The 72089-nt window shown below is 44.7% G+C and overlaps 1 protein-coding gene across 1 annotated transcript; it reads right to left on the bottom strand.

The window, feature by feature from the left end:
* Window positions 1-34421: 34421 nt before the first annotated feature.
* On the bottom strand, window positions 34422-65677 carry ZC3H12C (zinc finger CCCH-type containing 12C). The gene is made up of 6 exons (XM_040422468.1): window positions 65663-65677; window positions 62768-63525; window positions 52241-52380; window positions 50451-50685; window positions 39062-39168; window positions 34422-35797 (listed from the first exon to the last, which is right to left on the bottom strand). Exons 1-6 carry the CDS (start codon window positions 65675-65677, stop codon window positions 34422-34424), a joined length of 2631 nt encoding a protein of 876 aa, XP_040278402.1.
* Between the last annotated feature and the right edge of the window lie 6412 nt (window positions 65678-72089).

Raw genomic sequence — 72089 nt, 5'->3', positions numbered from 1 at the left:
CTCCTCCTCCTCTCTGTTCTCATTGGTGGCACAGTGGCCACAGTCCCTCCCCTCCTCCTCTCTGTTCTCATTGGTGGTCAGCGGCAGCCGCACACAGTGGGGAGGGAGGGACTCTCTCCTTCTCCACTGTGCCGGCTCAGGAGAACATGGTGAGTGCCGAGAGCGGCGCATGCCATGTTCTTCTGCGATATAGCGATATAAACGAAATCTCTATCGTTTGCCAGATTTATATAGTTTATATTGCATATCATCTATATCGCCCACCCCTAGATCTGACGAGTATGTTCAAGTATGGAGGCCTCATGTTGAGAGCTTCAATCCTGCCTTTTCTGTGGAGCAACACGCTGCCCCAACTGCTGGTGTGATGATCTGGGGAGCCATCATAAACGACATTCAGTCACCCCTAGTAGTGATGCGAGCTCAGCGATATGTGCAGGACATTCTACGGCCACATGTGGGGCGCCTCATGGCAGAGCTTCCAGCTGGCATTTTTCAGCAGGATAATGCTCACCCACAGACAACAAGGGTTTCTCAAGAATGTCTCCTTCTGATTGCAACACTTCCTTGGCTGCCCAGTTACCAGATTTATCACCAATTAAGTATTTATGGGACCAGCTGGGACACCAGCTTCGGCAGCCTACGAGTGTGCAGGATCTACAGGCCCAGCTGCAAAGTCTGTGGACAAATGTGCCGCAGGATAACATGCAGAGCCTTTATGCCTCCATGCCCGACCATATCTCATCTTGTGTGAGGCTAGAGGCGGCCCAACAGGTCATACAGCCTCTTTTCTATTATTCAGTTTTGCCCAATAAACTTACCCTTTTGCTCTAATACTGTAGTCGCATATATCATCATTACATTCACACATAGGAAGGTTCATTTGATTCCAACAACTCCTTCTTGGTACGTTATTTTTTGTCAATGGGTATATCTATGTATCTACTTTTCTATTATCCCAAAGTAGGATTACATTAGATGACACCTATATTTTAAAGTCATACACAGGATAACACATAGAGACATAGAATGTGTCGGCAGATAAGAACCATTTGGCCCATCTAGTCTGCCCAATATAGTGAATACTATGAATAGCCCCTGGCCCTATCTTATATGAAGGATGGCCTTATGCCTATCCCATGCATGCTTGAACTCCTTCACTGTATTTGCAGCTACCACTTCTGCAGGAAGGCTATTCCATGCATCCACTACTCTCTCAGTAAAGTAATACACTGCTCAAAAAAATAAAGGGAACACTTAAACAACACAATGTAACTCCAAGTTAATCACACTTCTGTGAAATCAAACTGTCCACTTAGGAAGCAACACTAAGTGACAATCAATTTCACATGCTGTTCTGCAAATGGGATAGACAACAGGTGGAAATTATAGGCAATTAGCAATACACCCCCAATAAAGGAGTGGTTCTGCAGGTGGTCACCTGACCACTTCTCAGTTCCTATGCTTCCTGGTTGATGTTTTGGTCACTTTTGAATGCTGCCGGTGCTTTCACTCTAGTGGTAGCATGAGACGGAGTCTACAACCCACACAAGTGGCTCAGGTAGTGCAGCTTATCCAGGATGGCACATCAATGCGAGCTGTGGCAAGAAGGTTTGCTGTGTCTGTCAGCGTAGTGTCCAGAGCATGGAGGCGCTACCAGGAGACAGGCCAGTACATCAGGAGACGTGGAGGAGGCCGTAGGAGGGCAACAACCCAGCAGCAGGACCGCTACCTCTGCCTTTGTGCAAGGAGGAACAGGTGGAGCACTGCCAGAGCCCTGCAAAATGACCTCCAGCAGGCCAAAAATGTGCATGTGTCTGCTCAAACGGTCAGAAACAGACTCCATGAGGGTGATATGAGGGCCCGACGTCCACAGGTGGGGGTTGTGCTTACAGCCCAACACCGTGCAGGACGTTTGGCATTTGCCAGAAAACACCAAGATTGGCAAATTCGCCACTGGCGCCCTGTGCTCTTCACAGATGAAAGCAGGTTCACACTGAGCACATGTGACAGACGTGACAGAGTCTGGAGACGCCGTGGAGAACGTTCTGCTGCCTGCAACATCCTCCAGCATGACCGGTTTGGCATTGGGTCAGTAATGGTGTGGGGTGGCATTTATTTGGAGGGCCGCACAGCCCTCCATGTGCTCGCCAGAGGTAGCCTGACTGCCATTAGGTACCGAGATGAGATCCTCAGACCCCTTGTGAGACCAGATGCTGGTGCGGTTGGCCCTGGGTTCCTCCTAATGCAAGACAATGCTAGACCTCATGTGGCTGGAGTGTGTCAGCAGTTCCTGCAAGACGAAGGCATTGATGCTATGGACTGGCCCGCCCGTTCCCCAGACCTGAATCCAATTGAGCACATCTGGGACATCACGTCTCGCTCTATCCACCAACATCACGTTGCACCACAGACTGTCCAGGAGTTGGCAGATGCTTTAGTCCAGGTCTGGGAGGAGATCCCTCAGGAGACCGTCCGCCACCTCATCAGGAGCACGCACAGGCGTTGTAGGGAGGTCATACAGGCATGTGGAGGCCACACACACTACTGAGCCTCATTTTGACTTGTTTTAAGGACATTACATCAAAGTTGGATCAGCCTGTAGTGTGTTTTTCCACTTTAATTTTGAGGGTGACTCCAAATCCAGACCTCCATGGGTTAAAAAATTTGATTTCCATTTTTTTTTTTGGTGGGAATTTGTTGTCAGCACATTCAACTATGTAAAGAACAAAGTATTTCAGAAGAATATTTAATTAATTCAGATCTAGGATGTGTTATTTTTGTGTTCCCTTTATTTTTTTGAGCAGTGTACTTCCTGATATTACTTTTAAACCTTTGCCCCTCTAATTTAAAACTATGTCCTCTTGTAGCAGTTTTTCTTCTTTTAAATATTCTCTCCTCTTTTACCTTGTTGATTCCCTTTATGTATTTAAAAGATTCTATCATATCCCCTCTGTCTCGTCTTTCTTCCAAGCTATACATGTTAAGGTCCTTTAATCTTTCCTGGTAAGTTTTATCCTGCAATCCATGTACTAGTTTAGTAGCTCTTCTCTGAACTCTCTCCAAAGTATCAATATCCTTCTGGAGATATGGTCTCCAGTACTGCGCACAATACTCCAAATGAGGTCTCACTAGTGCTCTGTAGAGCGGCATGAGCACCTCCCTCTTTCTACTGGTAATGCCTCTCCCTATACACCCAAGCATTCTGCTAGCATTTTCTGCTGCTCTATGACATTGTCTGCCTACCTTTAAGTCTTCTGAAATAATGACCCCTAAATCCTTTTCCTCAGATACTGAGGTTAGGGCTTTATCACTGATTTTATATTCTGCTCTTGGGTTTTTACGCCCCAGGTGCATTATCTTGCACTTATCAACATTAAATTTTAGTTGCCAGATTTTTGACCATTCCTCTAGTTTTCCTAAATCCTTTTCCATTTGGTGTATCCCTCCAGGAACATCAACCCTGTTATAAATCTTTGTGTCATCAGCAAAAAGACACACCTTACCATCGAGGCCTTCTGCAATTTCGCTGATAAAGATATTAAACAATATGGGTCCCAGAACAGATCCCTGAGGTACCCCACTGGTAACAAGACCATGGTCTGAATATACTCTATTGACTACAACCCTCTGTTGTCTGTCCCTCAGCCACTGCCCAATCCATTCAACAATATGGGAGTCCAAGCCCAATGACTGCAATTTATTGATAAGCCTTCTATGTGGGAGGGTATCAAAAGCCTTACTAAAGTCTAGATAAGCGATGTCTACTGCACCTCCGCCATCTATTATTTTAGTCACCCAATCAAAAAATCTATAAGATTAGTTTGACATGATCTCCCTGAAGTAAACCCATGCTGTTTTTCATCTTTCAATCCATGGGATTTTAGATGTTCCACAATCCTCTCCTTAAGTATGGTTTCCATTAATTTCCCCACTATTGATGTCAGGCTTACTGGCCTATAGTTGCCCGATTCCTGCCTACTACCTTTCTTGTGAATGGGCACAACATTTGCTAATTTCCAATCTTCTGGGACGACTCCTGTTACCAGTGATTGGTAAATAAATCTGTTAATGGTTTTGCTAGTTCACCGCTAAGCTCTTTTAATAGCTTTGGGTGTAGCCCATCAGGCCCCTCTGACTTATTTGTATTCATTTTAGACAGCTGATTTAGAACATCTTCCTCTGTAAAGACACATGCATCAAAAGATTTATTAGTCTTCCTTCCTAACTGAGGTCCCTTTCCTTCATTTTCCTTTGTAAAAACTGAACAGAAGTATTCATTGAGGCAGTCAGCTAGTTCTTTATCTTCTTCGATATACCTTCCTTCTTTTGTATTTAATTTGTTAATTCCTTGTTTTAGTTTCCCTTTTTTATTTATGTATCTGAAGAATGCCTTATCGCCTTTTTTCACTGACTGGGCTAATTTCTCTTCTGCCTGTGCTTTAGAAACTCTTATAACTTGTTTGGCCTCTCTCTGCCTAATCCATTAACAATGGGTGATAGTGACAGCTCAACTCTTTGGGACAGGTCACTGAGTGTGCCCACAACACTATCAGCTAATTATTATCACTTAGCAAGCTTACAATGAAAGCTAACACTACCACCTCTATTATAAAGCTAGAGACAGATAACACAGGATTCACCATTGACCATAGGGTATTATCAGAGCTCACTTCCTCCCCCTCCCTGCACAGTGCCCTATCAACAGGTCACTGAGCATGCCTGTGATACTCTCCCATTGAACTCAATAGGACATTTTGATGAAAGTTTCTTGCATTCTACCTATTTCCTGTAAAGCAAATCTTTTAAGTGGTCTTCACAGCTGTGACATGACCAAAGAAGAAAGCACAAGGGGGAAAGTTCATCACTAATGTTATACAAGTTGCTGAAAATGTCATTAAAAAAGAATCTGTTTGCGCATTGAAAGTTATGCAAAATATGTGCAAAATAATCAAATATTTACAAAATTAATATTTTAAATATACCATAGATTTACAGATTTACTTAACCATACTAAATATGTGGAGGGCTTTGGGTTTTTCTTTTTGCATTTTTTAAATAGCTTTTCAATGGAAAAAGGTGTATTTAAAAAAAACTTTAACTTTTTTTTAACCATTTACTAGTCCCACAAGGGGACTTTTGATCGCTTCTTTAAAAGGTACTGTACTGCTTATACAGTACTATGCTGATGGGCATATACAGCAGGCAGGCCTGTGGCCTTCACTAGGCCCGAGGCTGCCATGCGAAGACATTCATGGAGTGCCAGTGGGACTCCACTATCTCATTTGCTGCCTGGCACTATCAATTAAAGCAGTGAAGGAGGGGCTGGCCACGGAATTGAGTGGAATTTGGGTGCAATAAGAGCAATGGTAACGCCTCCATTCCACCAAAGGCATCAATTTGCATATTATGAAAAAGTATCATAACTTGGGAATGGAACTTGGGATCAACAAAACAAAACAGCACTTTAATCAGGTAAACCACAGCTATATGGCTATGCAAACAGTTGGATAGGGAAATGGCTGGTGACAGATTCCCTTTAAGCATACCTCTCAACCTTTGAAAATTGCAAAGAGGGACAATATATGCCGACATGCATAGTAGCAATTGTTTCCATATTGGCCACGCCTCTACCTCCGCCCAAAGCATAATTACTGACTCCACTGCAGCAGCTGGGGAATCGGTTAGGTGAGTGTAAGTTCCTTTATTTTTATTTTTACAGTATGCAAAGTCCCTGGGACAAAAAAATATTTCTTGCTCTTCAATATCCATTTAAATATTAGGACATAAATCATCAGATTATAGATATTTGAAGGTCCAAATTGCACCTAATAATGAAGTTATTGTCTAATATACAGGTAGTAACCATAGAAACATTTTATTAAGGAGCAACATAGTCAATTTATTAATGCACATTTATGCATTAAGTCCCCAGGTCAAAAACAGGGACATTTAAGGATCAAAGATGGACAGAGGAACTTGGGTCAAAAAGAGGGACTGTCCCTTCAAAGAGGGACACTTGGGAGGCATGCTTTAAGCCTAGCACTCCATTCATTCATTTGATACCAAACACACATTTTTTTGGACGCACCTCAGCCCACATTACAAATGCTGCAGCTTAATGTTGTCATTATGACAATGTTCAACAGCAAGTTGATATATAGTTTTGTGGGAAATGATTCAAAATAGCTCAAACTTTATTCATTTAAATCCCTACTCTCCATGGGCTGCATATATATATATATATATATATATATATATATATACTGTATAATAGCATATATTATACACACATACACTATAGAGCCATTTATAGAGCATTTCCTGTATCGGTTCCCAGGCAGCTGATGACACCCACTCATCAGGACCGGCACAGCTAGCAATAGTTAAGGAGCAGCGTATATATTAAAGGTCATAGAAACATAGAAACATAGAATGTGTCGGCAGACAAGAACCATTTGGCCCATCTAGTCTGCCCAATATACTGAATACTATGGATAGCCCCCGGCCCTATCTTATATGAAGGATGGCCTTATGCCTATCCCATGCATGCTTAAACCCCTTCACTGTATTTGCAGCTACCACTTCTGCAGGAAGGCTATTACATGCATCCACTACTCTCTCAGTAAAGTAATACTTCCTTATATTACTTTTAAACCTTTGCCCCTCTAATTTAAAACTGTGTCCTCTTGTGGTAGTTTTTCTTCTTTTAAATATGCTCTCTTCCTTTACCGAGTTGATTCCCTTTATGTATTTAAAAGTTTCTATCATATCCCCTCTGTCTCTTCTTTCTTCCAAGCTATACATATTAAGGTCCTTTAACCTTTCCTGGTAAGTTTTATCCTGCAATCCATGTACTAGTTTAGTAGCTCTTCTCTGAACTCTCTCTAGAGTATCTATATCCTTCTGGAGATATGGCCTCCAGTACTGCGCACAATACTCCAAGTGAGGTCTCACCAGTGTTCTGTACAGCGGCATAAGCACTTCACTCTTTCTACTGCTTATACCTCTCCCTATACATCCAAGCATTCTGCTGGCATTTCGTGCTGCTCTATTACATTGTCTTCCCACCTTTAAGTCTTCTGAAATAATTACTCCTAAATCCCTTTCCTCAGATACTGAGGTCAGGACTGTGTCAAATATTCTATATTCTGCCCTTGGGTTTTTACGCCCCAGGTGCATTATCTTGCACTTATCCACATTAAATTTCAGTTTCCAGAGTTCTGACCATTCTTCTAGTTTTCCTAAATCCTTTTCCATTTGGCGTTTCCCTCCAGGAACATCAACCCTGTTACATATCTTTGTGTCATCAGCAAAAAGACAAACCTTACCAGCGAGGCCTTTTGCAATATCACTTATGAAGATATTAAACAAAATCGGTCCCAGTACAGATCCCTGTGGAACCCCACTGGTAACATTACCTTGTTTTGAATGTTCTCCATTGACTACAACCCTCTGTTGTCTGTCACTCAGCCACTGCCTAATCCACTCAACAATATGGGAGTCCATGCTCAATGACTGCAGTTTATTGATAAGTCTTCTATGTGGGACAGTGTCAAAAGCCTTACTAAAATCTAGATATGCGATGTCTACTGCACCTCCACCGTCTATTATTTTATTCACCCAGTCAAAAAAATCTATAAGATTTGTTTGACATGATCTCCCTGAAGTAAACCCATGTTGTTTTTCATCTTGCAATCCATGGGATTTTAGATGTTCCACAATCCTATCCTTTAATAGGGTTTCCATTAATTTGCCTACTATTGATGTCAGACTCACTGGTCTATAGTTGCTCGATTCCTCCCTACTACCTTTCTTGTGAATGGGCACGACATTTGCCAATTTCCAATCTTCCGGGACGACTCCTGTTACTAATGATTGGTTAAATAAATCTGTTAACGGTTTTGCCAGCTCACCACTAAGCTCTTTTAATAATTTTGGGTGTATCTCATCAGGCCCCTGTGACTTATCTGTCTTCACCTTAGACAGCAAACTTAGAACATCTTCCTCTGTAAAGATACATGCATCAAACGATTTAATAGTCATTCTTTCTAGTGGAGGTCCTTCTCCTTTTTCTTTTGTAAAAACTGAACAGAAGTATTCATTAAGGCAGTCGGCTAGCCCTTTATTCTCTTCTACATACCTTCCGTCCTTTGTTTTTAATTTAGTTATTCCTTGTTTTAATTTCCTTTTTTCATTTATATATCTGAAGAATGTCTTATCCCCTTTTTTCATAGACTGAGCTAGTTTTTCTTCTGCCTGCGCTTTAGAAGTTCTTATAACTTGCTTGGCCTCTCTCTGCCTAATCTTGTAGATTTCCTTATCTTCATTGCTCTGGGTTTTTTTATAATTACAAAATGCTAGCTTTTTATTTTTAATGATTTGGGCCACTTCTGCTGAGTACCACATTGGTCTCCTCCTTTTTTTGCTTTTACTGACGAGTCTAATGCAATTTTCTGTTGCCTTCAATAATGCACCTTTTAAGTAGTCCCATTTCTCCTGGACTCCATGTAATCCGTTCCAGTCTGATAAGGACTCATTTATGACTAATTTCATTTTTGAAAAGTCTGTTTTTCTAAAATCTAAAACTTTTGTTTTTGTGTGGTGGGACTCTTTCACAGTTCTTATATTAAACCACACTGACTGGTGATCACTAGATCCCAAGGTTTCGCCTACAATGACATCATATACCGAATCCCCGTTTGTGAATACCAAATCCAAAATGGCCTCCCTCCGGGTTGGCTCCTCAACCACTTGTTGTAGAGATAACCCCAGTAGGGAATTTAGAATATCTGTACTCCTGGTAGAACTTGCTATTTTGGTTTTCCAGTTTATATCTGGAAGATTGAAATCTCCCATAATGATAACTTCTCCTTTCATTGTCATTTTAGCTATTTCTTCAACTAGTAGATCATCTAGTTCTTTAACTTGACCAGGTGGTCTATATATCACACCTACACGAGTTACTGCATGGTTAGCAAACTGCAACGTAACCCAAACTGACTCTATGTTGGCCTCACCAACTTGTATTAGGTTAGATTTAATGCTATCTTTCACATACAGGGCCACTCCTCCTCCTTTCTTGCCTTCTCTGTCTCTTCTGTAAGAAGGTCGATGGATTTGTGGAACATCAGGGACTAGGTAAATATTATTTTTGAGGGGGGATAACCTTTCTCTTCTTGAAAAGGCTGTTTCAGCTTTTTTTCCCCAGAGGGAAATTTTAAGTCTAACGGATGGTTAGCTCCCTCCTGTAACACTATACTAATTATTTAGAATATTATTAGTTTTAATCAATGAAAACATGTCTTAAATTTTTATTTTGCACTTTACATGGTTTCTAAATTACATATCAATATGGTATATAACTTATATTCGCTGTTTATTATTTGTATTCATGCAATATGGGGCAGAGGAATAGCAGACTTGAATTACTGTAGCACTTTACTTCCTCCCTGCTGTATAGCTGGGAGGAAGTAACTAAAAGCTGTATTTTTCCACAGACAACTTGTTAGCTAATCAAGTCCTTTGATTGCAGCAGCCTCTGCACTGTTTAAAGCGGAATGTTTCTTCATTGCTGGAGCGATGTGTCTATGTGAGTATATTAAACAATGGAAATGGATGTTTAACATTTTCTTTCTTGTAGAAACAGCCACTGATTACTAGGCTGCAACTTCTCTACAACACTCCCATTGCACCTATAAACATTTCCAGTTAGTAACAAAGAAAAACTTGTAGAAAATTTGTAGAAAAGAAAACTCAGCAGTAAATAGCTGCGCTACTATCTATGACCTTCCATTACAGGGGTCAGCAACCTCCAGCACTCTAGTTGTGTAACTACAACTCCAAAGAGGGCCCGCTGCCTGGCTATTGTCAAAATTCCCATAGGAGTAAATAGAGCATGCTGAGAGTTGTATTTTCACAACAGCTTGAGTTCCAGAGTTGCTGACCCCTGTTCTAATAGAGCACAGATAATTTTTTTTCCATGGAAGGTAAGCTAAATTTATCTATAAAACGTGCCATATACAGTTGCAAGAAAAAGTATGTGAACCCTTTGAAATGATATGGATTTCTGCACAAATTGGTCATAAAATGTGATCTGATCTTCATCTAAGGCCTCTTTCACACTTGCGTTGTCCGGATCCGGCGTGTACTCCACTTGCCGGAATTACACGCCGGATCCGGAAAAACGCAAGTGTACTGAAAGCATTTGAAGACGGAACCGTCTTCCAAATGCGTTCAGTGTTACTATGGCACCCAGGACGCTATTAAAGTCCTGGTTGCCATAGTAGGAGCGGGGAGCGGGGGAGCAGTATACTTACAGTCCGTGCGGCTCCCGGGGCGCTCCAGAATGACGTCAGAGCGCCCCATGCGCATGGATGACGTGATCCATGTGATCACATGATCCATGCGTTTGGGGCGCCCTGACGTCACTCTGGAGCGCCCGGGGAGCCGCACGGACGGTAGGTATACTGCTCCCCCGCTCCCCGCTACACTTTACCATGGCTGCCAGGACTTTAGCGTCTTGGCAGCCATGGTAACCATTCAGAAAAAGCTAAATGTCGGCTCCGGCAATGCGCCGAAACGACGTTTAGCTTAAGGCCGGATCCGGATCAATGCCTTTCAATGGGCATTAATTCCGGATCCGGCCTTGCGGCAAGTGTTCCGGATTTTTGGCCGGAGCAAAAAGCGCAGCATGCTGCGGTATTTTCTCCGGCCAAAAAACGTTCCGTTCCGGAACTGAAGACATCCTGATGCATCCTGAACGGATTTCTCTCCATTCAGAATGCATTAGGATAATCCTGATCAGGATTCTTCCGGCATAGAGCCCCGACGACGGAACTCTATGCCGGAAGACAAGAACGCAAGTGTGAAAGAGCCCTAAGTCACAACAATAAACAATCACAGTCTGCTTAAACTAATAACACACAAAGAATTAAATGTTACCATGTTTTTATTGAACACACCATGTAAACATTCACAGTGCAGGTGGAAAAAGTATGAGAACCCTTGGATTTAATAACTGGTTGAAACTTCTTTGGCAGCAATAACTTCAACCAAACGTTTCCTGTAGTTGCAGATCAGACGTGCACAACAGTCAGGAGTAATTCTTGACCATTCCTCTTTACAGAACTGTTTCAGTTCAGCAATATTCTTGGGATGTCTGGTGTCAATCGCTTTCTTGAGGTCATGCCACAGCATCTCAATCGGGTTGAGGTCAGGACTCTGACTGGGCCACTCCAGAAGGCGTATTTTCTTCTGTTTAAGCCATTCTGTTGTTGATTTACTTCTATGCTTTTTGTCATTGTCCTGTTGCAACACCCATCTTCTGTTGAGCTTCAGCTAGTGGACACATGGCCTTAAGTTCTCCTGCAAAATGTCTTGATAAACTTGGGAATTCATTTTTCCTTCGATGATAGCAATCCGTCCAGGCCCTGACGCAGCAAAGCAGCCCCAAACCATGATTCCCCCACCAACATACAGTTGGGATGAGGTTTTGATGTTGGTGTGCTGTGCCTCTTTTTCTCCACACATAGTGTTGTGAGTTTCTTCCAAACAACTAAACTTTGGTTTCATCTGTCCACAGAATATTTTTCCAGTACTGCTGTGGAACATCCAGGTGCTCTTGTGCAAACTGTAAACGTGTAGCAATGTTTTTTTTGGACAGCAGTAGCTTCCTCTGTGGTATCCTCCCATTAAATCCATTCTTGTTTAGTGTTTTACGTATCGTAGATTCGCTAACAGGGATGTTAGCATATGTCAGAGACTTCTGTAAGTCTTTAGCTGACACTCTAGGATTCTTCTTCACCTCATTGAGCAGTCTGCGCTGTGCTCTTGCAGTCATCTTTACAGGACGGCCTCTCATAGGGAGAGTAGCAGCAGTCCTGAACTTTCTCCATTTATAGACAATTTGTCTTACCGTGGACTGATGAACAGCAAGGCTTTTGGAGATACTTTTATAACCCTTTCCAGCTTTTTATAACCATTTAGCTCTTGGAGATGTCATTAGTCTAAGGGTTCACATACTTTTTCCACCTGCACTGTGAATGTTTACATAGTGTGCTTAATAAAAACATGGTAACATTTAATCCTTTGTGTTTTATTAGTTTAACCCCTTAAGGACTCTATTTCACCTTAAGGACTTGGCCATTTTTTGCAAATCTGACCAGTGTCACTTTAAGTTCTGATAACTTTAAAACACTTTGACTTATCCAGGCCATTCTGAGATTGTATTTTCGTCACATATTGTACTTCATGACACTGGTAAAATGAAGTAAAATTATTATTATTTTTTGCATAAATAAGTTAGCAAATTTCTAAGTTTCAGTTTCTCTACTTCTGTAATACATAGTAATACCCCCAAAAATTGTGATGACTTTACATTCCCCATATGTCTACTTCATGTTTGAATTATTTTGGGAATGATATTTTATTTTTTGGGGATGTTACAAGGCTTAGAAGTTTAGAAGCAAATCTTGAAATTTTTCAGAAATTTACAAAAACCCAATTTTTAGGGACCACTACAGGTCGGAAGTCACTTTGCGAGGCTTACATAATAGAAACCGCCCAAAAATGATCCCATTCTATAAACTACACCCCTCAAGGTATTCAAAACTGATTTTACAAACTTTGTTAACCCTTTAGGTGTTGCACAAGAGTTATTGGCAAATGGGGATGAAATTTGAGCATTTCATTTTTTTGCCTAATTTTCCATTTTAACCCATTTTTTCCACTATCAAAGCAAGGGTTAACAGCCAAACAAGACTGTATCTTTATTACCCTGACTGCCGTTTACAGAAACACCCGTTATGTGGCTGTAAACTACAGTACAGGCACACAGTAGGGCGTAGAGGGAAAGGTGCGCCGTATGGTTTTTGGAAGCCAGATTTTGCTGGACTGGTTTTTTGACACCATGTCCCATTTGAAGCCCCCCTGATGCACCCCTAGAGTAGAAACTCCATAAAAGTGACCCCATCTAAGAAACTACACCCCTCAAGGTATTTAAAACTGATTTTACAAACTTTGTTAACCCTTTAGGTGTTGCACAAGATTTAATGGAAAATAGAGATACAATTTCAAAATTTCACTTTTTTGGCAGATTTTCCATTTTAATATTTTTTTTCCAGTTACAAAGCAAGGGTTAACAGCCAAACAAAACGTATTATTTATGGCCCTGATTCTGTAGTTTACAGAAACACCCCATATGTGGTCGTAAACTGCTGTACGGGCACACGTCAGGGCGCAGAAGGAAAGGAATGCCATACGGTTTTTGGAAGGCAGATTTTGCTGGACTGTTTTTTTTGACACCATGTCCTATTTGAAGCCCCTCTGATGCATCCCTAGAGTAGAAACTCCAAAAAAGTGACCCCATTTTAGAAACTACGGGATAGGGTGGCAGTTTTGTTGGTACTAGTTTAGGGTACATATGATTTTTGGTTGCTCTATATTACACTTTTTGTGCGGCAAGGTAACAAGAAATAGCTTTTTTGGCACTTTTTTTTTTTGTTATTTACAACATTCATCTGACAGGTTAGATCATGTGGTCATTTTATAGAGCAGGTTGTCACGGACGCGGCGATACCTAATATGTATACAATTTTTTTATTTATGTAAGTTTTACACAATGATTTCATTTTTAAAACAAAAAAAATGTTTTAGTGTCTCCATAGTCTAAGAGCCATCGTTTTTTTTAGTTTTTGGGCGATTATCTTAAGTAGGGTCTCATTTTTTACGGGATTAGATGACGGTTTGATTGGCACTATTTTGGGGTGCATATGACTTTTTGATCGCTTGCTATTACACTTTTTGTGACGTAAGATGACAAAAAATGTTTTTTTTTACACCGTTTTTATTTTTATTTTTTTACGGTGGTCATCTGAGGGGTTAGGTCATGTGATATTTTTATAGAGCCGGTCGATACGGAAGCGGCGATGCCTAATGTGTATACATTTTATTTATTTATTTAAGTTTTACACAATGATTTCCTTTTTGAAACAAAAAAAATCATGTTTTAGTGTTTCCATAGTCTAATAGCCATAGTTTTTTCAGTTTTTGAGTGATTATCTTGGGTAGGGTATGATTTTTGCGGGATGAGATGACGGTTTTATTGGTACTATTTTGGCGTACATGCGACTTTTTGGTCACATTTATTATCTTTTTTGGGAAGTAAGGTGGGCAAAATTCCAATTTCCTAATAGTTTTTATTTTTTTATTTTTATGGCGTTCACCGTGCGGGGAAAGTAACATGACCGTTTTATAGATCAGGTCGTTACGGACGCGGCAATATCAAACATGTGTAGGGAATTTTATTTTTTTCATTTTTAATCAGTGATAAATGTGTTTTTTAATTTTTACTTTTTTTTCACTTTTTTTCACTTTTTTTTTTACCCAGACCCACTTGGTTCTTGAAGATCCAGTGGGTCTGATGTCTGCATAATACAGTACAGTACCCTATATAGTGTTTTGTACTGTATTTTACTTACACTTTGTCTGAACAGATCTATGCCTTTAGCACAGATCTGTTCAGCACCATGGACAGCAGGATGCCTGAGAAGGCGTCCTGTTGCCATGGGAACCTTCCCCGTCTGCTCAGTTGTGGCCACAATTGAGCAGACGGGGAAGGGTAAGGAGGGGGGCTGTCTGGGGGCTCTCTCCCTCTCCATCGGGGGGCTGCAAAGGCACAGCAGCCCCCCGATGGGAGAGGGAGGGAGCTCCCTCTTACTGTTAACTTTTTCCATACAGCGGTCCGTACGGACTGCGGTATGGAAAGGGTTAAACGCTGACATCTGCACAGATGTCAGCCGTTTATACCAGAGTGTCAGCAATGTGCTGACACTCTGGTATAACCACTGGCCACCAACAAATTTTCAAGAGGAGGCGGGCGGGGGATCGCGATCCCGCCTGCCGCACCGCCCGCCTTTTGCACCGCCCCCACCGCCCACAACCCCCCCCCTGCACCACCAGCCGGCAAAAAATCATGCAGGGGTGCAAAATCGATATTTTAGGCACACTAAAGTTTCTGATCCTCGCGGTCAGGGACCGCGAGGATCAGAAACTGCAGAAAGCGCAGCAAACCGCAGGTCTGAATTGACCTGCGGTTTGCGGCGATCGCCGATACGGGGGGGTCACATGACCCCCCCTGGCGTTGTGACAAGATGCCGGCTGAATGATTTCAGCCGGCATCCTGTTCGGATTAACCCCCGCAGCTCCGCAATCTGGATTTAAACTTAGGACGTACGCCCTGAGTCCTTAAGGATTCGGGAAATAAGTCCTTAAGGGGTTAAGCAGACTGTGATTGTCTATTGTTGTGACTTAGATGAAGATCAGATCACATTTTATGACCAATTTGTGCAGAAATCCATATCATTCCAAAGGGTTCACATACTTTTTCTTGCAACTGTAGATATGTAGTGAAAGTACCATGACGTGGCACTCCATGCCGCATTCAGTGTTGGTCAAGCCCCCAAGATATTACTGCTGTGACCTGCCCTGTACATCCAGCATTGCGTGAACACCACTTCTCCTGTGACATACAATGACCTCAATTTTGCGTGACATCACTATCTGTCATAAGAAAATCGTCATTCAGCGACTCATAGCTCCGGTTAGGGTAGAGGGTTAGGGTTGCTCTCCCTCTTTGCTAGCCAGGTGTCCAACAACTTCTCCTCATGCAAGAGTGACGCCTGCTCTGGGTGGCTTGGGTTCACAATCAAGGCTGCAGAAAATAGCATTGGAATCTGATTTTTGGCTAGTCAGTCGTCAGCCAGTCTTAATGCCACAGCACAGGAGAATAAGTAGTCTGCAGAGAGGACACTTGACTTTCAGCAAGGGACATGGAGAGACGGGTATAATGAAAGCGGCACTGACCAGGGAGAATGGCTGCAGGGTCTCAGTATCCCTGAGAAGATGGACCTTCTATGCCTACCCAGGAACATAAGTGCCTTCCCTGCTTGTAGTGTGCCAGCACAGACCCCTGACCAGGTTCCCGAGCTGGCATAACCTGAACAGCAATGCCATGACCTGGAACCTAACAGCTGCCCTCAACCTCACCGCTGACATCCCAAGGAGTAGACAGAAGAGTCCAGTAGGTAAGGGGGCAGGGAAGACTGGACAGAGTGTCAGCTACAGTTGCAAGAAAAAGTATGTAAACCATTTAGAATGATATGGATTTCTGCACAAATTGGTCATAAAATGTGATCTGATCTTCATCTAAGTCACAACAATAGACAATCACAGTCTGCTTAAACTAATAACACACAAAGAATTACATGTTACCATGTTTTTATTGAGCACACCATGTAAACATTCACAGTGCAGGTGGAAAAAGTATGTGAACCCCTAGACTAATGACATCTCCAAGAGCTAATTGGAGTGAGGTGTCAGCCAACTGGAATCTAATCAATGAGATGAGATTGGAGGTGTTGGTTACAGCTGCCCTGCCCTATAAAAAACACACACCAGTTCTGGGTTTGCTTTTCACAAGAAGCATTGCCTTATGTGAATGATGCCTCGCACAAAAGAGCTCTCAGAAGACCTACGATTAAGAATTGTTGACTTGCATAAAGCTGGAAAGGGTTATAAAAGTATCTCCAAAAGTCTTGCTGTTCATCAGTCCACGGTAAGACAAATTGTCTATAAATGGAGATAGTTCAGCACTGCTGCTGCTCTCCCTAGGAGTGGCCGTCCTGTAAAGATGACTGCAAGAGCACAGCGCAGACTGCTCAATGAGGTGAAGAATCCTAGAGTGTCAGCTAAAGACTTACAGAAGTCTCTGGCATATGCTAGCATTCTACAATACGTAAAACACTGAACAGGAATGGATTTCATGGGAGGATACCACAGAGGAAGCCACTGCTGTCCAAAAAAAAACAATTTCTGCACGTTTACAGTTTGCACAAGAGCACCTGGATGTTCCACAGCAGTACTGGCAAAATATTCTGTGGACAGATGAAACCAAAGTTGAGTTGTTTGGAAAAAACACACAACACTATGTGTAGAGAAAAAGAGGCACTGCACACCAACATCAAAACCTCATCCCAACTGTGAAGTATGGTGGTGGGGGCATCATAGTTTTGGGATGCTTTGCTGCGTCAGGGTCTGGACGGATTGCTATCATCGAAGGAGAAATTAATTCCCAAGTTTATCAAGACATTTTGCAGGAGAACTTAAGGCCATCTGTCCACCAGCTGAAGCTCAACAAAAGATGGATGTTGCAACAGGACAACGACCCAAAGCATAGAAGTAAATCAACAACAGAATGGCTTAAACAGAAGAAAATTCGACTTCTGGAGTGGCCCAGTCAGAGTCCTGACCTCAACCCGATTGAGATGCTGTGGCATGACCTCAAGAAAGCGATTCACACCAGACATCCCAAGAATATTGCTGAACTGAAACAGTTCTGTAAAGAATTACTCTGACCGTTGTGCACGTCTGATCTGCAACTACAGGAAACATTTGTTGAAGTTATTGCTGCCAAAGGAGGTTCAACCAGTGTTGGGATTTGAACCCATGACCAGCCACATCCCAGGTGGTAGCCCTGCTTACTAGGCTACCGTCCTCTCTGGACATTCCTCCCTGAAGCCTATTAGTTAACCTCAGTTATGCCAAGCCTTGCTCATCACCCTTGATTCCCCACACCTGGTACTTCCCTATATAAGTCCAGCCCCTTGCACTCCAGTTTGCTGATTATTGAGCTCCTGAGCCTTGATCAAGCTTCTCCTCATCTGCTGCTCTTGCTACTACTGGAAGTCCACTGCTGACCAGGAATTGCCTACCGACTACTTTTCTGCTTTGTCCCAACCTACTGAACTGCTACCACCGTTGCCATCCGGATTGTCTGACCATGCTTACTGCCGCCTGCCCTGACCCACCGCCTGCCTACCGACTACTCTTCTGCTTTGTCCCTATCTACTGAACTGCTACCACCGTTGCCATCCGGATTGTCTGACCACGCTTACTGCCGCCTGCCCTGACCCACCGCCTGCCTACCGACTACGCCTCTGCCAGACTTCCTGCACCTACTACCTGCCTGCGGTCCTTGCCACTGGGCTCCACTCCTACCTCCAGCCAGCGGTCCTCTGACTCAGGTGAGCCTGTAGGACTGTTACAGAATAATCAGCCGCACTATGGAGTCCGCAATGGCCACTCTGCGTAAGCAGGTCTCCGAACTTCAAGAATATGGTACTACATATCAGGAGAAATTTTCCCAGCTCCAAGGCGTAGTCCAAAGCCATCAAAGGGAGATTATTGAACTACAGAGGCAACTCCTGGACGTCCGCGGCGCGGCCGCAGACACCCGCATGCCACTCCCATCAAGATTCGGCAGGGACAGACGCCAGTATCGGGGGTTTCTAAACCAATGCCGCATCTATTTTCAGATGTACCCGGCCCTCTTCACCACCGAGAAAAAGAAGGTGCTATTCATGGTCAATCTCCTGACGGATGAAGCATTAGCATGGGCATCACCTTACGTGGAGACTAACAGTCAGCTCCTGGACAACCTAAACAACTTCATCACCGCCATGAGCCAAGTCTTCGATGACCCCAACCGCTGTGCGACAGCCGAGGCACGACTACATGGTCTGCGGCAAGGGAGACGATCCGTCGCCGAATATACACCGCCGAGTTTCGCCGTGGGGTCACGGACACCACCTGGAACCCAGCGGCACAGAGGAGCCAATTCCGGCGAGGCCTGTCCGAATTAATAAAGGACGAACTCGCCAGAGTTGAGGCCCCGGACGATCTGGATGACTTCATTCAGTTATGCATCCGGATAGATCAAAGACTCTCCGAGAGGAAGAAGGAAAGACTCTGGTCCTCGGACCATAGACCCACTTACTCCTTCTCTTCCACCGCCCAGCGCGACCCCCAATCAGCAACTGAACCTATGCAGGTCGCCGCTCTACGTAGGTCTCTATCCACAGCTGAGAAGGAGAGATGGCTGGCCGAAAACCTCTGCCTCTATTGTGGGGAGCCGGGTCATTTTGCCATCAAATGTCCTCATAAGATCCGAAAGACTATTGCCGTCACGGAACTAAAGGAGCAACCACAGACTCCAACCCCGCCAGCAGCCCCGGAAAATAACAACACGGCGGCTCATGGATCCCACTTCATCGTTCCCATCCTCATCGACATTGAGGGGCGACAACTCTCCTGTTCAGCGATGTTAGACTCCGGGGCGGGAGGCAACTTCATGGACCTAACCTTTGCCCGCAAAAAGAACATTCCACTGACAATCAAGGCAGCCCCCGTTGACCTGGAAACCGTCGACGGATCCCCACTCCTCGGGGCCGGCCACTCACGAGACCACCGAACTACAACTCCTCATAGAACCTGATCACCGCAAAAAGATCCACTTCTCGCTGATCGCCTCCCCGAAGTTCCCGGTGATCTTGGGCATCCCATGGTTGGCCACCCACAACCCCTCGGTGGACTGGGAAACCCGCTGCATACGATTCCCGTCCGAGTTCTGCTCGCTAAATTGCTCCCACAAACCCGTCCTTTCACCCGATGACACCACCATCTCAAAACTATCCGTCAAGGATCTGCTACCCCCTCAATACAGCGAGTTCCAGGATGTCTGCGACAAGAAAAACGCAGACAAGCTGCCACCACACCGACCCTACGACTGCTCTATAGAACTGTTGCCCGGGGCCGAAATACCCTTTGGCAGTATCTACCCCCTCTCAGAGCCTGAACTCAAGGCTCTGAAAGAGTACTTGGACGAGGACCTGAGGAAGGGGTTCATCCGGCCCTCTACCTCCCCAGCGGGAGCCCCCTTTTTCTTCGTAGAGAAAAAAGACTCATCCCTGCATAGACTACAGAAAGCTTAACAACATATCCGTAAAAAAACGGTACCCGCTCTCACTGATTTCAGAACTCCTCAAGAGACTCCGGGCAGCGAAGATCTTTACTAAACTCGACCTTCGAGGGGCCTACAACCTCGTCCGAATCCGCCCTGGGGACGAATGGAAGACCGCCTTCCGGACACGTTATGGTCATTTCGAGTACCTGGTCATGCCTTTCGGACTCTGCAATGCTCCCGCCACCTTCCAGCACTTCATTAACAACGTCCTCAGGGACATGCTGGATCTGTTTGTAGTCATTTACCTGGACGACATCTTGATCTTCTCTGAAGACCTCGGGCAGCACCGCGAACACGTCTGCAGGGTACTGCAGAGACTCCAACAGAACTCTCTCTATATCAAGCTAGAGAAATGCGAGTTTGAGCGAACCACCACTCAGTTCCTCGGATACATCATCTCCCCTGAGGGCCTAAGTATGGACCCGGGGAAGGTCCAAGCTGTGACGAACTGGCCCGTTCCAAGAAACAAGAAGGAGATACAAAGGATTCATTGGCTTCGCCAACTTCTATCGGAAGTTTATCCGGAACTTCTCCAAGGTCATAGCACCAATCACCCAACTCACCAAGAAGGCAGTCCCCTTCTCCTGGACACCCGAGGCCCAGGAGGCCTTCACCAAGTTGAAACTCCTCTTCACTTCTGCTCCAATCCTAATCCACCCGAACCCCGAGCTGCCATTTACAGTCGAAGTGGATGCATCAGACTCCGCGGTGGGGGCAGTTTTGTCACAACAGACAGGGGAGAGGATGCTATTACACCCGTGCGCATATTTCTCCCGCCAGATGTCCCCCTCCGAGAAGAACTATGACATCGGGAACAAAGAACTACTGGCGATCAAGGATGCCTTCTCCGAGTGGAGACACCTGCTGGAGGGAGCCACCAACCCCATAATCGTACTAACTGACCACAAGAACCTCGAGTTCATCCGCAGCGCTAAGAGACTCTCAGCCAGACAGGCCAGATGGAGTCTATTGTTTTCCTGCTTCAACTTTCTCATCACCTATCGCCCCGGATCAAAAAACGGCAAGGCTGACGCCCTCTCTAGAATGTTTTCCGAGCCCTCACAGAGTAACAAGGGCCAAAATAACATCCTACCCGAGAGAAGGGTCGTAGGGGCCACCTACTCTAAAGAACTCCTGGGCACAATCAAAGAAGGATATGAAAATGACCCCTTCCTCGCCCACCCCACAGGGAATGTCAGCCTTACGTTTAAGAACAGTCATTGGTTTCATCAGGACCTACAACTATATGTACCAGAAATCGCACGGCCTTAAGTGCTCAAACTCAACCATGACTCCAAGGTGGCCGGCCATTTTGGCACAAGAAAGACCCAGGAGCTTCTCTTCCGCTCCTTCTGGTGGCCAACATACAAGGAGGACATCAAGAGGTACATCTCCTCGTGCACAGTCTGTGCCCGCAATAAGACTCCTCGTTCCTCTCCCGTGGGTCTGTTACAACCCCTCCCGATTCCCTCCCGCCCCTGGGGCTCGATTTCCATGGACTTTGTGGTAGACCTTCCTCCTTCAAAAGGGATGAACACCATCCTGGTCGTGGTCGACCGTCTCACCAAGATGGCCCATTTCATCCCCTACAAAGGCCTACCCATCGCCAAACAGACGGCCGATCTTATTCTCAGAGAGGTCTTCAGGCTGCATGGGATCCTGGACGACATGGTCTCCGACCGAGGCGTACAATTTGCCTCAAAGTTCTGGAAGAACTTCTGCCTGGCGCTCGGGGTTAAAGTGAACCTGTCCTCCGCTTTCCACCCTCAGTCAAACGGGCAGACGGAGAGAACTAATCAGACCCTAGAGCAGTACCTACGCTGTTTCAGCTCCCACCTGCAGGATGACTGGCTTGATCATCTCCCCACGGCCGAGTTCGCCTACAACAATGCTGAGCACAGCTCAACCAAGCACAGCCCCTTCTTTGCTAACACAGGCTCGCACCCGGTGTTCATTCCCCACCTACCCGTCGCCTCCACCCTCCCAGCAGTGGCCGAATGCCTAACAACCCTACAGGAGGCACAAAAGAACATTATAGACAACCTCCAGATTGCCCAGAGGCGCTTTAAACAGGGAGCAGACAGACGTCGCAAACCCACCCCGGGCTTCCATGTGGGAGACAAGGTGTGGCTATCCACCAGGAACCTGAGATTGAAGGTCCCCTCCAAAAAGTTGGCCCAAAGATACATGGGTCCGTTCCGGATCACCGCACAAATCAACGAGGTCACGTTCCGGCTCAGCCTTCCGTGGAGAACACCGTGGAGAACACCTTCACAGGCCGCCACTCGCCCCCTCCACCACCCGTGAGGGTACAGGGTGAAGAAGAATACACTGTTGCAAAGATCCTCGACTCCAGGATCCACCGGGGAAGACTACAATACCTAATTGGGTGGGAGGGTTACCCTCCCGAGGATAACTCCTGGGAGCCAGAAGAAAATGTCCACGCCCCCAGACTGGTAAAAGAGTTCCACCAACGGCACCCCGGTAAGCCTGCCCCTGCGGTGCACGGAGGACACCTTGGAAGGGGGGGGGGAGTACTGTTGGGATTTGAACCCATGACCAGCCACATCCCAGGCGGTAGCCCTGCTTACTAGGCTACCGTCCTCTCTGGACATTCCTCCCTGAAGCCTATTAGTTAACCTCAGTTATGCCAAGCCTTGCTCATCACCCTTGATTCCCCACACCTGGTACTTCCCTATATAAGTCCAGCCCCTTGCACTCCAGTTTGCTGATTATTGAGCTCCTGAGCCTTGATCAAGCTTCTCCTCATCTGCTGCTCTTGCTACTACTGGAAGTCCACTGCTGACCAGGAATTGCCTACCGACTACTCTTCTGCTTTGTCCCTACCTACTGAACTGCTACCACCGTTGCCATCCGGATTGTCTGACCACGCTTACTGCCGCCTGCCCTGACCCACCGCCTGCCTACCGACTACTCTTCTGCTTTGTCCCTATCTACTGAACTGCTACCACCATTGCCATCCGGATTGTCTGACCACGCTTACTGCCGCCTGCCCTGACCCACCGCCTGCCTACCGACTGCGCCTCTGCCAGACTTCCTGCACCTACTACCTGCCTGCGGTCCTTGCCACTGGGCTCCACTCCTACCTCCAGCCAGCGGTCCTCTGACTCAGGTGAGCCTGTAGGACTGTTACAACCAGTTATTAAATCCAAGGGTTCACATACTTTTTCCACCTGCACTGTGAATGTTTACATGGTGTGTTCAATAAAAACATGGTAACATTTAATTCTGTGTGTTATTAGTTTAAGCAGACTGTGATTGTCTATTGTTGTGACTTAGATGAAGATCAGATAGCATTTTATGACCAATTTGTGCAGAAACCCATATCATTCCAAAGGGTTCACATACTTTTTCTTGCAACTGTATGTGTAGAGGTGGACTGGCAACTTAAAGTGGCCCTGAAAAATACCTAAAAGTGCCCCATCCAAATTTACAAAAGGTGGGGCAACACCAGTAGGCTGGGCAAACAGAATTAGGTGGAGTCAGCCATACCATCTGCAGTGCCACAGGCCTCTTCCAGCCTTTGGCCTGAGATGTCTGTGTTCCTGTGTCGTCTGTATAGTCTTCCTACCTCGTGTCCTGTTTAACCGTATCACCGTCTTGGTAATCGTGATACAATTGAATTGAGGAAGGCATCTACAGTACCTAATGTTCCCATTGTTAATTCATGCTGAGACTGTCAGATCGTTACGTATTTGGCAGCTTCAGGTGGCCTCCAGCCCACCAAGAAATTTCCCTGTAGGGTCTATGGCCAGTCAACCCCTGCCTATGTGTATTAAAGAGGGTAGACAGGTCTCCTGATTGCCCCTCAACACAAGAATAAGGAGGATAGTATCTGCTGCTGTGCAATGATTCACGCCAACTTCTCAGTTATTAGACAGTAGTTTAGTGCAATCTGTTCAGGATTAGAACCTCATGTTCTTCATTGCCCTGTTATATGTGCAATTCCAAACTCTTTTCTTGTCCCGTTGTCTCATCTGCTATCCCACTGTATTTTAGTGTAGGCCACCGACACTTACTTCTTCTCTTCTCTCATTGTCTTCTTTGATATCTATCTCCTCTAGTAACTCATTGTCACTTCTCAAATCCCACTGCCATCCTTTTTATTCCATCATCTCCTATGCAATTTTTCTTTTTTAATGTTTCACATCCAAGCTATTAAATTTGTTGACATTATGTGCTCAAGTCATTGTCGCTGTTCTCCTTTCATTCCCACAGCACTTAAGGCTATATGACATTTACCGATCAGCCAGGCGATTGTCAGGAGGGAAGCGTTCCTTTCTGGCAATAGTCTGCTTGCTAGTGAAGGAGACCACTGCTATTACATGCAGTGATCTCCTCCTCAGTATGGGTAGGAGCAGTCATTATGCCATCGCTTATCCCCATGCTGTCTAGTTGTTTGCTGGCAGCAGATCGTGATTACACAGCACGATCTGCCGCTGGGAAATGATTTTTAAACCAGTTTAAAAATCTGGATTGCCCGATGAATGAGCGTTTTTTCATTCATTGGGTAATTCGCGGCAGTATTACACTGCCAGATCATCGCTAACGAGCGTTACTACGACCTGGATCTAGGGAGTTATTCTAATTGCCTGATTGGAGTCAGGAAGGAATTTTTTTCCCTTAAGTGGGGAAAATTGGCTTCTACCTCATAGGGTTTTTTTTTTTTTGCTTTCCTCTGGCTCATCTTGCAGGATAACAGGCCGAACTGGATGGACAAATGTCTTTTTTCGGCATTATATACTATGTTACTATGCTTGTTAGCGATGATCTAGCAGACTATCTGCCTGTCTAATATAGGCTTTAGAGTGGCCGATTGACTTATAAAGCCACATCATTTACATATAAACATTCAGTGCTCACCATATTCATACATAATTTTTACTTCAGCATTTATTCTTCTCTCAAGACCCCTGTAGGCACTATACTACTGTGCCCATCCGGCCCTTGTTGTTCCTGATGTTACTTTATGTATTTCTGATCCATGGCCACTCTGTATATGCATAGGGAGCACAATGAAACCAAAGGAATTTTCCAAAAGACTTTAATAAATTGTTCATCCAATTAATAACAGTGGTATCTGCAAATAATGCTGATGAAGGTACAGGACTGTGCATTGTAATATACAGAGAATTGGAAAAAAAATACCTTTATAAAAATGTTTATACCAAAATACTTTATAAAATGTTGACACTCAGGTATCTGTAAAATGGCACATTTATTATGACTTCATTAAAACTGGTGGTCAACCAATGTCTGGTTAGATATTAGTCACCAGGAAGCTATAACATTAAGATTCGACGAAGTTGATAGATACATTAGAAAAAGGTAGTAAAAGTAGGTCCTATGGAGATCATATATGGACAAATGTATCATGATATGTCCAGATATTCTAACAGAGCATTATTATCCCTACAACCCTATAGGATTTACTCAAAGTAAGATCAAATGTCTATAGCTAACCTTATACAAGTAAACCTAGTTATTGGATATGTAGCATGTCAGCCATGTTGGGCACTAACAGGCAAAAAAAGAAAGGTTGAGGACCGACGTAGCTAGCATCACATTCTCAAATTCCCTGTCCTCTATATAACAAAAACCTTGATATAAACCATGATGACCCTGCGGTAGATTGCAGAAGGTAGAAATAAGATGGTGGTGGCCTCAGGGCAATTACCTCTTTTGCCCATGCCATAGTCCAGCATAGTTCCTTTTGCGGAACTTTGATGTCTTTGCATCTTGTCTTGGACTAGGACAGTAGGTTTTACCCCTAATGAGCAATATCATAGATAAAGAAAGATTTTTTTTGTAGTCTTCATATCGGCATCTCTACTAGATTGGACATAAACCATGGTATTAGTGAAACACCCCTTCGGGTATATCAAAATATAAATGGAAGGCATAAAAAAATGTTCTACAAAATATCTTTGATGTAACAGCCATATTTTTTTTTTGTCATATACTTGTAAAATGTCTTTATTCTGGATGCAAAAATATAATTTTTGATGTATTCATTAAAAAATGTTTTTTGAAAAAAAATATAGATTGTCAATATTATTTTTCCGATAACATTTTACTCTGAAATAGTTGATTTGACTAAAAAAAATATTAGCCAATAGAAGCATATGTCATAGTGTTGTTTCCTTTTGGAATTAATGTACATAGAAAATATACTCTACAGTGGTGCCCAAGATGGGCAGTAGAGTGTAAGAACTTTTTTGGCTTTTTCTGCCTCTCCCAGTCTCAATGGAGTCCAAGTGGTTGAATCTTCTCCAATCATAAATGTTTAGTTTGAAAACCCCTTTAATGTGACTTTAAGGCATTACATATGGGTCGACAATATTCAGTCTACTTTGCCTTTGGTTCTAGAAGTTGACATTTTCTTGTAATCAACCTTGGACTCATTCATGGATGCACTGTGGCTTCCAAGGATGGACTGTAACTGGTCTAAATCTTTGCCAGTATAAGTCATTCTTCACAGCTAGAGTAAAGGGAGGCAATCTAAGGATCTGTTCTCACCGACATGGGAGGTTCTGTTCCTAACCATCTTGGGTTCTGTCATTTTGATGGGAAGTATAGTGCAGCACACAGTGCTACTTTTCCAGTCAAAACTATGGACACCTTGATGGAGTCAGATGGAACCCATTATGTCAATGCGGCTGGGGTTCATTGGGTTCATTGGCAGTGTCCATCATGTAAGGGGTTTACTATAACATTGTAAATTATAAAGGGAAACCACAATGCTGATGTGAACAAAGCCTAAGATTTGATGACTGATAATTAAATCCTATAAGGTGAATAATAGACATGGAGAATCCCTACTTAATTAACAGGGTAATTGAGTAGTCTTCACAATTTTTTTGTTCTCTGTTGGATGTCCCTGAACCTTTGCATAATGTCATCAAGTGGTCCGGGCTTTCATGAGAGACGAACTCTTTGTCTGCAAACTCCTGGAGAAAGCGCTCATATAAAAGTAAAATATTGCTCTGGTAGCACTATAGCATCCTCATACGTTATACAATGTGCACCGATTTGGCATTGCTATGAGCATAAGAATTAAGGGATTTAATTTTGGGGTAAATATGATTGAACGAACTACCCAATTTCACTGATTTAAAGGGGTTTTCTTTGGATTTCTATGGTTTTAAAAGATATGTCTATATAGTTGCTTACCTCGTGTACATCTCCATGCTTTTATTGTTCCAGTTTGGACTCTCCTGACCCATTTTCATCATGTAAACCATTCTCTCTGGTTTCTTTCCATCCTGTATGTAGCACTTCCTGTTGCTGCTTCCAGCCAAACCCATGATGCACTTCTCCTTCCTCTACCACAGCTCCAGCAATGCCCCTAACAACGCCCAGCTAGTATATAGCCCCTCCCACCCTGTTAGTTACATAGACACTCACATATCACTGCCCCTAACAATGCCCAGCTAGTTGATAGCTCCTCCCACCCTTCTAGTTACATAGACACTCCCCTATCACTGCCCCGCCCATGGACATAACGGTAAAAGAACTATCTTCATAAGGGTCCATTCACAGGTCCGTAGTGTATTGCGGATCCGCAAATTGCGGACCTGCAATACACCCGGCTGGCACCCCCCCTATAGAACTGCCTATTCCTAATAGGACATGTTCTTTATTTTTGCGGAGCCGCATCCCGGAAGTTCGGGGTCGAAGCCCAGAAGTTCGGGGCCGCACTCCGGAAATGCGGATGCGGAGAGCACATAGTGTGCTCTCCGCATCTCTTCCGGCCCTATAGAGAATGAATGGGTCCGCACCCGTTCCCGATATTGCGGAAGGGATGCGGACCCATTTGCGGACGTGTGAATGGACTCTAAGTTATTGTTTTAAAGGATGCAGATGCAAATGCAAACCGAAAAACCCCTTTAAATGTTCACCTTAAATGGCCCAGCTGACTGAAGACCTATTTTACAAGCTTTAAAGGGGTTGCCACATATGTATGAAAAAAATAAATGCTTAGATTGCATTACAATAATACAAAGTGCAATGCTCATCTTACCGATCCCTCACCACTCCCATTCTGATGCTTCCTGGTTCCCTCATCCGCCTCTGTACTTCCTGGTCCCTGTCAAAACGGAAATGTGACCCCTCAGCCAATCACTACAGAAACCGATAGGGACCCTGGAGGCATTCGAACAAGGAGTGTCAGGATATCCGTAAGGTGAGCATTATTCTTTTATTATTTTAACGCACATTTATGTGGTTGGACGGCCCCTTTAATCTACAGTCCTACATCCTCTCTCTTGGGGTTAAGTTAGGGGGCTTTGTGTTCCTTTGAAGTTCCACAAAAATGTAGGTTCAGGTTCAAGTGAAATGAACCAGCTAGGTAACAATGCTTAGTTGTATACAAAGACTGAGCCAGTAGTAATGTTGGCAGACAGTCTATCCTTCCCTAGATAAATGAGGAGTCCTTCTGACCATTCTAATATCTATCAACTGAACACAAAATTTTATGTAGCTAAAAATATTTCACACAAAAAAATACTTTTCTTATTATATCAAAAGAAGCTTTATATTAGTTAGAAGGAACAGGTACTTAAAATTTTTCTAGCAAAAATTCTGTTAAGATTTCCTATTAGTTCAAATCTAAGTGGAATTCCAGCTCCTTGTAATTGTGAGCCTATCAAGTTACTGGTTCCTTACATAAAATTTAATAGACAGTAGGTAGTGGCTTGAAAAGGTGATGGCGGGCCCTTGTGCGACAGTACATATGGTATATGGCACATATTAGACTACATGTCCCCCAGTGAGAAAACAGGTGTACAAAACCAAAAATGTGCAAAGTTTTTTGTTTTCTTTTTTGGTCCAGTAAGTGGTGCAGTACATCCAAAATGCAGTTTCCTATACAACTGGGTTAAGTCACCCAGTATCATATGGCTACTGAACAAAAACAACAAGGGCAGCTCCAAAAAAGACAGTACATGACCTGAGAATGAGAATAGACTACCTACTGTGGCAAGCTACAAGAGAAGCACTGGACAAACACCCTGTGTGAACCTGGCCTCAGAGGAATGTTTGCTAAAAATGTATTTGCCCCTTTCCAGTTATTCTTTACAATTCCCTGACTTTTTACATTCACTAAGCTTATCTGGAAACCCCTCTGCTAACCTGTAAGATCCCCTTAGGAACGCATTATTCATTTTTGAACAAAGCCTGTCAAAGTTGAAAACCTAGATTTTGTAATGATTCAGATGCAAATTATTAGAATTTGCATGATTCACATAACTGCCTTTTATCATTTATGTATTCATTGTTTAGAAATCAGTCTCGGCCTCTTCTAAGGCCACTGAATGTTTCACATTTTAATCGAGTGTCAAATGCCAATCATTACAGTTTGGAGGAGCTGCTGTCTATATGCTGTGGCCCAAAGGACCACTGCAATGGTTAATTATTGCTAAAGGGCTTAATGTCCTTTATTTTAGGCACTGTGTATCCCACATGGTTGAATATAGACGAGGAAATAGTTAATCTGTCAGCATCTTGATGTTGTTGCCAGGATGATGTGCTGCTCATGCCCATGTCTGGTTAGTTTTGTCTAGTTTTAGAGGTTGAAGCTACAACATGCGAGTCTGGCAGAAGCTGATAGCAAGGAAAGAGAATTTTTTTGCTGGAAGAACACCATTCTTATGGAGGAAGAAGCTGACAGAGAAAAGCAATTGTGCCAGGAGAACCCTGAGAGAAAGCAGGAAAGCTACCTGCAGAATATTTTGGATCACCTTTAAGTGATAGCAAAGGTAATGCTCGTTTGTAGCTATGGACCTTACTGCTTGTGGAGAGGGTATATTACCTCCAGTGCCCACCACACTTTTATAATGGATTGGCCATCTGTGTGAAGATCTGCACCCCACAGTGGAAACTGCAGTACTGATTGTGAAAGTTTGCTGTTCCTGTGAACACTTTGAGAAGATTGCAGAGTGTTCGGAGAGACCATAGACCCTACAGGGAAATTTTTAGGTGGGCCAATGTCCAGGGGGTCGCCTGAGCTCTCCTTATGGCCTCAGGCCAGGTACATAACGATCTGATGCACTCAGCATTAATTAATGTAGGAGCGTCAGGTACTTATGCACTTGGCTTTTGGCCACAGGAGCCTTCCTGAATTCAACTGCAGTCGAATACTGGAGCAGGGGTAGCAGTATTCTATACTGTGGTATATGGTTTTGCTGGGGTGGTATTTTGTACCGCACTACAGTGTTGCTGGCCTTGCCTACTTCTGTTGTCCCTGCCTGCCTGTGTTTCCCCTGCCTTCTGTCAATTTGGACCCACCTACAACATGGGGCCACTTTTAGGATTTCCAGGGCACTAAAATCCCAGTCCGCTCCTGATTGCCACTGCCTATACACAGCCTTTGGGAAATGTGAGCTCTGTGTTATACCTCAGAACTGTGCCTATTGCTGCTATATGCACTACAACTCATCATCCTCAGTAAAGAAACTGTTCCTTCTTATCACCTAACTGGACCTGGTTATTGTCTCCACCATCCACCGGGCCCTGCTCCTAACCTCTTGCTTCGCACTCTGCCAGCCACCTAATATAAAAGGCCCCCCACCTAACACCAGGCAGGAGCCTCTAAAGAGCTCATAAAGTGCCCTGAGGGAAGAACACGTGCACACTCCATTCACTGCATGAGTCAGGGTGAGGACTGCCACTGTGAACTGAGTACTACTACCAAATCATAGCCACTACCATTCCTCCCATCCTTGCCTCCCCTACGGTTCACTACATTTATACACCTCATATTTACCTATAGGGGTATTTAAAAAATAATCATTCGTATTCAATGACTACCTGTATCTAATATCACATTTTAGATCTAATCACATTTTTTTACATTTTAGATCAATCTTCACCACGTCTCTTAATGTTCCTTTTTGAAATCTAGTCGATACCCACAATGTATGAAACTATGGCTTACTTCAGAAAGTATCTGTTTTGGAATTAAGACAGTGGAAAAGCTTTGGTCCAACTACTGCATCTACTAATTGTCTATGTCCATCCACTTGTTCTGAAGGGGTTGTCCATGATCAGAGAAAAGCATCAACTTTGCCCCCAGAAAAAGTACAACATCTGTCCATTGGCTGTATCTGGTACTGCAGCGCATTCCCATTCAAGTGACTGGGGCTGAACTTCAATATCACAAATACACAGCCATAGACAAGTGTTGTGCTTATTCTGCTGTTGCCACTATCCATATTATGATTTGACTGGTTACAGGTTGTTCTAGCCTAGCAGAATTCATGATATAGCTTCAAGAGCATGCAGCCATGTCTTTAGTAGCATAATCGCATCAATGGTCAAGTCACTACCTCCCACAAGATCAACACACTCCCCTCCTGCTGCTTTCATCATTGCCATCAAATTATTGAAGGTTTAATTTTTCCTCTGCCCACTTCAAGCCAAGTTACTCAAAGACAAAGATTATATTTGCCTGAAAACAATAATGAATAACACGCCCATGAGGTAATTAAACCTAGCATATATTGATATTGCTGTTGTCTTAATGATCATTCAGCCTACGGCTATCTTTCAGCCATTGCTCAATTATACACATTGGGTTTGGGCAAGTCGGCATGGTATTACTATAATGAGTTGGGTTAGACCAGTGATGGCTAACCTCCGACACTCCAGCTGTGGTGAAACTATGACTCCCAGCATGCTCCATTCATTTCTATGGAGTTCTGAGAACAGCCAAGCAAGTGTACATCTTGAGAGTCATAGTTTTACCACAGCTGGAGTGCCAGAGGTTAGCCACATGGTTAGAGGAAGTCAGACTCATCTGGTGACACTTCTCTTGAGACCAATAAGAAACCCCATGGGGGAACTGTCAAGCAGTCACCACCAATAAAAGATCTGCTATATTCCAGTAGTTTTTAGACATTTTTTAGAAAGTTTCACCCTATAAAAATGAATGTCACATTCACAAAGGATCTTCAGCTGCTATGGGAATAGCTGAATTTCAGTTTACCCATCACATTTAAAACACAAAAATAAATTGTTTGTGAACACTGCCATAATGGTCAAAGAAAATTGTATTCATAAAGCTAACAATTTGTTTTAGAAACTGAATTATGAAATTATTTACAGTTGTAATATTGAGAGGAACTAAAAAACTATTGTTTATCAAAATAAAAAATACTTGAAAAAGTTCTGTCACTGTCTATAAAAGAGACAAGAAATCTGGATTTTTAGATATGACATACACGTTAGGAATGACTTTATCTGTGGTAGGTTTGGACTACCATCAGCCAGATAAAACCGAGAGCAACCCTATACAGAACAAATGCATGGTCCCTTTAATTGGAGGAGTAGACTCCGCAAACCTGCATGAGCCACAAGGTGTGGGCCAACCAGAGAGTTCTCTGATTGTATAAGAAGTTCATGGTAAAGTCGGCCTTCATGTTCATTTTCAATATTCCATACCTACTGTAACCCCCACCATCTATTCTGTCTTCAGTGTTCTATAGATTTGAGTCCCTTCATAAACACAATAACATGTAAAAATCCCATCCCGATATCATAAATGTGACGGGGGGAGAGTCTATCGTAATTTAAATATGTATGATATCATTAAGGGTGTGCTTATGATGGCTACAAACTCTGTAAAAGCTCCAGCTATGCTCCTTAATGCAGAGGGATACAATAAAACTGTGTATAACACAAAGTCCTCTGTACTGGATAAAATTCACAAAAAAATGGATTCAATTAGTGCCCCTTTTACAAACTGGATTGTAAACATAGATTTCCGTAAAGTAGACACACATGAATCTATAGTTCAGTTTACCTTAATGGGGTTTTCCGGGATTACTATGGTTTTTAACAAATATGTTCACGTAACTACTTGCCTCATGTACATCTCCCCACATGCTTTTTTTTTCGAGTTTGGACTCTCCTGACCCGTTTTCACCATGTAAACGAATCCCTCTGGTTTGTTTCCATCCTGTATGTAGCACTTCCTGTTCCTGTATCCAACCAAACCCATGATGCACTGCTCCTTCCTCTGCCACAGCTCCAGCCCCGCCCCTAACAATGCCCAGCTAATATATAGCTCCTCCCACCCAGCTAGTTACATAGAAACTCCCCTATCACTGCCCTGCCCATGGACATGACATCACAGGAAATAAAATAAAAGAGCTTCATGGACATGGTCATGTGACTACAGCCCAGAACGAAAGATAGGAGCAATAAAGTTATAAGAAATACATTACAAAATTACAGCGACCTTCATAAAGGATTATTGTAAAGGATGTTGATGCAAACCGGAAAACCCCATTTAAATTGATCATGTTAGCTCCTGTTTAAAAAACAAAATCAATAAAGCAAATTAAAAAAAAAATCTATAAAAAAATTACAATAAAAGTGCCGCACATTGCGTGTACATCAATCAATGTATCGTAACCCATGTTAGTCAACAAAATACAAAACAAAAAACATAAAAAATAAATAGGTAAAAAATTTAATCAGTGCTTGTTTGGTCTTTGTTTTATAGAAAAAGAATCATATAATACAAAGAATCTACAGTGTTATAACGCTTAGTTCATGTAATAAACTACATGTATGAATAGCCCACTACGAAAAGAATCAGTCCCTTTTTTAATTTCACTAGTCCTTTTCTGAGGATATACATAGATATCAGTCAAAACTCTAATCTAGAGTGGAACAATGGGGAAAAAAATTATTAATAAATAGAACAATAATAATAAATTAATTCGGAAGAACTAAAGGATAGTGTTAGTGGAAGAAGTGGTTAATTATTTTTACTGTATTCATGTAGATCATTGTCAATTGTAAAAAAAAACAACGAAAAAAAAACAAAAAAAACACAAGCACGTCACCACTGATGATTGCTTCTTATATCAGGGCTCATGTGCGTGGGGATATGTATGGAGCCATAATCTGGCCCATTAGAAGCCTATGGAGCTCTGTCGTACCTCCGCATGCCTCTGGATACCATGGAAGGCATTGCTTCTAGGGGAAGATACAGTATGTCTGTAATATGGCACAGTGCTGAGCCCCATATGGCACCACATGGAGTGATCATGGTAATGAGGCCCAAGTAAAAAAAAAAAAAAAAAGGGACTGGTGCTTTAAAGCTGGTTCATTAGGAAATGAGATGATGCACCAAACATATGAAAATATAAATAAAATATCTATGTCTATAAAATTAATGTTTGGCCCAAGTCAAAGGCTGCCAGTTATGTAATGTATCAAGGCAATTACATAAAAAAATATATAATAAAAAAAAAAAAAATCAACCTTTGCTTGTAGTACAAATGCCATATAACCCTGTGCTGTAACTGAGCGATCACACCTCAATACAATAGATGAGCACTGCTAAAATGTCAGCATACTGGTGTACATCGGAGATGGATGGCTCAGTAATTAACATACATGATTTACTATATAACCCCCTTGCTGAGAAGGAGATTACAAATGCTATTGTAGCAAACCTCCTTCAGCATTAGCTGAACAAAAGAAATAAACTTCACACCGCAAAAGGTGTATAGTTTCTATGTTATTATCTTCAATATCCACACTGGGATTTTTCCACCAAAATGGCTGCCGCAAGCTGTTGGGCATCAGTGACATGCGGGTTTCTTTTCATCACTAGTCGCACAAGTTCTGCTGGAAAGATGTTGCACAAGTTCACAAAAATCTTTTCTCTGGTATTTGAAAATCTTTGGGGTTCCTGAGGGATTCCACAATATGGTACCCTCCAAGAAGGATCTTGGCTTTCTGGTGGGCTTTGGAAAGCAAATTGCTCATAACATGGTTGGGAAGGGTTACCCAGCATTGGGTAGTTTGGTCGATAACCATAAGCATCTCCATAACTCATTCGATCCCAGTTTCTGGGACTTTCTTGACTTAAATAGGTTTTGTGTTGACGCTGTGGTGGGCTTTCATATAGTCTTGAATCTGAGATGCTTTCCATTCTTGTAGACACCAGAGATCTTCCCATAATTCCATTCTTTGATGCAGGCGATTTTTGGCTAACGTGGTACTCATTTGGACAACTTGACCTTGCTGCAACGACAGGATGCTGCAGAGGCAAAGACATATAAGGTGGTATCGTCTTGTGGTGATGCTTCACCTCTTGTTCATGCCCAAAACTTTGAACTCTAGTCAAAGAGTCATGGTAGCCTTGCATGAATGCTTGAGAACGATTGTGTGAATGAATGTGCTGGCACTTCATATTATCTTCCAGTTGTGGATCAGGGGAGCTAACATAGGAACGGTCATTGTATCCTGCATAGGAATCACTACTTCCACAGCTCAAACTACCTTCACTGCTGCAGTCAGATGCCACAGAGCTAATCCTGTAATCTGTGTCTAGTGAAAAACGCCGTTCTGGACTCCGGGTTCCAGATATACCGAGGTTTGAGTAAGCATTCATCATGGAATAATATCCAATATCCACTGGAGATTCACATTTGGGGTACTGTTCACATGAGATCGTCCCATGATTTTTTGTGGACATTAGCATTGGAGAGTAGAGTCCGGGTGGTATTTGGTCCTGAGATGGTAAATGCACAGTAGTAAGTAAGCCATTTCGAGATGGAGTTGTACTTTGGGGTTTCATACTTGATATACTAACTAAGGATGGCACAGACCTTGTTTCCAACTTGTTTTTGGAGGGAAGCTTCTCCTCCAAGTCATAAGCCTGAGTTCTAATACTGGGGTCTGATTGCCTCTTTGGGGCTGAGCGCTTTCCATCTGAGTTGGAGTCAATCTTGGTGTTTGATGGAACACTGTTGCTCTTGACTAGCCCAACTTCATTGGCAGACTTGGCAATGTTGCTCCGAGACATAGCACGAAGTTCATCTGCTACTGAACGCTGAGGTTGATTTCCTCTTTCTGGATGGTAATACTTGCACTTATGTCCATAGGTACATTTCTTTCCTAAAATCAAAAACACCCAATATGACATAATTAGTAATTCTGACCCAAAACAAATTGTCTGTGATCTTTGAAAGCATGGATCACACCAACTTTCACAAAGGTCTACATGGTTCCCATTTAGTCTTCAGTTCCTATAATGCTACTAATACTATTACTGATAACTCTACTATGACTTCTACTACTATTAATACTACCACCACCAGTAATAATCATAACACAAAAGAGGCAAAATTGAATAGGAATGCTGTCATTCTAGAGGATTATTCCGTCTGAGCTTGGCCCTCCACCAATCCTCAAAACGTCTTTGCCTTGGTGCTCATCAATGCATCCTAACCACTTTCATGCTTATTAGTGATTTTCATCACTGACCATTGGCATATCTACCATGGAGACAGACCACACAATTGCTATAAGGCCTGGGTGGAGAGTAATCAGCGCTGAACAGCTTCTCCTGTTACCGACATAGATACACTGCATTTTCCATCAGCCGCTACTAGGAGAAACTCTGTGCAAAGAGAATATTTCCAGCTCCCATTGATATAAATGGTAACTGTATACATTTATATGCACTGAGCTCCCCCCTGTGGTGGTTCCAGGCAGCCAGATTTCTAATATAAAGTACTGTGTGAAGGGAAGCAGAGATTTATCAGTGTATTTATGGCCAGTTGTCTGGTGTAAACACATTAGGAAATATGGTGTTCAGAATGAGCTTCGTATCCATAAAGCACCTGTTACACTTTTTACGACAGTAAGGCCTCATGCACACGACCGTTTTTTTTGCGGTCGTGCGGAGCCAAACGGATCCGTCCTGACTTACAATGCAAGTCAATGTGGACGGATCCGTTTGACGTTGACACAATATGGTGCAATTGCAAATGGATCCGTCCCCCATTGACTTTCAATGTAAAGTCAGGACTTAATATACCATAGGATCTGAGTTTTCTCCAATCCGATGGTATATTTTAACTTGAAGCGTCCCCATCACCATGGGAACGCCTCTATGTTAGAATATACCATCGGATTTGAGTTACATCGTGAAACTCAGATCCGACAGTATATTCTAACACAGAGGCGTTCCCATAGTGATGGGGACGCTTCCAGTTAGAATATACTACGAACTGTGTACATGACTGCCCCCTGCTGCCTGGCAGCACCCGATCTTTTACAGGGGGCTGTGATCAGCACAATTAACCCTTCAGGTGCCGCACCTGAAGGGGTTAATTGTGCGTACCATAGCCCCCTGTAAGAGATCAGGGGCTGCCAGGCAGCAGGGGGCAGACCCCCCTCCCTCCCCAGTTTGAATATCATTGGTGGCCAGTGTGCGGCCCCCCCCGGCCCCCCCTCCCTCCATTGTAATATCATTGGTGGCCAGTGTGTGGCCTCCCCTCTCCCCCCCTCCCTCTATTGTAATATCATTGGTGGCCAGTGTGCGGCCTCCCCCGACCCCCCCCTCCCTCCCTTTATTGTAATATCATTGGTGGCCAGTGTGCGGCCTCCCCCGGCCCCCCCCCTCCCTCTATTGTAACATCATTGGTGGCCAGTGTGCGGCCTCCCCCCCTGCCCGATCATTGGTGGCAGCGGAGAGTTCCGATCGGAGTCCCAGTTTAATTGCTGGGGCTCCGATCGGTAACCATGGCAACCAGGACGCTACTGCAGGCCTGGTTGCCATGGTTACTTAGCAATATTAAATATTAGAAGCATCATACTTACCTGCTGCGCTGTCTGTGACCGGCCGGGAGCTCCTCCTACTGGTAAGTGACAGGTCTGTGCGGCACATTGCTTAATGATCTGTCACTTACCAGTAGGAGGAGCTCCCGGCCGGTCACAGACAGCGCAGCAGGTAAGTATGATGCTTCTAATATTGTAATATTGCTAAGTAACCATGGCAACCAGGCCTGCAGTAGCGTCCTAAACTGGGACTCCGATCAGAACTCTCCGCTGCCACCAATGATCGGGGGGGGGGGGGGGAGAAGGGAGGCCGCACACTGGCCACCAATGATATTAATACAATAGAGGGGGGGCTGGGGGGGGCACACACTGGCCACCAGTGATAATACAATAGAGGGAGGGGGGGGCTGCACTGGCCACCAATGAAAATAATACAATAGAGGGAGGGAGGGGGGCCGCACTGGCCACCAATGATATTCAAACTGGGGAGGGAGGGGGGTCTGCCCCCTGCTGCCTGGCAGCCCCTGATCTCTTATAGGGGGCTATGATATGCACAATTAACCCCTCAGGTGCAGCACCTGAGGGGTTAATTGTGCGGATCACAGCCCCCTGTAAGAGATCGGGTGCTGCCAGGCAGCAGGGGGCAGTCATGTACACAGTTCGTAGTATATTCTAACTAGAAGCGTCCCCATCACTATGGGAATGCCTCTGTGTTAGAATATACTGTCGGATCTGAGTTTTCACGAAGTGAAAACTCATCTCTGAATGGGTCCGTGAACCGTTGTCCGTCCAAAAAATTTGACGGACAGGAAACACGGATCACGGATACGGCTGCAAAAGCGGTCCATTTTTCGATTTTTCCACGGACCCATTGAAAGTCAATGGGTCCGCAAAAAAAAAAACGGAAAACGGCACAACGGCCACGGATGCACACAACGGTCGTGTGCATGAGGCCTTAGAGTGAGGCAGAGCAAGACTTTTTTTATTACAATTTTTTTTATAACAAATTTCTTTCACTTAAAGGCACTGTAGACAGGGAAGGCGGCGCTGGGCACCGGACGGTGAGGGGTGCGGCCAGGGACCCTGTATTAACAGACCTCCCCTTAAGTAAGTGATTGACAGGTTATAAAAAACAGTTTTTTGGGCAAATAGAGCCACAGTGAGGTTTAATAAGGCCAGCTTAGGATTCTTCGTATTAGTCTGGACATGAGCATATGTTTAGGTTAGAGGGGTTAAATCTGATGACAGAATATCTTTAAAAAAAAAAAAAAAAAAGATCTGGCGGCTTGTACTGACAGGGAGTGTGTGATGCACACCTACTGGGATATATGGTGCTCTACTAAGCTTTGCTATGGCACCCTATGAGACCTTGTATATCCCTGCCTCTGACACCCTGACAGGGGTTCATCAAGCCCAACCTCTATATAAATAAAAATATATAGACCACATCAACCATACTGGCAAGTGATCATCTCCAAAGTAAGGTTTGAAGAGATTTGGCTTGTGCTGGAACTTTAGAACCCCATTTTCTTAGTACCTTACCATAATGATCTATTATACTTTCAGAGTCATTGCTGTGCTTAACCAGTAACTTACCATAAGGACAAGGCTGCTTCTTGTACTCAGGCACTACAGGCTTCTTTCTTAAAAAATTATCCAAGCTTGGTCCATGGCGGCCTAGGGGATCATCAGGTGGCATAAATCTACAAAAAAAACACAACAAAAACATTACTTCATACCTACGTTTAAACCAGCCATTTTGTGTCTCAATTATCTCAATATTTGCTTAATATATGGCACTTCCTATGTATAATAAAAGTTACCATTCAAAGTTTGGTATTATGGACAGCTCTAGGCGGAGTTATGGTTCTTTCAGACTTCTTCCATTTAAGAACTATGATGGCCATTGTGCTCTTGGGAACTTTCAGTGCAGCAGAATTTTTTTGTACCCTTTTTCAGACGTGTGCATCCACACAATCCAGTCTCTGAGCTCTACAGGCAGTTCTTTCCTTCTCAAGGCTTAGTTTTTGCTCAGATACGCATTGTCAACTGTGAGACCTTATATAGACAGGGACTGACTTTCCAAATCAAGTTAAAATCAACTGAATTTACACAGGTGGACTCCAGTCAAGGTGTGGAAACCTCTCAAAGATGATCAAGAGAAATGGGAGGCTGCATCAACCTCTGACTCAGAAGAGCTTGACAAGCATTCATCTGCGTAGGAGCAAGGAAGATTTTTACGTTATTGCTATTTAGAGAAGACGTTTTGAAAGTAATCTGATGTCTTCTACATTCTATTTCCCCCCCGTCATTGAGATTTATTTTATTACCATACTTACGATGTGTCAACATTGCTCTGAATCACACTGATGCAATGGAGGATGTGACATACAGGGTTTATTAACGCACAGTATGAATAACGAAGGTCCAGAACCTCTACTAAAAGTCATTTTAGGCTTCTCATGATCGCTTATTAGAGGACGCTTCTGGTCAGAGTTCATTTCCTCCTCTGTGTGTCACACCATAGGAGAATTTGTCACAGTTAACAAGTATCAGAACTATATACAGTATATAGGATCGAGGTCATGTTTTTTCAGTCTACTTTTCTGTGTGAGCTTCAGCCTGGGCTTGTCCGTACTAGAGGTGGTAATCCTGAGAGGCATTTTCTACCTCTACAGAACATGCAGACGTCCACTTTTAATTGCATTGTAAACTCTATTCTTATTATACATGTCAATAATGGAATCTGTGACTGCGCATGTGCAGTGAACTGAGTGGTGCTGACCCCGGCTTTATCTGCGGATGCGCTGGATGCAGATGATGATGAGACCTGGACTCATATCATGAAAGTTATAAATTCTTTGATAACCCAATGCTGAAATGTACAGTTTTCATATGTTCTAGGTTTGGATTGCTAAGCCCCAGCTGTATAAGGACGTGCTGGTGGTATAATGGCCCCCACCTTCTGACCTTTAAACTCCCAACAGTCACATTAACCCCTTAAAGACCAGGCTTATTTTCATTTTTGCATAGTTTTTATTTTTCCGTTCACATTCATATAAGGGCTTATTTTTTTGCGGTACAAGATACATATTTTAATGCCACAGTTTAATTTACCATGTTTTGCATTGGAAAACGGGAAAAAAATTCCTTGTTGGGTAAAATAAAAAAAAATAAAAAAAACACAATTCTGCCAAGGTTTTGGGGATTTTTACATCACAGCGTTCACTGTGCACTAACATAGCATCCTTATTCTGCAGCTCAATGCGATTACAGCGATACCAAACTTGTATAGTTTTCATTTTGTTTAATTACTTTAAAAAAAATGAAAACTTTTGAAAAAAAAAACTTTTCTTTGCATCGCCATATCTGTATGAGGGCTTGTTTTTCACATAGCGAACTGTAATTTTTATTGGTACAATTTTTATGGTATATACGACTTTTTGATCAATGTTATTCAATTTTTGGCCGGGACAAGATCACTAAAAAATGGCTAATCTCATGTTTTGAATTTTTTACGTTACGGCTTTCACCGCACAGGAATTTTTTTTTTTTTTTATATTTTAATAATAGTTCAGACATTTTTGGACACGACAATATCTATTATGTTGATTTTGTATTGTTTAGATATTTTTATATGGAAAATTGGAAAGGGGGGGTGAATTAATCTTTTAATATTTTTATAGTTACTTTTTATTTAATAACTATTAGCTCCCTTAGGGGGCTAGAACCTGGGATCTTTTTGAACAGGTGTCATGCTTCGGTGTGGGAGGGAAACACCACACCGAGCATAGGAGGGAAGGGGGGGAACAGGGAATCAGGCCTGAGAACTAGGGAATGAAAATGGACACCTCCTAGTGAAAACCCTAACTAAAATCCTGACTTACTACCAGTATGAACAGACCCCAAAGGTAGGTGAGTTCATGCACAGGAATACCTAGCGTCCTATCAAGCCCTATAGGACCCTGGTACTAATGGCAGGGACGAGACTACCTGTTCCTCCAAAGGGAAGCACGAACAGGAGTCTCCTTCAGGCCTAATACAAACAATAGGGAAAAGCAACAAACAGAAACCAAAGAAAATACAAAAGGGAAAGGAAAGACTTAACTTCAAAAGAGCAATGGAAGCACCAGGAACTCAGCCGAGAGCCAACCACAATCTATCCAAAAGGTCCAAACAGAAGCTATAAACCGCACAGCATTGTGGGAGAAGCAAATATAAATAGAGTAGGTTAAAACTAGATTTTTGTACTTACCGTAAAATCTGTTTCTCTTTTGTTCATTGGAGGACACAGGCTTTGACCATGGGTATAGCTGTTGCCGCTAGGAGGCGGACACTGAGCACACAAAGTGTAAGCTCCTCCCTCTTCAGCTATACCCTTCCTACAGGGACCAAGCTAAATCAGTTAGTGCAAAAGCAGTAGGAGAAGCCAAACACAAAAAAATCACACTGTGAAAAAACTCTGAACCACACAGGCCCGAAAAGGCCCTTAAACAAAAGAACAGGTGGGAGCTGTGTCCCCAATGAACGGAAGAGAAACAGATTTTAAGGTAAGTACAAAAATCTAGTTTTCTTATCCGTCTCATTGGGGGACACAGGCTTTGACCATGGGACGTTACAAAGCAGTCCCCAAGGGTGGGCATAACAAGCAACCCTCCCGTCAATCAGAGAACCGCCGTCTGCAAAACTCTACGCCCCAGAGACGCGCCAGCAGACGCAAAGGTGTGCACTCTATAAAACTTGGAAAAAGTATGCAAAGACGACCAAGTAGCCGCCTTGCACCCCTGGAGGGCCGAAGCCCAGTGATGCACCGCCCAAGAGGCCCCCACTGCCCAAGCCGAATGAGCAGTCACCCGAAAGGGCGGGGCCCGGTCCTTAATGTGGTACGCTTCCACAATAGCCAAACGAATCCATCGGGAAATGGAAGTTTTTGACGTTGCCAACCCTCGTCTCAGTACCTCTGGAATCACGAACAGGGAATCGGTTCGTCGGAAAGATGCCATCTGGGACAGATAGACTCGGACGGCTCATACCAAATCCAGGGTATGGAGAAACTGCTCCTGAGGATGAGATGGGTCAAGACAAAATGAAGGGAGAGTAATCTCCTTACTTAGATGGAATTCTGACACCACCTTCGGCAGGAAGAACTGCACAGGCGAAGGACCACCTTATCCTGAAGGAAGATCAGGAAGGGCGACCGACATGACAGAGCCACGAGTTCCGACACTCTACGGATAGAAGTAATTGCAACCAAAAAAAATCACCTTATAAGACAGGATGCACAGCGACATCTGCTGCAAAGGCTCAAACGGAGAAGATTGGAGAGCGTTGAGCACTAGATTAAGATCCCAAGGATCCAATGCAGGACAGAAAGGGGGCGCAGCCTGCGCCACCCCTTGTAGAAAAGTCAGAATCGCCGTAAGCAAAGTTAAATTTCGCTGAAAAAGAATGGAGAGAGCCGACACTTGCCCTTTGAGGGAGCTGAGAGCCAGCCTCAAGTCCATGTCCGACTGCAGGAAAGCCAAGAGTCGCGGCAAAGAAAACTAACGGGAGACAGCTGTCGCCGCTCGCACCAACTAAAGTAGGACTTCCAGGTCCGGTGGTAGATTCTGGAAGACGACGGCTTCTTGGCCCAAATCATAGTCTGGACCACCGCATCCGAAAAACCCAGAGCCTTCAGTACGGCGGCTTCAACACCCATGCCGTTAAATGTAGTGATCCTAAATTTGGGTGGAAGATCGGCCCCTGCGACAGCAGGTCCTCTCGGAGAGGAAGACGCCAAGGTTCGTCGGCGAGAAGGGGCGACTAGGGACGCGTGCCACACCCTGCACGGCCAATCTGGGGCCACGAGAATGACGCGCAGTCCCTCGGACCTGATCTTCTGGAGAAGACGCGGAATGAGAGGAATAAGCAGGAACACGTGAGGAAACGTGAACTGACTCAGCGGCATCACCAGCGCGTCGCATGCCAGGGCCATCGGGTCCCTGGACCACGTGACGAAGTCCTCGACCTTGTTGTTGAACCTTGAGTCCATGAGATCCACATCCGGCCACCCCACCTCTCGCATATGACCCGAAAGACCTGCAGATGAAGAGCCCACTCGCCGGGATCGAGACGTCCCGGCTGAGGAAGTCTGAGATCCAGTTGTCGACGCCGGGTATATGAACTGCCGACAGTGCCGGAACATGTTTCTTCGCCCAGCTGAGAATCAGCACTGTCTCTGCCATGACTGCAGGGCTCCGCCATGTTGGCAGGTGATTGATGTACGCAACTAACATGGAGTTGTCGGACTGAACCAGCACCGGACAATCCCTGAGATGGTCGGCCAAATGTTGCAGAGAGAGCCCAATCGCACTCAACCCCAGAACATTGATTGAAAGGGAGCGCTCCTCGTTTGACCATACCCATTGAACAGAGAGATTTTCCAACACTCCCCCCCCCCCAACCCTTGAAGCTTGCGTCCGTTGTTAACACCTTCCAACAGAGAGGGAGGAACGAGCGACCCGACGTCAACATCGGAGAGACCATCCACCATCTGAGGGCCTGGCGCACTGGGCAAGGAGACGCATTGGCCGATCCAAGGAGGCTGCGGAGCAATCACAGCTGGACAGAATGGCTAGCTGAAGCGTTCTGGTATAGAATTGAGCATAGCGAACTGCTTCGAAGGCAGAGACCATGTGCCCCAGAGCCCGAATGCAGCGACAAATGGGAACCGGAGCTGGGCGCAACAAGGGGAGAATCTAAAGACGGAGAGTGGATAGTTTTTCCAGAGGCAAGAACACCTTGGCCTGACAAGTGTCCAGTAACATGCCCAGATATGTCAACTGCTGCAATGGATAAAGACAAGACTTCTGCCTGTTCAGGATCCATCCGAAGTGCTCCAGGGTGTCTAGAACAATTTTCAAGCTGTCTGCCGTCCCCTGAAACGACAGACCCTTCACCAGGATGTCGTCTAAGTAAGGGATCGCCACGATCCCCCTGGCATGGAGCAGGGCCATGACTGCCACCAAAACCTTCGTAAAGACCCTAGGAGCCGTGGCCAGGCCGAATGGGAGGGCTACAAACTGGTATTTCACTGCAAACCGGAGAAACCTCTGATGACTGACGCATATTGGTACGTGAAGATAAGCGTCCTTGATGTCCATCGAGGACAGGTACTTCCCCGGTTCCGTGGATGCAATGACCGTCCTCAGTGACCCCATCCAGAATCTTCGGACACAAAGGAAACGGTTGAGCGCCATGAGGTCCAAAATGGAACAGACCTCTTTTTTGGAAACCACAAAGAGATTGGAGTAAAACCCCTGAAAACGGTCTTGGCAGGAACCGGAACAATCACACCTTGCTGCAGCAGAGTGCGAATTGCCAGAAAAAAATAATCTGCGGCTGCGGGAGAGGCCGGAGGAGACGACCGAAAAAAAATGGGATGGAAGAGAAGATTTGAAATCCAGCTTCTAGCCTTCTGCAATGACCTCCCTCACCCACGCATATGAGATGTGAGACAGCCAAACATGCGAAACACATGAAGCCGGCCGCCCACCCGAACGGAGGGCGCCGGGAGCCGCCCGTCATGCAGTGGAGTTCTTAGGGTTAAAGGACTTAGAGCCCAGTTAACATGAACGCCAGGAAGGGCGCGGTTTGAAGGAAGGTTTGCGCTTCTGATCCGTGACTGACTTGTCAGACGCCTCTTGGGGCTGGAAAAACTCAGAAAGGGGCAAAAAAAGGCTTCCACTTTTTTGACCTATTAGACCGCCCCCTGTTCTGTGGTAAATGGGTGCTCTTACCACCTGTAGCATCCGAAATGATCTCATCCTGGCGCTTACCAAAAAGTCTGCTGCCGGTAAAGGGGAGGGCTGTCAGGGTCCACTTTGAAGCATTATCTGCCGCCCAGCAGGAGAGCCATAGGGTATGGTGAATAGCCACCAACAGGGCTGACGAGCGAGCCATAAACCTGGCCGCGTCCAAAGTTGCTTCACAAATATATGCACTGGCATGTGAGAGCTGCAGAGGCAAATACTGGCTGCAGCGCTGTGCCCACTGCTTCAAAGGCAGATTTTGCAAACGCTTCCAGCTTCTTATCTTTGATATCAGAAAAATAAGCCCCATCCGCCATTGGCAAGGTCCACTATAGGTGGAGCCGACCATTTCTTAGTCAAATCCTCCGAAAAAGTATAATGGACGTTCAAGCGTTTTGGCAACATAAAACGTCTATCAGGGAAATTCCACTTCTTTGGTGAGAGGAATCAAACTCCTGGTGGTTGGGGAAACAATTGTGCGAGCTACGGGACCTTCTAAAGGAAAAACACAATGCACAAGTAAAATGACGCACCAAAGGGACCGCCTGCTTCGGGACCTGGGGTCTGGGCTCAGACATAGTGACAATCCTGGCGCCGAGGAAGAGGGGAAGGTTAGGACCTGTAAGAAGGGACAAACAGCACTTACCCAGCCTGTATCCCTCCAAGCAGCAAGCCAGTCCATCAGCGTCCCGCCAGGTGCTTTGAATCCAAAAGTGGGCGGAGCCCACTCACCCTCTGCTCTGCTGCTGGCGTGGTGGGTGGGGCGAACACAAGCCCATCCCCCAAAATTACGCTGGCTCTCAGTGCCCACCCATCATCTCTGGCTGACACCCCTCCCCCCCGGCCCCAAACCCCCCCACTCACCGGGAAACATACGCAGGCATCCCCGGCCAAACCTAGATGCCGGCCAGGGAAAAATAAGCCACGGGGGCCCTGCAGGAGCACAGAAGCCGGGGCCTTAATTAACAATAGCCTCCGGCGGCCCTGTGGAAGCGGCGATGTCCTCAACACAGAGGAGGGTAACTCCGGCCCCTCCTCTCCACGGCATTCAGGACGCTGGCCCTGGAAGACGGACGCCTCCATGTGTCATTTAACATTTAAAGGGCTCTTATTGCTGCCCATAGTACAGGGCGACCACATGGGGTCCATCACATGTGAGGAGGAGAGGGTACTGGAGGGAGGGGGGCACGATGGGCAGTCTCCAAACTTTATACTCACCTGTCTAGGATCTTCTGCCCCCCTAGCTCCAGCCGGATCACCACCTTCGGTGTGCGGCCCCTTGGTGAGGAACGCTACACCAGAGACAGAGGTTTTTACAGGAACCTCTGGTCCTCCTTTTCTTCTGGAGCACGGGAAGGAGAAGGGGGTTTGGATGCAGGCAGTTTTACAGACTGCCTGAAGCTTCCCGCTAAAGAAGGAAAGAAGAAAAAACTAAAAATCAGCAGACCTGCAATGCAGGGAGGTCTGCCTCCTACAGACACTAAGCTAAAACTGATTTAGCTTGGTCCCTGTAGGAAGGGTATAGCTGAAGAGGGAGGAGCTTACACTTTGTGTGCTTAGTGTCCGCCTCCTAGCGGCAACAGTTATACCCATGGTCAAAGTCTGTGTCCCCCAATGAGACGGATAAGAAATGACCCTAATAGCCACACCTGGGGAAAAAAGGTGTAGCAAGCACCAGAAACAACACAGACGTCATTTGATCCAAACGGAAAACATGTGAGATCAAACCATGTGTTGCCAGTCTCACCGATATCCTGCCACGGGAACATCCGTGACAAATAGAGATCTATTAGGGTGAATCGGATTCTGACACTGTCCCTGATGAGCTGTACCTGTACGGTAGCTTACCATGACAGGCATGGAAGGCGTCCAGGCTGCCATGGTAAAGTGCAGCTGCATCCCTCTGCCTTGCCTTACGGATGCCACAATCAACGTTCACAATCAGCTGTTTCCCATCATTGCGGCCAGGTGTCTGCTGTATGATAAAGCCAGCATCCACAGTGTATAGAGCAGGATGCGGGCACATAATGCTGTACATATAGGGGATTATGCTTTAAGGGGTTAAAATTTGAAAAACCCTTCCAAAAGGTTATTTTTTTATTGCAGATTTTGAATACATGTCTGAAGTAAATAGAGTTGGCGTACAACTCAGGTGACTGAAGAGCATTTTAACCCCTTAGTCCCATAACTAATTTTAGCCTTAAGGACCACTTAGATTTTTTTTTACCCCCTCTGTGTTCCTGTGGTCATAACTTTTTTTTCTTTAATTTAGCTAGAAGGGAACTTGAATTTTGCACGAGGATTTGTAGTTTTTTAGGAACCATTTTGGTATACAAATAGTGTATTAAATAACTTTCATTATTTTAGTTTTAGACTGGAAAAAAACCTCAGCAAATTTAACATTAATTTGTGAGACTTATTTTTGTGGCGTTCACGTTTTTTTTTCCCCGTATTTTCCTCCTCTAAAATCTAGGTGTGTCTTCGGGGGAAAATACAGTAGTTTTTATTATACTACTTGTACAATAAAAACGCGTGTTTTTACAAAATAATCTGTTTTTGTTTCGTTGCATTCCAAGACCTGAGCATTTTTATTTTTCTGACGACACAACCGTGAGGGCTAATATATTCCTCTCTGGCGATAATTAGTGTAGCGCGTAACAGGTATCGTTAGAGAAGTGGTCTGCATATGGTGTGGAGAACAGTGAAAAATAACTTATTGATGTTTGTGTGTGTGGGGTACAAGTGTTTGCTGTGACTTATTTGACACCATGATCTGCATGCTGATAAATAGTGATGGACTAACATCGGCCGGGACGATTCGCGAACACTCGTTAACGATCAAATGTTCGCGAACCGCGCGTTCGCATCGCTCCTATTGACTTTAATAGCAGGCGAATCTGAAAAACCTTCAGGTCATATTTGCAGCCACCAAATACAAACTATGAGTGCACAAATAGTCCCACAGCATGGACAGTGACATACCAGAGGGGGATCATTGACGCCACTGTACGGGATCACTCTGGGGCATCTGTTAACGCATACATTTTTGGTATACATTAAATGGATGGCAAAAATAGGATGTGGACCCAGCCCTAGTGTCAGAATAAGCACCAGTACACAGCGGAGCAGCGTGGCGGAGAGGGGAGGCCGCCATGTACTGACAGAGAGCTACCTGGTCCTGGTGGTCAGGGATGAGGACTATGTTTCTCAAGGATAATTTTCTACTGGGAAATACAGGACACAGTATAATACACTAGAATCTATATAATATAAAGATATTATCCCTACCCCCGAATAATAATACAATTAGTTGGTCATTTATTATATAGAAATATGTCTATGTTAGGCGTATTTCTGACACAGATTGTGGCGCAAAGGTCCTTAGCACCGCAATCTGCATATTTTTCCCGCTCATGCCAGGTCTAAAAAAGGATGGCGTGGGCAGTGAAAAGGGATACAGTTATGGCCATCCAGTTATTGGATACTACCACCATACATTGACCGGATTACAGCGGATAACACCTCTGTACAGTGACCGGATAACACCGCCATACCGTGACCGGATAAAAGGGTATAAGAGGACACAGTACAGGGAATGACAAGGGGCACTGCACAGGGTGTGGTAAGAGGGCACAATGCAGGGTATAAGGGGGCACAGTGAATGTGGTTCATACGCCACCATAATGAGAGGCAGAGGAGTGAGACAGGGGTGTGATTATGTGGATAGAGATAAAAAATTTAACTGTCGGCCAGTACAGGCCCCCAAATCAGTATTTTGTGGAAGAAGGTATATGTCCCCCCATTAATCAGTATTTGGCAGAAACAGGTTTTTAGGACCCCTCAATCAGTATTTTGTGGAAGCAGGTGTATCGCAGCCCTCAATCAGTATTTGGTGGAAGAAGGTATATAGCAATAGCACCCTTCAATCAGTATTTTGTAGAAGAAGGTATATGGCACCCCTCAATCAGTATTTGGCCAAAACAGGTATATAGTACCCCTCAATCAGTATTTGGCGGAAACAGGTATATAGCACCCCTCAATCAGTTTTTGGCGGAAACAGGTATATGGCACCACTCAATCAGGATTTTGTGGAAGAAGGTATATAGCAGCCCTCAAGCAGTTTTTTTTGGGGCAACAGGTATATCACACCCATTGCAATTAGTTACTCCAATAGCGTTTGTCCCTCTATCTAGCTGCGGTATCACAGCAGAACCGCACACGACTGCTGCACAATACAAATACACTATAATATAATTTCTATGTTAGAAAGTATATTATAAGTATATCACACCTCTCTTTATCACACCTATCGATAGCACACCTATACCAGTCCTTAAAAGGACTTTTGTGGCCCTATTAGCTAGCGTTTGATGTCCCTAACTGTCCCTGCTCCAAAATGCAACCAATCCCTACACTAGCAAAACACATAATGTAAAATGGCTGCCAGATCGGGTTCTGTTATAGGGTTGGGAGTGTGTCCATGTGCTGAAACGTCTCAATTGGCTGTCCTGTCCCACCTGATGGATGTGTCATGGGTCAAAGTTCGGCGCTATGCAAAAAAAATATGGCGAGTGCGAATATTCCCATATGTTCGCCGAATCGCGAACGAGCAAAGTTTGCCGCGAAACAACCGACGGGTGAACCGCAAGGCCATCTCTACTGATAAACATCTAGGTCATGGCGTTAATAAATGATCTAATTTGACACAGAGGAGTGAGTAGATGGGCAAGCGCTCATCTTCTCCATTTTTTCCTGAAAAAAAGACCCATATATCTGATTGATAGAGGAGAGGGGGATAGGCAACATGCACAGAAGTCCATGTTACCCTCCTCCTGGGGTCACGAGAGAAGATGTTTTTTTTTTTTTCTTTCCTCTCTGCAACCCGTCAGCTCCCCCACTAACCACTTCCCCCTCCTCCAGGCTGGCTGAGATTATAGCCAGCTGTAGGAGGGGAACTGATTTAACCCTTCACATCTAAGCTTTAAAACACGACCAGGATCGCATCATTAGCTGCTGTATATCAAGAGATATAGCCTTTAGAAACTGTATTGGGAGTGAAAGTATCAAAGGTTCCTGGAAGACATGAGCTCCAAGACTGTTCAGAAACATAACTGTGAATCCTAAAATATAAAATAATTGTGCAAAAATGAAGCCATTATTATCCAACCAAGATGAATAGATGATGAACTTACTTGTCATTGACAAATGAATACATGAGCAGTCTCTCATCAATGAACTTCTTCCACTCAGGCTTCTCGTTTGCCAGATCCCTATAGTTATCATTTGACACGATAATGCCTTCCGACTCAAAAGCCAGCTTGACTATAAAGCGATCATCGTAGCAGACAACTCTTCTGCCCTGCACCCGCCGTGACGGTGTAAATACCAGGAACTTGTCCTTCTCCAACCTCCGTAGGATTTCTTGATCTGGAAAGAAACAAGGGATTACAATGCAATGATTAGTATTCTGCTTGGGTTAAATCAGAAAAAAAATAAAAATCTAAAGATGTTCCACTTTTCAGATGTAAGGCCTCATGCACACAACCAAATGTATTGTGCAGATCAGTTATGGATCTGCAAAATTCGGATACCATGCGTGTCGCTTACGCATTTTTTTACTTCAATGGGTCCATAGTCTGCATTTTGCGGCCAAGTATAGGACATGTTCTATCTTTTTTGAAGAACAGACGTACGGATGCGGGAAGCACACAGAAGAGCTGTGTGCTTTCCGCATCTGCACGTCCGTTCTGCAAAACGATAGAATATGTCTGCAAAATGCAAAGCACTGACCTGCTGTCTGCAAAAAATATGTGGAAGGCATACGGACTGCATCCGTAATTTGCGGACTGTAAAACAGATACGGTCGTGTGCATGAGGCCTAATACTAAGACTGATGGGAGATGGATCCTGGCTCAAAAAGCCACCTTTCACCCCCATATATCAGGATTTTAAAAAAGGAACATGTCCGCTTTAAATTCCACATTGGAGCACCTTTTCATCGTTTTGTCTTTCCTCTGTTATTCCTCCTGCAAATGGATGAATAAAGTGACAGCTGGGTGGTGTTGTTGCCATCGTCAAAGGAACATATACAGTAGAGATGAGCGAATAGAATCCCATTAAGTGCAATTCGATCCGCATTTCAGGATAAATTCGATTCCCGTCGAAGCCGAATTTCCTCGTGCTTCGTGTCAGCAAATCGATTTAACCTGAAATGTAAAAAACAAAAAAATTCTAACTTACCTCCTCCATTTGCTCGCGACGGGCCGCCAGCCTCCATCTTGATTGAAGATCTCGGCCGAAATCCCGTGCGTGGTGACGTATGACGTCACCACACCGGCCGGCGTGATGATGTAATCTCACGCCGCGCGAGATTTCGCTCCAGATCATCAAGCAAGATGGTGGCGGCCGGCCCGTTGTGAGCAAATGCAGGCGATAAGTTTGATTAATATTTTTTTTTATTGCTAATGCTACACTGTTTTGACACTCAGATGCCGCGATCATGTATGAATGCGGCATCTGAGGGGTACAATGACGGGGGAGGCGCTATAGCAGCTCCCTGTCATTGCACCCGCAACTTACAAAAAAAATGAAATGTGCTTCGTGACGAAGTCATTTGTCAGTAAGCGAATATTTTTGTAAAATTCAGCCGAATTGAACTTTTCAATTATTCGCTCATCTCTAATATACAGTACATCCACAGTCTCACACTGTCAGCACTAATTAGACACTGTCTGTGTGTAGGAGCATGGCCCATCGTCAAGAGGAACGGGAACACCCAGTGTCAATTTATTCATTATTTTTCAGAAGTAATAAAAGAGGAATGACCCACGGCAGATATGTCAGGAGACCTGGACAGTTCTATTTTATTTTTTAAATAGGACAATAAATGCAGAGAATTTGTAGGCATCAATCAGTTTGGCTTCACCCTGGAACACAGTGGTACAATTTCAGATTTTAGGATGGGTTGGATATCATCACTTACCAGTAATAAGAGCGTCAGGCCGTGACTGTTCCTTCCGCCAGGCAGGCACAAATACTGTAATATCCTTATGCCCTCTATCCTGGAACCAGGTGACAGCAAGCTTGATCCCACGGCAAGAAAATACCTCTTTATTTCCATGACTGAAACAGACAGAAGTTGGTATTTGTGAATGCTGTGTATCGGGTATGGGGAGACCTCCCCACCAGAGGACAAATTCGGATAAGATGTTAAGAACTAAGGCCACCGAGGTCCAGCAGAGGAAACCCCATCTGAGGCAGATGGTGCCGTAAATCAGTTACCCCTGGGATGTAATGGATATCCCATTACATGGACGCTGTATGGTTTACAAGGCAATTCATGAGGTTCTACAGGTTTAGAAAATCATGGCTGCTTTCTTCCAGAGATAGCGCCACATCAGTCCATGGGTTCTGTCTGGTATTGCAGCCTTGCCCCATTAACAGAAAATAAGACTGAGCTGCAATGCCTCTCAGAACCTGTGGGCAGGGGAGGCGCTGTTTTTAGAGCAGCCATGTTTTTTTACTTCTGTGGACTAAAAATGCTGAGGGCTGGCTGTCCCTCTAGTCGGAAGGTAATAGGAGATGAGGGGCTATTCCACTTTTCAAAGACCTTGTTCCAAGATTTAACCCAGATCAGTGGAGATCCAACTACTGGGACCCCCACTGATCACGAGACGGGGGGGGAGCAGCTATTGATCATGCATGCTTCACTCTCTATAAGACTGCCAAAGAGAAGCCAGTGCTCTGCCATCTCCACCGATCTCATAGAGAATAATGGACCCCCTCGTGTCCTATCCAACCCCTTTAAATATATCCATTGGGTTTTGGATACCTACTTGGCTGGACCAGTAAGGGAAACTTCCCTGTTCCTTCTCCTCCCAGCCTTCGATGCTCCACTGGGCTCCCTGGCTGTAAACATTCAGTTTGGCATCTCTGCAGCCAATCACTGGTCACGACGGAGACCGATCCCCTTGCACCACGTTACCATTCGTCATGATGTAAGGGGAGCTGGTCACTGCTGTGGTCAGTTACTGTCTGCAGCAATGTCAAACCGGATATTTACATCGAGGGAGCCCAGCGAAGCATTGAAGGCCTGGAGGAGATGGAGCCGGGAGCCAATGCCGGGAAGCAGCTAGGTCACCTTCCCTTTACAGGTTGCGGATCCGCAAAACACAGATGCCGCCGGTGTGCGTTCCGCAAGAATGGGCGGCCCATTTATAGAAATGCCTATTCTTGTCCGCAAAAAGGACAAGAATAAGACATGTTCTATTTTTTTGGTGGGGCCACGGAACGGAGGTATGGATGCAGACAGCACATGGTGCGGCCCCATTGAAGTGAATGGGTCAGAGCTGCAAAGAAAAGTGTCTCGGATGCAGACCCAAACAATGGTCGCGTGCATGAGGCCTAAGACTCTCCGGGAGATCTTAAGGCCAAATCTGCTTTGCACTGCTGAGCAGTAAAAACTTATAAATGTCAAATAGCGTTCTGTCCAGTGTAAAACTATTCCAGCAATCAGAAAAATCGGAATTCACGACTTATTTTCCTTGCAGCAGTGAAAAGCATTTGGCGGAGAATTTCCATGCAGGTCAATGCAAATGTGAAATTTAAATAGGGCTTTGGGTAGGAATGCAGGAAAAATTTAATTGTAGGAAACTATTTTTGCATGTTCGTGGTTTGTAGATGAGCGTTGTAATCTACTATATGACTTACTGAGGTTAAATATTTCCGTCTATAGCCATCCTTAGGTTAAGGGTCTATTCAGACGTCCGTAGAATGGGTCCGGATCCGTTCCGCAATTATGCGGAACAGGTGCGGACCCGTTCATTTCTGGTCCGCGTCCCCGAACTTCCGGTCCTCGGCTCCGCAAAAAAATAGAGCATGTCCTATTCTTGTCCGCAGCTGCAGACAAGAATAGGAATCCACTTGCAGTCCCCATATAATGACCAACATTGAACCTCTATTCTTATGACTATGTTGTGCCATTCCTCTATAAGGCCTCTTTCACACGGGCGTCATATTTTTGGCCCGGATAAGAGTCGGGTGCGTTGCGGGAAAATGCACGATTTTTCCGCGCGAGTGCAAAACATTGCAATGCGTTTTGCACGCGCGTGAGATAAATCGGCATGTTTGGTACCCAAATCCGAACTTCTTCACAGAAGTTTGGGTTTGGGATCGGGGTTGTGTAGATTGTATTATTTTCCCTTATAACATGGTTATAAGGGAAAATAATAGCATTCTTAATACAGAATGCATAGTAAAACAGCGCTGGAGGGGTTAAAAAAATAATAATAATCATTTAACTCACCTTAATCCACTTGCTCGCGCAGCCCGGCTTCTCTTCTGTCTCCTTCTTTGCTGATTGCAGGAAAAGGACCTGTGGTGACGTCACTCCGGTCATCACATGATCCATTACCATGGTAAAAGATCATGTGATGGACCATGTGATGACCGTAGTGACGTCACCACAGGTCCTTTTCCTGCAATCAGCAAAGAAGAAGAAGAGAAGAGATGCCGGCTGCGCGAGCAAGTGGATTAAGGTGAGTTAAATTATTTGTTATTTTTTTTAACCCCTCCAGCGCTATTTTACTATGTATTCTGTATTCAGAATGCTATTATTTTCCCTTATAACCATGTTATAAGGGAAAATAATACAATCTACAGAACACCGATCCCAAACCCGAACTTCTGTGAAGAAGTTCGGGTTTGGGTACCAAACATGCCGATTTTTCTCACGCGCGTGCAAAACGCACTACAATGTTTTGCACTCGCACGGAAAAATCGCGCATTTTCCGCACCCACCTCTTATCCGGGCCAAAAATATGACGCCCATGTGAAAGAGGCCTAATTCCTGCTAGAAGTTATGAACGAACCGCTAGCAGTTTGCTTTGAAGGTCCAGATGGGTGTTACCAGTTGGGTGCGTTGCAAACCCCCCCAACTGGTATTACCCATCTGGACCTTTACTGCTGACTGCTAGTAATTCATTCATCATTTCTAGCAGGAATAATATGACACGTCATAGAGTCATAAGAATAGATTCTCTGGAATTGTTGGTGCCGCCCCCTATGCACTTTGATTGACAGGGCCAGGTGTGATGATGTTTGTGTCAATCAAATTGCACAGAGAGCAGAGCCTCTAGGTGTAATGGCAACGCCCCTGTTGCTCCTAGAGTCTCATTTGCATATATTAGACATTATTCTTCTCAGCAATGCGGGCACATATGAACATGGGACCAACCCAGATGCCTTCAGCTGCCAATCAGATCCACTAGTTTCATAGGTACAAATCTGCTGACATCTTTAAAAGGTTTGTACACGGCTGAGCTGCAATACCAGATACGTCCATCAACAAGGGTGGCGCAGTTTTTGGAAATAAAATCTAATGCAACCCCTTACAGTGCACAGTTTGGCTCCACGGCTCTTAGAATACGAATCAGCGCGCCATCAATCAGTGTCAGAACCACATATGAGTCACTTCTACAGTAGTTTCTATAAAATTCTCCCCCGTTCTCTTTGTCTGACATCACCTCTTGGAATCCTACAGATGAAAAGGAAATTACAAGAGCAATTTCGATGTAATGATTTTTTTGTCTAGAGTTGGATCTCGGAGAACATTAGCAATTATACCTGTGACTACTTATCACATGCGTTTCTATTCAGAGCCGCGCCGGGAATTGCCGCAATGGAAAGATAATTAATTGAACAACGTGCAGAATTTAACTACATTTTCCCGATTGCTCGAATTTCTTAATGCCAGACAATAAGCGCTTTCCACGGAGAACAGTATTCTGCCAGGAGTTGTGTAATTAGCCATTTTGGAACGTTTCGTGATGCTGTAGCGGAAGAACCAAATTAGTTCCAAGCCCCATTGCCCGCCACCCGCAGAACCCAGTGATCGCCACCAGTATTCTCCACAGCATCTCCACTGCGCCTGCGCCGATGACGTCAGAGTGCTCCCAGGAACAGACGACACCCGGCCTCAAGCAGTGGAGATGCGCAGGCGCAGTGGAGATGCGCAGGTGCAGTGGAGATGCCGGCGCAGGCAGCGGTCTGACAGTCACTGCGCTTGCGTCGAATACAGACGCACACGGCGCAGGCGCGAGAATTCGGCCGCGATGGAGGCTGTCAATCTAGAGGAGATGGGCGGGCTGGAGGGACGAGCTGGGCGGCAGACATGGTGAGTAGAGGGAGCCTCTAGGTGCTGAAAAGACGCCCCCATAGCACCTAGAGGCTCATTTGCATAGCAATAAAAGTTTGTTTTTTAGGGTAACCGCTGCACAGAAAGGGATTACAATAGCATGGTTAGGTACAGCAGACACTAGCAGATCGCTAGTGTCTGACAGCTAATTAGGTCAAAATGTCGTGGTAGAAACCCTTTAATTGCCACCGGCTGCAACAGAAAGGACACGCCCCCTGAGAAAGGACCCCCCCCCATCCCAAAACCAAGCTTCCAGCTTGAAATGAATCTAGTAGAGCAATGCATGTGGAGATCTCTGGATCCATGTGAGGTACAGTGGCTGGTTCTAAGTTTGTTAGAAAGAGATTGTCATGTACTACATGATACAATCATAGGGTAACCCCTTGAAGAGAAGAACCCCCACCAAAAGGTCTTCAACATTTAAAAAATGCACCACTTGCTTTTCACAGGACAGTCTACAAAGCATTAAAGGGATATATGGCAGAATAAACTTGCAGACAAAGCGGAACACCTCAGCGCTGCAGAGAGGCTTCGTTTTTGGTTAATTCAATCAAGACTTGCATTCAGAAAATGCATACACTGGTGTGGCCACAAGGGGCAGTGTTGTGTTGCACTTGTATCTTGACTAGATGAATCTAATGATGGTTCTGCTCAGCTTATGATTGCACTTATGTACATACACGACGAATGATTTTGTACAGGAGGCGCCCCTTTGATCTAACTTGGCACTGGGAAAAAGGACTAGTGCACTGGTCATATAAAAAATATCTCCCCCTAGGTCTTTGCCTCTGGTTTTGGAAACTTGATAGGTTTTCATGCAGCGAAAAATGCTGTGGAGTTACCATCTGGTTGTGAACATACCCTTTATTGTAAGTAGATGGCCCAGGGATCAACGTCACTGAAGATTAGGGTTGTATGGAGGTACCCAGTGTTCCTGTTCCTATTCACTAGAGTCTTAGGCACTCTATGTCGCCATATGGTGCCTTATATACTCCGCATTATGTTATTTGCTCAGTAAGGTGTAGTATGATGGGCAAGCCGCAATTCTTAATTTTTTTGTTTCGGATTCATACGGATTCCAACAGGCAGGTAACCACCTTATTCTTCTGTATGAAATCAAAAGCATATGGGGGTATGGTATGGGCCATCAGACTTCTATAGGTGGCTTACTACTCCATACATTGCATGAAGCTGTAATATGGCGGTGAACATAGATTCAAGTCTCCAGAATGTCCTGTCTTCTGTCTGGGTTGCTAGACCTTAAAGGCTATGTATTATAGCAGGGGTGGCCAACCCGCGGCTCGCCAGCCGCATGCGGCTCCTCGCACCTTCACTTGTGGCTCTCAGAGGAGCGCGCTCTCCTCTACATATGCGACACAGAGGGGGTGGGCCAGGGATGTCACAGGTATCGAAATATTAGCAGCACAGGGGAGAAGGAAGAAGAAAGCAGTCCCCTCCTCCCCCCTGTGCTGCTGCCGCTGCCACCAATGAGAATTCAGAGGGGAAGAGGAGGGGAGGGGCTGTGGCCACTGCCACCAATGAAGGTAACTCACTCATTTATTCAAATACAGGAGGCGGGTGCTGGCTGCAGAATCATATAGCCCACACCCGACCTATATAAGAGGTAGCTGAGATCCGCGGCAGTTAACCCCTTAGGTGCCACACCTGAGGGGTTAACTGCCGGGGATCGCAGCGGCATCATAGAGGCCAGGTGTCGACTATGTGATTCTGCCGGCACCCGCCTCCTGTATCTGTATTAAAGGTTGTCATTGGTGGCGCAGTGCACCCCTTCCCTTAATACGTGGAGGCCCACGCTCTGACCTGACGCTGTGCACGTCAGGTCACTGTGGAGAGGGCGCCACAGTCTTCAGAGCAGCGGCATCAGAGGTAGGATAAGCCTCCTACACAGTTTTATTTTATTAAAGTACTGATCTGGGGGTCTTATCTGACATGGGGGTAGTATGAGCTCAGATAAGACCCCCAAATCCTCAGACCCACAAAATAAGCCTCCCCAGTGCTCACATAAGACACCAAAAATCAGACACCCCACGCTCACATCTCCCCTATGTCAAATCACCCCTGAACATCTGAGCATGGGGCGTCACCTGAGCATGGGGCGGTCATCTGATAATAAGGCGGTCATCTGAGCATGGGGCGGTCATCTGAGCATGGGGCGGTCATCTGAGCATAAGGGTGTCATCTGAGCATGGGCGGTCATCTGAGCATGGGCTGTCATCTGAGCATGGGGCGGTCATCTGAGCATAAGGGTTGTCATCTGAGCATAAGGTTGTCATCTGAGCATAAGGTTGTCATCTGAGCATAAGGGTGTCATTTGAGCATAAGGGTGTCATCTGAGCATAAGGGTGTCATCTGAGAAATCTTGAAACACATTGTGAAAAACAAAGATTGCTAGAAGTCACACTAAAGCTGTCTACATTACAGGTAGGAAAGGTGGTTTAAATGCTCTTTTAAATGTTTGATAACTCTATGGCAGTAATACTGTTGTGTGCACGCATATTTGTGTAAATGTATAGCTTGTGGCTCTTGGCAGTCATACGATTTTTTTTTCTGTCTCTTTGTGTCTGTACAGTTAGCCACCCCTGTATTATAGCTAAAATCTTATCAAATGATAGAAATATGTCTTAAATAAGCTTTTATGAGGTCAGGAGATCAGAGATAGGCGCTCTACATGAGCTGTCAGCTGACGGAAATCAAAGAAAATAAACTCACAGCTTGCAGACTGATTTTTTAATACGTGTAACCCTTTTAACCCAGAAACGGCTGAACATTTTTAATAAAGACCAATTGAAAAAAATGTATTTTAGCCCAAAATGAGTGAAATGCAATCATAAAAAAAAAAAAGTAACATTCAGTCTGGTCATTGGTGTTGTTAGTCTTTAACAGCACTTCTATTTCCCCAATTTATTTCTATCCAGCTTCCACTAGCACAGCCTGGGTAAGTCTGATCTAGTATCAACTCCTCGGTTCATAAGGAAACTTTTTGGCTGTCAATACAGTAATAAACATCTTTTGCTATTTCTGTACTAAGGATGTCGCTCGCAGGTATCGAAATATCAGCAACACAGGGGAGAAGGGAGCAGTCCCCCCCTCCCCCCCGTGCTGCTGCCGCTGCCACCAATGAATGTAACTCACTAATTTATTCAAATACAGGAGGCGGGTGCTGGCTGCAGAATCATATAGCCCGCATCCGACCTCTATGAGAGGTAGCTGTGATCCGCGGAAGTTAACCCCTTAGGTGCCGCACCTAAGGGGTTAACTGCCATGGATCGCAGCGCCGTCATAGAGGCCAGGTGTCGACTATGTGATTCTGACGGCACCCGCCTACTGTATCTGTATTAAAAGTCAATTGTCATTGGTGGCGCAGTGCACCCCCCCCCCTTAATACCTGGAGGCCCGAGCTCTGACCTGACGCTGTGCACGTCAGGTCACTGTGGAGAGGGCACCACAGTCCTCAGAGCAGCGGCAGCAGAGGTAGGATAAGCCTCCTACACAGTGTTTTTTTGCTTCCCCAGTGTTCAGATAAGACACCGAAATTCAGACATCCCATGCTCACATCTCCCCTATGTCAAATCACCCCCCCCCCCCCCCCCCCCCCCCCCCCACACACACACACACACAATCTCAAAATTGGGGTGGGTGGTCATCTCAGCATGGGGCGGTCATCTCAGCATGGGGCGGTCATCTGAGAATGGGTCAGCATGGGGCGGTCATCTGAGCATGGGGCGGTCATCTGAGCATGGGTCAGCATGGGGCGGTCATCTCAGCATGGGGCGGTCATCTCAGCATGGGGCGGTCGTAGGGCGGTCATCTCAGCATGGGGCGGTCATCTCAGCATGGGGCGGTCATCTCAGCCTGGGTCAGCATGGGTCAGCATAGGGCGGTCATCTGAGCATGGGGCGGTCATCTGAGCATGGGGCGGTCATCTGAGCATGGGGCGGTCATCTGAGCATGGGGCGGTCATCTGAGCATGAGGGTGGTCATCTGAGCATGAGGGTGGTCATCTGAGCATGAGGGTGGTCATCTCAGCAATCTTGAAACACATTGTGAAAAACAAAGATTGCCAGAAGTCACACTAAAGCTGTCTTCACTACAGGTAGGAAAGGTGGTTTAAATGTCTGATAACTCAATTGCAGTAATACTGTCGTGTGCATGCATATTTGTGTAAATGTATAGCTTGTGGCTCCTGGCAGTCATACTTTTTTTTTCTGGCTTTGTTTCTGTAAGGTTGGCCACCCCTGATATAAAGCTATAACACTGTAAGGTCAGATCAAATGTACTATATACAAGACCACCAGACACTACTACACGGTATAAATATGCCTTATGACCTGGAGGGTCACACGTCCAGCGCCTCAACATCCCACCGGCAACTTTACCTCTAAAGGTCCAACTATCCTACCAATCCAACTGTAGTTAAAATTAGTCTGTCACCTCCAAAATTGGTTTCAAAGTAAGAATGCCTCCATATAAGTTTGGCGACCCGAAACATAACCATAACCATGACGTTTTGGTGCACCGTGGGTGGGGCTGCTCTTTTAGGTGTACAATCACTTCGCCAGTAATGTGACCCATTGCCTCCTCCTGTTGTTTGATTGACAGTCCCAGAGATTTCAAAGCTAGTAGCCATGAGGTGCACTGAATGGACCAGCGTCGCGCATAGTGCACCAAAAACTTTATTTGCATAACAATAAAAATAAGCATTTCTCAGGAATAGAGGACTGGATTTTCCCACAAAATATATGTTTTAGAGGGCGTCTACCCTACATGCTGGTATGCTTACTTTGAAACTATTTTTGAAGGTGACAAACTCCCTTTAATCGCCCCCCAAAAATGCAATGGAATAAAAAATTGTGCTGTCAAAGAGAGTCCAATATATAAGAAATAGGATATAAGAGACCTAGGAATCTGGTGCAGAAAAACTGGTTGTAATGAAGGGTTAATCTTCTCAAGAAAGATGTCTTTTGGAGAAGTTTTACTGTAAATGATATTAAAGTCTTTAAGCAAAGGTTTTGGAAAGCAATGCACAAACCAAGTCCACTGAAGTGGAATACCTGGAGGTACAGAACTTAAAGAGTTATTCTCATCTCACACAATGGGGGCATATCGCTAGGATATGCCCCTATTGTCTGCTAGGTGCGGACTGAAACCCATGCCTATATTGAGAACGGAGCCCCGGAAGCGTTTGAGAGCGCAATGCACATGCGCAACCGCCCTCCATTCAGGTTCTATGGAGGCTGGCTTGGCTATTTCCGTCGGGCACATAGAAGTGTATGGGAGCGGTGGCCGGTCATGCGCGATGTGCTGCCATTCACTTCTATTGGGAGAGCGCTTGGTGGTGGGCGGACTGGAGTCCTCCAGCCACCACTTTTCAGGGCTCCATTCCCGATAAAGGTGCGGGTCCCTAGTGATATGCCACCATTGTCTGAAATGAGACAACCCCTTTAAAGTGTACCACCAACCAAAAATGAGAGCTCTTGAAACCTTATATGTATTAATATCCAGATAAACTGTGTGGGTCCCCTGTATCACTCGTTATTTAGGTCTGTACTCAAAGGGGTTCTAGGCTTTGTGTAATGTCTACTTCTTAGAAATGTCCTTTCATATAATGAGCTGATCACCACCAGTGACCAGCTGTTCTCCATGGGTAAACCTGATAGAAACTCATCAATTTCCCTACAGCGCCACCAAAGGGAAATGTAAGCATTACACAGTGATCATTCCAACCAACTGGTTGTCAGTGTAAGGGTTCGTTCACAGCTCTTCCGGTAGCCTGCATCGGCATAAATGACGGCCGTCTGCCAGACAAAAACCTCTGCATACAACGGTATTTGTCCGTCCGAAACCTGGCATTTATGCTGGAGAGTAGCCAGATCACCACTGGACCCAATGGGCATACAGCGGTGAACTGTAGAATCTGGCAATGGCAGATCCAGCGAAATCCAGCAGGCTGCTCTCTGAAGGAACAGCCTGCCGGATACGGTGCTACCCATGTGAACGTACCCTTATGCAGGACAAGACAGGTCCTCTGGAGCTGGCCAAGAAATGAAGCTCCTGAACAGTACACCCCAAAAGGGTAATTGGGTTTTTTAAACTGAATGATCGTTTCAACATTTTTTTTTCCAACTTATAAGAAACAAATCTTTCTCTATTGATTTGTATCCAAACCAACTTTTTTGAAAAATTCAAGAAAAATAATCTCATCTGTAATGGAATATTTTTGTCCAGATCATTGGCATTTACTTGAAGTATTTTAGATTTCGCACATCTTGTGTTAGTAGTCACACAGTCACTCACCTCATGGCAACATTGCTCCCGTCAATTACAATTGGTCTTAGGTTTTCACTGTCATCTATTGCCTCCTGATGAAAAGGAGATTCAGGTCGTTGAGACTCGAAGGAAGATGCTTCCCGTAGAACGGTATTACTCACTCCACCATTTTGTTCAGTCTCACTCTTGCTGCCAAGCTTGACAAGTTCTCCTAGAATGTCATTAATTAAAGCATTTGTACCAAGTTTGTTGAGGACAAGAAGAACCTGTTCTTCGGAGTAACCCAATTTAAGTGCAAAGTCCAATTTCGTTTGGTATTCCTTTACTTCATCTGGTGGTTTCTTTATCTCCTTAGATTCTGTTTGGTCGTGTTCACTTTTAAGGTCTTCTAGAATCTCATTCCTTTTTAGTATGTACGGCTCGATGCAAGGAGAACGACAGAGTTGTCTATGCTTCTTGGTCACCCGGCAGGGTTCTACTACAAGTCTACTTGACAGCTCAGACTCGTTATCAGAATTTGTGCTTTCTTCCGAGTCACAGCTCGAACTACAGGTCCCTTCCGAGGTATCTTTGTCTGAATCATCCTTCCTGGAATTAACTTTATCCATGGTTGGCTTCCGCAGTATAGTCCACGGTACAATTGCACTTAAGTGTGTATCACCAGTCTCTGTGTAAAGGCGCCCAAAGCTATGGCCAAAGTCATCTTTCAAGCCCATGAAGCCGGTGCATGTGTCCGACTCCACCTTGTTATTATTTCTGAAGCCTTGATAAAATGACCTGAATTCCTGAAAATGAAGGAAAGCAAAAATGAGTCCTAGAAAATGTCATAATGAAGTCAGGCAGAGGTCATGTGCTTGCATGGATACAACTTTTTCTGATACAATTCACAATCTATAAAGAGATTTTAAAGCAAAAACATAGAATGGGGTCCTGGTCTGTCTAAACACCAACAGGGGCGAAGTTATAGAGGCTGCAGAGGTAGAAGTTGCACCAGGGTCATGAGGGGGAACAAAAGGTCCCACCGTCCCATAAAAAGCCACCAGTATTATAGATAGAATATGATTGGTTAGAGAGCCCCATTACAGGTTTTGTATTGGGGCCCAAGAACATCAAGTTCCACCTTCTTTACAGTAATTCACAGGGAGCAAAGTATCTACCAAAACAAATTTATGATCATGATCATATGATCATGCCCACCAGTATTCAATCTTCCTCACAGCTTACACAATGACCCCCCTCCCCCATAGTCCTCCACTTTAGCTGTCTTGCCTGTCCACCAACGTTCTTTCCATTACAAAGGAGCACAGCCACCCTGGAAGAGGTTTTTCAGTTTACACAACCAATTTTATATTACCGGCCCGACTGTTAGGATCTGGCACCTATGGGCACCCGTAATTAGAGGTTTAATGCATGCTTGCTGCAAATTTAATGCTAATTTGCACTGTACCCCCAATGATAGGGAAGGTTACCGGGCACAGATCGTCTGTATGGGATGGAGAAGATGACAAATTAAACATATTGTGCAAACAGAATGGTCCCTTGGGAAACTTACACTTGCATCCAAACCACGGACTGCTACAACTAATTGCACCTAATCAGGAAGATTGTCCTAAAATAATTATCTTGAGGTTCGGTATATTGCAGACACTCCCGCTGCCCCTGTCAGTTATGGGAAGGCTGCAGATGGCTGGGATGCTATAGACTACGGCTTCCCATTTGTAAACCTGACATCTGTGTGACAACCAATCACTGTGAGACCTGATGAGATCCTGCCAATTCTGCTAGGACCATTTTCTGCAGAAATCAGTAGACTGTGATAATTGACTTAATTATACTTAGTTATACTTCCATCTGTGGAACTTGAGGGAAAATAAATTCTTTTTATGTTTAAATATTGAAAAATTATATTTAAAATTTTGTATTCTTTACCATAATGGGCAATTATCAAAATATCATAGCCATTAATCCCCACTTTATAGGATATAGTACCTTATACAGACATCAGCATCACGCTCTCCCCAATGGGGCTCACAATCTAAGTTCCCTATCAGTATGTCTTTGGAGTGAAAGAGGAAACCAGAGAACCCAGAGGAAACCCACGGAGAACATACAAACTCCATGCAGATGTTGGCCTTGTCGGATTCAAACCTAGGACCCCAGCGCTGGAAGAAACCAGTGCTAACCACTGAGCCACCGTGCTGCCCACATATGACCCCATATGATCCACTAGCTCCCTCTTTATATTCTGTATGACCCTATATCAGCCATTGCTTCCCTCTCTAAAGTCTATATGGTCCTAAGTAATCCAATGCTTACTGCTTTCAAGCAGCTTAAAAAATTTAGCCAAAGTGACCCACGCCTGTATTTCGCGTTACGAAATCGCATTCCGCGATTTTTACATTGCTGATTTTTCACATTCACTAAAATAAATTCTAATTCGCGAATATATGACGAATATTCTACAAAATATTCTTGAAATATTGCGAATTCGAATATAGCCCCTGCCGCTCATCACTAGTGCTGTCCGCATATTTTCCGGCCCATTGACGTGAATATGGGTAGGAAATACTTAACTAACAGTCCTTAGGAATAGTTGTCGGGTGGTTGGCTAGCCCCACTTTTCCCTGGCTATACGGTAGCTCCTGGCAAGTCAGCCAAGAGAGAGGATGTATATGCTAAAGCAGGAGAAAGAAAACAATCCTTTTACAGGGAAACACCATCCAAGTGAGTTAGAAAACAGAAAAGCAACTTTGCTGAGAAACAATCTGTGAAGGAAAGAAGCATTACATTTTTGCAGAAAGTTGAGGACCATTAAAAGGAACAATACTTAGACAAAGACAGTAAAGGTAATGCATGCATACAGCTGTAAACTTTACTGCACATGGTTTGAGGATGGACTAGCCATCTGATCTAGGACTGTACCCGGGAGCTGAGCATTGCAGAGGAACATTGAGTGAAATTGCACGCCTTTGGTTCTTTGAGAAGACTGCATGTATCTGTGGAAAGTGACTGAAAGAGGACCATCATTGTAGCCATCCCTATACACAGCCTTTGGGAAAAGCCTATTCTGTGAAACACTTGAGAACTGTGCCTACTGCTTGTGTTTTCACTGTGACACCCATCAGCTATTCAGTAAAAGATGGCACATGGTCATTGACCTCCACATCGGATCTGGTCCACTGTTCTCCTGCCCTACAAAACCTGCTGCCCACCTAACATCAAGGGCATCCCAGTGTCACGGGAAGTACGGGGAAGGAAAGGCAACCAAAGGGAACCACAACTAAACAACAACAGACTAGGCCCCAAACCTAGAGAGTAAAGAGGTCACCTCCTAGCATTTCCTGATACTCACCCTAAGCTGCTAACAACATGTGCAAATCTTAATGGTAGAAATGCATAGGAACCTGAGGCTGCTGAAACACTGCACTAAACCCTCAGCTTAGGGAACAGGGAAAGAGGCAACCGACTCCTTCCAAACTGAAGGAGCCAGTGTCTCCCTGAGGCCTAGTCAGGACAGACACACCAATAAAAGGGAGAGGACTTAGCTTGAGATGTAACTGGAACAGGAGAACCACCACACAAGCAGAGCACTCCACAGAAGAGCTATCAGCCGCAAGGAAACAAGTGAGAGGCGGAACATATAAAGAGCCACCTGACTGATAATGAGCAGCATCTGCGAAGGGGTGGAAACCTGTCAGCAACAATGAAAACAAGAGAGATCTGTCAGATAGACTTCTGAGTCTTCCGTCTATTTGAACTTCTAAGATCTCTCCCAGGGCCAGCGGTGACAACCAGGCAGCAGACCCCCTAAGTCCAGGGTATGCCCTAAGGGGAAGAAGGGTTGTGCCTCTTTCAATTCATTGCACGCAGAGCCCTGGGAGTACTGGAGCAGGGATTATCCACCGTGAGGACTTCAACCACCCTCATTGCTGCTGCCACCACTCTTAGGGCTCAGGCACACGACCGTATTTTTTATCTGCATATTCTGCGGATTGGATGAGGACTAGTGATGATCGAGCATGCTCGGCCGAACACCACTTCGGATCGAGCATCTCGATGCTCGGCACATGGCGGGAACCGCATGTGCTCGAGCGCAATGCTCGAATCTCCTCCCCGCACGTTTCTTGCCTGCTACGCAGCATACAGTGTACTTTATCAGCTTTGCAACCATATTTCCCCCGGAACTCAAAGACTTTGGTTTCCGGGAAGCTGCTCGGCGGGTCATGGGAATAACGCCGCCGGATGTTATCGTTTATAGTCGGAACTACGATGGTATCTGATCGTCTTTGAAGCTTCGACTTTCGTTTTTGATTAATGAAAACATTCTTGGCAAATGCTTTAGCTTTGGTTCGTCTTGCGCCGGTCCAAGAATTTCACCTTTAGCAGCGCAATACGGATGCCCCCTGCCGTCTCTCTTAATCATGGCCCCAGTTCCGAAAACCTACAAAATAGAACCGGACTCCTATTCCATTATTCCTAGCTGAAGTAGTCAGACGACCCGGCCTACTTTGAACACTGTAAATTTTTTCAATGGTCAGTTAAGCAGCAGGCATTCTCACATAATTTTTTAAATAGTCAGCTCAGCAGCAGGCCCTCAACCATAATGTTTTAGAGGGTCAGCTCACCTGCAGGCCTTCACCTAATTATACCTAATAGTTAATTTGCACGCATGCTGCCTTGCTTGGAGGTGGTAGCCGTAGCTGTTTCTCAGGCTCCCTCTATGGTATCAAACCCTGATTCCCAATTACCCATGGTCACCGTGGTTGGCGCTGAAAATATCATCGAAAGTTGATAGGGCAGACATCTGAATGGATAGTCACCGTCACAGGGACGTGCGATCGGGCCCAGGTTATCTAGAGTCACCAAAGCGGCAGCAGGCCCTCGCCCATAATGTTTTAGATCAGGCATGCTCAACCTGCGTCCCTCCAGCTGTTGCAAAACTACAACTCCCAGCATGCCCGAACAGCCTACAGCTATCAGCCTACAGCAGGGCATTGTGGGAGTTGTAGTTTTACAACAGCTGGAGGGCCGCAGGTTGAGCATGCCTGTTTTAGATGGTGAGATCAGAGGCCCTTGCTCCAAATGTTTTTGAAGGTCACCAGCAGGCCATGAATCATAATTTTTCAAGGCTGTGTATGATGCCCTCCTTTATGTGTAATAAAGGGTATATTGGAGTGCCTCTTCCTTGTAATTTTTGGCAGCACTTACACTTTATATACAAGTAAATATACAGCAAAGAATGTTTTCTAACAATTTTATCTTTGGTTTTGTGTGTATTATTGTCAGTCTGTAAAAGTGGCGTACTATTTGGACAACATCGTTCCCAGCAGCGACCGGGGAGTCCAAGATGCATCCAGACATCCTCCCCATGCTGTTCCCGAACCATTTAGGTGGTGTTTCCAGGCGGTGCCTGGTTTAATGCTCGGGTTCTCTCATTGACTTCCATTGTGCTCGGTAGAGCACCCGAGAATCCCGATGTGTTCGGCCCTAGCCCCCCCGAGCACTATAGTGCTCGATCAACACTAATGAGGACCCGTTCATTTCAATGGGGGCGGCAAAAAATGCAGACAGCACACCGTGTGCTATGTGAAAGTCCGTTCTGTGGCCCCGCAAAAAATATAGAACATGTTCTATTCTTGTCTTGTTTTGTAGACCATGATAGGTCATGGCAGCATGCACTTATGGCTGTGTGCACGAGTCCATATACTTCGTCTCCACCTCGCGCCCTTCCATTGTAAACGCTAAGGTTTGTTGTGTTGCTATACATATATTTTGAACAGAAGTAACTGATATGGTCTTCTAAGCAACATCATAGGTAGTAACTGAGTACTGTTACCAGCATGGAAAGCAACAGTTTCTCGGGTTTTACTTAGATAGGAGGATTCAATTGCTAAACTCTTGAGTTTTCATCAGCTTTTCTCCATCTGTTCTTTGATGTAAGACCTGCTGTTGGAAAAGCGTTCTCTAGGGAGGTGTTGTAGCCTGTAGGCATTACGTGACTGTAAACCAACATTGATCAATACATGTCTATCATGAAAGTTTCTGCAACATAAATCCAGGTGCACTTGTTTTGTTTTTTGTTTTTTTGTTTTTTTATAAAGCCACGTGCATGAGGCCTAACGCTGGTGCTCCATGGCATGGCTGAGGATCACAATGTAGTGCTGCCCGCCTTGCAGCTAATTAAAGTCAATGGAGTTACATTGCTACCCGCAAGTTGCTGCGACATGGACAAAGGAAGTCCATACCTGGTGGACGCAATGTGACCCAATTCACTCTTGAGAGTTGCCATGCAGCATCTAGTACATTTTAAACACTATAAAGAATTTAAAAAAATATATAAGATTATTGGGGGCTGAACAGAATTTTCAGGTCATTTATTATTTGCTTAAGGCCTCATGAACACGACCATATCCAGTCCGCAAACTGCGGATCCACAGAATACAGTTGCAGTCTGTGTGTCGTCCGCATTTTTTTTAGGGGACCTGTTGACCTCAATAGGTCTGTGTCCACCCCTTTTATAGAACGGACACATGGATGATATGTGTGATTTCTGCATCTCTATGTCCATTCCGTAAGTGGATAGAACATGTACTATACTTGCCTACAAAATGCGGACCATGGACTCATTCAGATGCAATACAGACGGTATACGGATGGTCGTGTGCTTAGAGGACTAAATAGAACCTGTCTGTCAAACAGGACCTTTAATGCTCTTGAAAGGACCCTGCAAAGTGCACTTTGGAGGCAGAGGGAAAGATATGGCCATCTACGATGATATCATCAGCTATAAGAGCCTTTTCAGCAATTCAATCATGTTTTTCATGTTGCTTTCGGAAAAACCAAAGCATATCATTTACATAACAGCACAGTAGATATGAGTATAAACCATCTAATAGACAGGATACCCACCACATTTTATCAAAAACATAAACTCCAGTGTTGAGCAAGGTTTGATATTTATTTGAGATGATTATAGATAGATAGATAGATAGATAGATAGATAGATAGATAGAGTGACACAGTGAGAGGTTTTGTCTGGGAAAACAGGTATTTTCTTCCCAGCATGTGCTGCTGGGCTGATCTACAGCCAGGTGAGGTCAAATACCGGACCGGGTTTTAAGTGCCGGTCCAGGTTTTGGCAGCACCTGGCTGTCCTTAAATAGGCAGCTGGGCTCAGAAGCGGGGTCTCTGTGTTGGGATCTGGGAGCCTTGTGTCTGGATGAAGGTTTGCTACCTGTTTGGCATGAAAACAGGTTTGTGCTGCTATCAGCAAGGACTCTGAGGCAGAATTGCCACATGGTGTGAATTACCACCAACACCGCAAGGTGACTTTTTGTTTGATTATGACTGTTTGTTTTGTCACTTGACTAAAGTGTGAATAATACACTGAACTGTTTGATCCAAAGAACTTGTTGTTGCCTCTAAAGTGCGTCCGCTAATCCTGTCTACCAGAGCGAAACCCCACAATAGATAGATACTATCCAAAATGATCCATTTATGAATATCCATAAGTTTGCACACTGACAGAGATGGATTGAGTGCTCATGAATGCAGAAGATTACTCAGTAATATGGCATTGGTTAGACCATGGCACTTTTTTCTAAATCCATGACAATAAGCCTAAACACTTTTAAGGGTGGGTTCGCACCTATGTTTTAGGTTCCATTTATAACGCAATATAACGGAATGCCCAGACCGAATGCAAAATGGAAGCCTTTAAGAGACAGTCCGTTTTGCTCCGTCCTAATAGAAGTCTATGGGCAGCATAACGGATCAGTCTGGTTTCTGTTATGCAGGACTTTGTTTTCAGTCCTGCATAATGGAAACCAGACGGATCCGTTATGCTGCCTATAGACTTCTATTTTGATGGATCAAAATCGAATGCCTTTTAAAGGCTTCCATTTTGCATGCCGTCTGGGCATTCCGTTATAAACGGAACCTATAACAGAATGCCATAACGCTAGTGCGAACCCACCCTAAGTATGATAGTAGAGGCATCCAGATGTATAACACTAGCCCATTGTCCTCATTGGCAACCATATTATAGTGTAACACCCAGAGTTGTGTTACGACACGCCTCTACCCCGCTACTATCTTCTAAGAGCCTCTATACTGTCATCTGATGTGATTTTGCTCATGTCCTCCACAAATGTGCATATAAATCCATGTTAAATGCAATTGTTCATGTAATTTGCCTGGTTACCAGTAGGTGGCAGCAACCCATTGGCAAGTACAAGTCACAGTTTTAGTGTATCTAAGCTGGAATCGTTAATTCCAGCTTGGCTCCCCCTGTGTGGAGAAGTGGGCTGGTCCCACATCCTGCAGTCTGGGTGGAGAAGGAAGTTTAGTCAGAGTGTGCCAGCCACCCCTGTTGGGGAAGGCTGTGTGATAGTGTTTAGGAGAACCCCTTCTTAGGGAAGACAGCAAGGACCTAGTCTCGGCTGAGACTTGGCCATATACCCAGTCTGAGCACCTTCAGCTCTGCTGGATGAGAAAAGTAGAAACTATAGACAACCTCCAGAGTTCCAGAAAGCATCCCCTGAGAATCCATCTGTGAGATAAGTCCAGAGACCTAGGAGAAGCCAATTTCTCCTCAGCTAGTCTGTCCCCATACAGCAGAAGGTACCAGATAAGTGCAGAAGCTAATCCTGCCACAGTTACAGAGCAATCAGCAGACGTTTATCCTGCAAGCTCCACATTTAAAGCAGAAGTACTCATTCCTGCCAATGATTGCCAAAACCTGCTGGGACCAAGAGACCAAAGCTGTATACCGCTTAGATGCAAGTTATAGTAAAGAAACGTTTGAACTTCATCTGGACAGGTCTGGACATCATTTATTCTGCCAAGTTCCTCTATTACTCCTACTATCACTACACTCAAATTTATTGCAAATGAGCCAGGAGTCCAGCTGTACCCAGGTAGGAGACACCGTGACACAACTAACATCAAGCTATAGAGACATTATATGCCATTAGACCAGTCTGTCATTCCTAAACTGGGACGTGCGTTCTAACACCTTGAAAGGGCCCTGGGATAGTACCCTGCGCACGCTGCAATTGGCATCACAAAAAATTCTGGATATATTATCCACCTGACCCTGCCACTGCATTAAAGTGGCGTCAGCGAACCCGTTCCTGGTCACTGCAATAGCTCCACGCCACGATAGGGTCATATATAACAGTTTCACATGAGATTAATATGGGTACATATTATGGCCACAAATTCAGGTCTGACAGGTGATCATGTTACTTTGGGTGATTAGACCTGCGGCGTAATGGAGGCAAAATTTTTTTTTGAAAATGCCCTTCTTCGCATCCTAGTTAAAGGGGTTTTCCGAGTGTTTTTTTCC

The sequence above is a fragment of the Bufo bufo genome, chromosome 3 (genome assembly GCF_905171765.1).
Source record: "Bufo bufo chromosome 3, aBufBuf1.1, whole genome shotgun sequence".
NCBI classification, from domain to species: Eukaryota; Metazoa; Chordata; class Amphibia; order Anura; family Bufonidae; genus Bufo; species Bufo bufo.
This window is presented reverse-complemented; position numbering and strand designations above follow the sequence as displayed.

What these genes read in the sequence shown, in the direction of transcription:
- ZC3H12C (XM_040422468.1), bottom strand. An exon ending in GCCTGACGCTCTTATTACTG is followed by an intron (nt 50,686 to 52,240) that starts GTAAGTGATGAT and finishes GTTTCTTTCCAG; the next exon opens with ATCAAGAAATCCTACGGAGG. An exon ending in TATTCATTTGTCAATGACAA is followed by an intron (nt 39,169 to 50,450) that starts GTAAGTTCATCA and finishes TTTTTTTTGTAG; the next exon opens with ATTTATGCCACCTGATGATC.